A 72,089-nucleotide genomic window follows, 5' to 3' on the forward strand; every position below is an offset into this window, starting at 1 on the left:
GCAAAGATGACAACGTCTATGTTCTCCTCGGTTCCATCCTCAAAGACGGCTGATGTTGAAGTGAACGTTTTAACATTTGTTTTTATCTTTACTTTTCCAGTAATGATGTGACTTGGCAGGTCATCACTGAAAACTGTTCGGTGGTCAAGAATTCTGTGCATAAGGAGATAGGTATACAACTTCTTAGTAAAAATGTAGTAGCATAGGCAAAACTGTGGGAAATGTTGCACAGCATCAACGATTTTCATTCTGCTTTTCGGCATCCTCAGAAGGCCACATAGATCATTAGTAAAGAGCTGGTTGTCTGATTCAGAACTGAACTGTGATACTTGTTCAGTCTCTCATCCATTGGGAGACCTTGGACCAGCCATGAAACATTTTGATTTCACTTTCCTAATTGTAGAACTGTAAGAATGTTGTAACACCAGATCAGATTTGTTAATATATACCAAATATCTTTAGATAATAATATTTTTTCAAGGAATAAAGTGTTTTCATCATTTAATGAGTCAGGAACTCACTATGTAACCCTGGCTGGCCTGGAACTCACTTTGTAGTTCAGGCTTCTCTTTAACTGACAGAGGTCTGTCTGCCTTTCCCTCCCAAGTGATGGCTGACAGAGGTTTGTCTGCCTTTCCCCCACAAGTGATTGGATTAAATGTATGTTAATTTTTGCTGTATTTATTTACTCTTGATACTATGTAAAATAAGTTGACATTAATATTTTATTCATTTATTGATTTATTTTATGTAATTAGCGATCTCACCCCCTCTCTCTTTCTCTCTCTCTCTCTCTCTCTCTCTCTCTCTCTCTCTCTCTGTGTGTGTGTGTGTGTGTGTGTGTGTGTGTGTGTGTGTTTGTGAAGATGTGGAGATCAGAAGGCAACTTATAGAAATGATTCTCTCCTTGTACCACGTGAGCTCCAGTTTCAGGCTGGGTGACAAGTGCCTTTACTTGCTGAACTAGCCTGCTACCCCAGTTGCTATTATTTTTAAAGACCTAAAAGATACATCTGCAACATTTAAAAATGAATCTTGAATGAGAATATTTGTGACTAGTGGCACTGAGACCTTTGGTCAATTTTAATTGAAGGCTTTAGTTATGAATTAGTATTAGTCTCCTGTTCATATATTAATACAAAAGTAATATTATTAAACCTATCTCATATATTCTGAATACTTTCTTCCCTAAAAAGAAATCAAAGTTATACATCTGACCTTGGTTAAGCACAAAACTATGTATGTATACTTCCAGATATCTATTCATATTGATTTTCTGTTTTCATTAATTCAAACCTTTATTATATTTTCCTGGAATTAAACTTTTATTTATTTATTTATTTATTTATTTATTTATTTATTTATTTATGCCCATTAAGTGTGCTGCAGTGCATGTGTGGAGGTCAAAGAGTAACTTGTGGGAGTCAGTTCCCTCTTCCCATCATGTGGATTCTAGGGGTCAAATTCTGATCATCAGGGTTGGGAGTGAGTACCCCTATCCACTGAGCCATCTCTCCACTCATAGGATTTGAAATTTTAATACATGTCTTAGTGGGGAGAAGAAGAAGGAGAGGGAGAGAAGGAGAGGGGAGAAGAAGGGAAAAGAAGAAGGGAGAAAAGAGAGGGGAAGAGGATAGGGGAGAAGGGAGAAGGAGCAGGAGGAAGAGGAGGAAGAGGAGGAGAAAGAGAAAACACAGATGCAGATGCAGAAGCAGAAGCAGAAGCAGCAGAGGAAAAGGTGCCCACAAAGTCATAAGAGTCAGGGAAGGCAGTCGTGGGATCAGAGAAATAGACAGAACTGGCTGGTGTTGTGTGAGGTAAAAGAAAGAAAGCTAAGGATTCTCAAGTACAGAATGAGTTTTGGAAAGATGTCTATAAACATTGCAATTTTCAGTGTTAAGGGCTATCTTGACTGGGGCTGGTAATCATGCAAATGGGATAGGACAAAAAGTCAGTGCAAGTGAAGAGGTCGAAGGGCATGAGGTTGTTGTATATGGGTAATGGTCTTGGTTGATGGTGGGTTTAAAGGTAAGCATGCAATCAGAGTTCTTAATTTAGAGAGTGAACACACGGTAGTTCACAGAAGATGGTAGGAAAGCAAGAGAGTGTGGCATATTGACCTTGTGTGAATTTCAAATAAGTCAAGGCTTTAAAGTCTTCACTTCCCCAGCTGTACAACTCTCACACCTCAGTGGAGTGGTTCTCAATCTGTGGGTTACAACCTCCCCTCCAAGGGGAGACATATCAGATATCCTGCATACCAGGTATTTACATTAAAATTCAGAACAATAGCAAAATTTACAGTTAGGAAGTAGCAACAAAAATAATTTCATGGTTGGGAATCACCCACCAAAACACAAGGAATTGTTACAGCATCAGAGAGGTTGAAGGTCACTACGTTAGTGGGGTCACAAAGAGCTTTCAATAAGAAGGAAATAATTTGGATATTCCTCATAAAAACAAATACTGTGTGGAATTAATGGAATTGCTCCTCTCAAATATGAGGACATATTTAATTGACTTAACTATTCCAGTTACTCAAAAGTATTGTCTGCTTCAAATTCACAACTTTACCTGTGCTGGGGCAGCAGCCCGAAATTGGCGTGGTTAAACCTTGCATTTAACTTTTTCTCCATCTGTCTGTTGATCAGGTATCTGGGGCAGAACTTTTGGACAGCTCTATTATAACGTGTGAAGAGTGAGGCGTCCATGGGGTTCCCATGATCCCAAACTCGACTCCATACCCATGCCCCTCGTCTTGTGCTGAGGAAAACCTTCAAGAGAGGAGTAGTTGCTTAGTGAGAATTTAGCTGCTAATCAGATCCTCAGAGATTTTTGTTGTTGTTTGGTTGTTTTTGTTTTTAAGTTCTTGTCCCCCTCGCCTTCTTTTCCCTACCCCTAATTGAGCCTCGATGGGAAAGGATGCACCCAATTCTGTAGAGACTTGATGCCCCAGGGACCGGAGATCCGTGTGGGGGGCGCGGGGTAGTTGGAGAGTAGGTGTGTGGGTGGGGGAAGATAAAAGTGGGGGTGAGGATGGGGGAGTACTCGCTCAGAGGCAACAGGGAGGGGATATGGGGTGAAGAACTCTTGGAGGGAGGACTGGGAAGAGGGGCAACATTTGAAATGTAAATAAATAAAACAATTTTTAAAAAGAATAAAATATATAAAGACTACCACCACCAACCACAAGGTAAAAGATCCACTTACTGAAAGTCATTTCAATTAACTTAATGTTTGTCATGGATCTACCCACCTTGTGACATTTGCCCCTGCTATACTAGATGTCTGAAGTGTCTGAGGTCCCAAAATATAGAGAAAACCCACAACACCGCAATAGGTTATTACATTGAGTGTTAGAAAATAGTATTCAGATTCCATGAGCTCTCTCCCTTGAAATTTCCAAGAGATGAAGAAGCACATGTTTAAAATGTTTGGGATCAAAACAAAAATCGGGTACAGAAATCCACAGTGGAATTTACTCACTTTTTACAACTGGAAAAACCCTAACAAAATGTTTGCAGTGCAAAAAAAAGGGGGGGGGAATATATCTTTTGATAAATTGATAAATATTTTGGTCTATTTTGTGTTATTTAACAGAGACCTTGAAAAGAAAGCTTTTTCTTTTTCTTTTTTTGATGTTACAATCACCAGTGTGATGTCACAGATCAGTGACTCAGGTGTCTCAGAATCATGGCATGGTTAACTTAATTTCCAGTGCTCAGTACTGGAAATCTTGTGTCTTTTCCTACTATGAAGTAGGAATCGAGAGTTAATTTTGACTTGTACGACTGTCCTTCCATGCTCTTTACGAGTAAGCAACAGTTCCTGCAGAGGAAGGATTGCTCCTCCTTTCCTGCATTTATTTCTTCACAGTCTTTGGGAAACTATTAAATCTCTCCTTCACACAGACCAACTATATTTGTGGACATCGATTGCTCTTTAAACTTCATCTCTAATCTGAAACAGCGCCTTGCAGTAAAATTAACTTCATTTAGAGACTTCTCATTTAGCTACCTGTATTTAATTATAAGTTTTCTGACTCTGGTTGGATTGCTGCTTCCCCTACTCCAGTGCATTATGGGCTTGGAGTTTTGCTACTTTGGAATTCTGTGCTTTCTTATCCATATTTAGTCAGCAGAAAAACATGTCCTCACACTCCAAAGGGGAACATGACTGTTAAAGGACGTCTGAGGACGTCTAGACTCACAGTCTCTGCAGGTATCAAGGTTACACCCAAGAGCAAAATCAGGATATGATACCAAACCTGGTCAGCGACCCTGCTGATCTCGCCTGCCACGTCTGCTCCAGAATTCCCAATGCCAATCACGACCACTCTCTTACCCGAAAAAGAGTTTGGGTGTTTGTACTCCCAGCTGTGGAGGCAGCTGCCTTGGAACTTGCTGATTCCTGTGAAGGAAGAATCAAGGCCCTCAAGTCGCAGCAGAAGTAGAAAACACAGCTTGATAAATTTCATTCCTAAGCTTGAAGTTCATGTTATTTTATTCTGTTCTTTGCGCTTGGACTCCATGCCACTGTTAAGGAATATTGTCTTCCAGGGAATAAAGCATTCAAAGGCAGTGACTGGATGGCCAAGACCAAAATTGGAGCAGAGTTTTTTTTTTAAGTAGTTGATGAAAATATACCCTTCTAAGATTTACTCAGTGTGCTAACTCTTTGTCACTTTAGAGTGCTATTGTATTTTTGTAATTTTCTACTCAGAGATATAAGACTGTCTCTTTACTTTTTATAACTCTTCCAAAATCCACGTTTGCAAAGATCCTAAGTAGTGTATTGGTGTTATTCAGAAGCAGCTGAATGCCAGCCACACATTTTTTTTCAGTTGCTTGTTCAATTAATACTGTTTACATGCAGTAGGGGAGTAGAGAGATAGGAGTAGATATAGAAATTAAGGAGAGGAACTAGGGGTTAATATGATCAAAATACAATGTATGGAATGCTCAAAGAACTAATGGAAGGAGTTAACAAAACTCAAAAGAGAAGAAGAATTTAGTTTTGTCATTGGCACCTACCTATAGGGTAGTGAACTACCCCTGGACTCTCCCGTATCAGAGTATTGTACGCAAAACACATAAGACATTATCTGCTACATTTTTCTGGCATGAGAAGAATTTTTTTTAAAATTAAAAAAATGTTTATCTTTATTAACTTGAGTATTTCTTATTTACATTTCGATTGTCATTCCCTTTCCCGGTTTCCCGGCCAACATTCCCCTAACCCCTCCCCCTCTATATGGGTGTTCCCTTCCCTATCCTCCCCCCATTACCACCCGCCCCCTAACAATCACGTTCACTGGGGGTTCAGTCTTGGCAGGACCAAGGGCTTCCCCTTCCACCGGTACTCTTACTAGGCTATTCACTGCTACCTAAGAGGTTGGAGCCCAGGGTCAGTCCATGTATAGTCTTTAGGTAGTGGCTTAGTCCCTGGAAGCTCTGGTTGCTTGGCATTGTTGTTCATATGGCATCTCGAGCCCCTTCAAGCTCTTCCAGCCCTTTCTCTGATTCCTTCAACGGGGGTCCCGTTCTCAGTTCAGTGGGTTGCTGCTGGCATTCGCCTATGTATTTGCTGTATTCTGACTGTGTCTCTCAGGAGAGATCTACATCCGGTTCCTGTCGGCCTGCACTTCTTTGCTTCATCCATCTTGTCTAATTGGGTGGCTATATATGTATGGGCCACATGTGGGGCAGGCTCTGAATGGGTGTTCTTTCTGCCTCTGTTTTAAACTTTGCCTCCCTATTCCTTGCCAAGGGTATTCTTGTTCCCCTTTTAAAGAAGGAGTGAAGCATTCATTTTAAAATGCAGTTTTAAAGTCCAGGGAGCCCAAAAGTACAGCGAATGGTAGTAATTTTAGTCCGTATTTTACTTAACCCAGGATACTCTGAGATGCTAATATATGGTTATTGGTGAGATTCTCTACTGTGTTTTCTAAGTGTGGTGAATATTTTACAAAGGAAACATCTTAATTTTGTGTGTTTCACATATTAACTGCTCATCAGTGACATCTGGCTAGTGGCCACTCCCTACTCTCTAAAATATAAGCATGGGATAGTAGAAGTTTCAAGGCATTCTGGAAAAATTATACTTCAAAAATTATAATTGTCATAAATTATAAAATTCCATGATTCATAATCTGTCATTCATTGAGTGTTCCAAAGACTTCTAAATTATCTCCACAAGTCCCTACTTCTGTTCTTTTGTTCAGTTTTCCTCATCGTTATCTCTGAAATGGACTGTTTAAAGTCTTTATTCCTGATGCTTCTGATTCAACCATATTCCCCTACTAATGTTCCGCACTCTTGCAGAGATGATTATATACTTGCCTCTTCTGCATGCATGTGCATACATGTGTGCATGCGCACGTATGCATACACACACACACTGAAATGCTTTCCCACTAACTCTTACATGCTTCTCCTAGTCACTCCAAGTGTGGACCAACTCCTGAGCTCTCTCCAGGATTGCCAATCTACTGGCTTTCCTCCACTGCTTCCTCATCCATGAACGTCTCTCCTGGACCTTGTTTGTCCTAGGAACTCTGGTTTACAGCTCTGCCTTTACCTTCTTGCTAGACCTTCCCTGACTGTTCTATGAACTTATGACGCCCCCTCTTGGATCTCCTCTGTATAAACACCGTTTGGCCAATGCCTATGATAGGAGAGGCATTAAGATATTTAGAATCCTAAGGTTTTTCTCACACACACATTAGAGAGATACCTTCAAAGTCTTGTAAAGGAAAGTGCTTCTCAGTGTAGTGACCACTGCAAACCATTATCCCATCAAAAATGTAGGTTTTCTGCGTCTCCCCAGTCTCTACCACCACGTCCCATTGACCAGAAGATGAAAAATCAGGGCGTTTCTTTATACTGCACACCTTTGTCTAGGAAACAAAGAACAAACAAAGCCTTATCTCAAGGAAATTTTTATCCTTTTTCTTTTCCTCCTGTAGAATCCTATGTTTAAGTAGCTCTACATGGCTCCTAGGTACTTAGGAATTGTGTGCACATAAAATTCCTAAGATGATTACATCCCAAATGTCACAGCTTGTTAGAGCACAAATGCATTGGTTTTATTTTCTAGGACTTATGTATATTTACTTTACAAAAATGAGCAAAAACTTAGAATTTGGGTTCCAGCTGAGACAGTGCTCATATGGTGGGCAGATAAGACAAATATATCTTGGCAAATTGTGAGCATGGGGGCAGGTGGGAAATGCAGGCTGAAACTGTGCCCAGCTGGCTCTGTGTGTGGACTTTGCCTTGACCAATGGGAAGGCAGTGGGCGGGGTTTCGCTCCTTACCTGGAACTGGATGTGTTTCAGGAGCCCGAAGTGCCTGGCATACATCCTGAGATACTCCATCATTTTGGAGTTGTGCATGTAGTTGGGGTAATGGTCAGGGATGGGATAGTCGCTGAAGGCTGTCATCTCCTTGGATGTATTGCAGGTTAAAGATTTGTATATCCCAAGATTTCCACTTTTTGATATTTCCTAAAGGAAACAAATTGACCCATGGCTTTGGGCATGCAATATAGAACCAGAACTGAGGTGTTTGAAAAGCCACAAATGGGGTTGGGGATTTAGCTCAGTGGTAGAGCGCTTGCCTAGGAAGCGCAAGGCCCTGGGTTCGGTCCTCAGCTCCGAAAAAAAAAAAAAAAAGAAAAGCCACAATTTCGTTTTCAGATTTTGTGATAGAATTCACCAGGATGAGGGCATTAGACTCCTCATCTAGGGGGTGGTGGCAACGATTGTTTTATACCAGTATACCAGGAAAGAAAGAGATAGCAGGTTCCAAGTATGCACATAACACAAACTAAGGAAAAAGTAGAAAAATAACACAAAGAAGGATCCAATGAGAAACTACCAATGGGCAAAATCTGTCTCCCAACTGAGGGGATTTCATTTAAGAGAATGTAATAGAGCATGAGACGCTTATTGGATTTGGGTTTAAAATATATTAAAATATAAAGGAATAATGATGACTAAGATAAAAGTGGCGATTAATAAGGACTGCTCTTAATGATCTTATATCGTGCTTCAGTAAGACATACCCAAGTTAAGACTCCCCTTCACCCTTCTCACTCCTGGAGACACTGTGAGATAGGCCCACTCTTTTAAGCTACTACTCTTGACTCTGTAAGCAAGCACACACACCTTTCCTGGTAGTGACATGCCTTCCCAGTAACTAATAAGTGACACAAAGCAACACATGGAATGATTTACAATACAGAAGAAAATGCCACAACTAAGAGTTTGTTCGAGGCAGAAAACTGTTCGCATGCATGTTCTTTGAGTTTCAGAACTCTTAGGCAAAATTTGGATCTCAATATCCTGAATGTTATACGTGGGTTTGTGAGGGACACAAAATTAAATAGGATTGTGCATGTCCCCTAAGACATTTCAAATTTATCGAAAGATTTATCACTAATTTGGAAAGTGTACTTAAGGGACAATTTATGTTTTCAGAGTTTATTTCTGAGTTGAATAGAAACAACTCCCATACACACAGATCATGTCATATTCTGAAAATATTTATAAAATTACCTCATATTTCCACAGTCCTCCAATGTCACTCCTCTTCTCAAAACATGTAGGTTCCAGTCCCTCATCCAGACAGCACTTAATGGCGCCCAATCCACTGACCCCTGCACCAATCACTGCTACTTTTTTTACCCCCATGGTTTCTGGAACTAAGAAGAATTATTTCACTTGGTTTTGAGCAGCGATGCCCAGGCTCATCACCGTGTTTGTGTCCAACCTCGTTCATTTTAGCCTTGACAGATTTCGAGGCCACAACTTTAACTGCTTTTATTATACCTTATATTATCTTGGCATATATATTCTATTTTAATTCTATATTATGTAACTTTTTCTCCATTTCAGAACACTCTGCACCCACATATTCAAACAACAACAGATGGAAATTTTTCTTAAAATGTACATTTCTACATTTCGTTGTTATCTCTTAGAAACCTATTCTTTTGTAACGAGAGACAGAAAAGGAGATCTGGATTGGGAGGGAGGAACCGAGAGGAGTAAAAGGAGGGGAGACGGTACTTAGGATCTATTGTGAGAGAAAAATCATCTATCTTCAACTATTTTTTAAAATGCAACGAGAATTCTAACACATGATACATGTGATCTCAGCGACTCTATCTGGCTCCCAAGGCTCTTGGCAAGTGAGGCTTCACCTTGCCCTTCCGTCTCGCCCGACACTGCTCTTGCTGCTTTCCTGTCAGCATGCAACCACAGAGCACTGTGACCATCTTCCTCTGGTGTCTTCCTGCTTATTTCTCCTTCTGTACAGAGATTATGATCTTTTCCAACTACGGCCATCTGTAATTTTCACTGCTATCTTCTCTTCTCACAGCTGACAAAACACAGCTCAGCACTTCACTCTACATTCTAATTCCCCTTTAACGTGATTAGAGTATACCATGCCTCTTCCTCACTTAGGTGGTGACATGTGAATATAGGGACATCACATTCTCTGAGAGTAAATGTCATGGTGCCAGAGGGCAGTGTAGGGACTCAATGACAAGTAGGTCCGGTTTCTTGAAGGCCAAGAACTGTTTTTCCTAGTCTTGTCTCCATAGAGGGATTCCCAGTGTGCTTCTGTTTTAAGAGCCACTTTCAGGTATTCTTGTTTCTTCCTCTCACTCTACGCTATGACTATTAAAAATGACTTATGTGTATGGTGTGTTTCGCCTACATGTATGTCTGGGCACCACTTGAATGCCTGGTGCCAGCCAAAGTCAGAAGGTGTGGGCGTCCATGGAATTGGAGTTACAGGGAGTTGAGTCACCAATAGGTGTTAGAAATGGATGGGGTCCTTTGCAAGAGCAGCCAGTGCTCTTAACCTTTGAGCGTCCTCTTTAGCCCTCATACATTTGAGGAATGGCCCTACTGAGGTGGGTTAAAACTCTGCTGTTCTATTTTAGGAACTGAAGCAAGAGTGGGGCTCCCCTGTCTCTTTTTCTGAGGTTCTTGCTTCTGGTCTTGAAGGGGACGGAATATACAGCGGTCATCCATACAAATGATAAGCTATCTGAAGTGTTCAGTCTCTCAGCTCTGTAGCTTTCAAAGTATAATGGAAGAAAAGAACAGTAATCCTGTTCAGGTTGAAGCGTTAGTCACATTCTGCAGCTTGGAGTGTATAGGGAGGCATGGGCTTTGTGAAATAAAGCCACTGTGGTGTCTTAATGCCCAGCTTTCTTTCTTTTTCTCTCTTATTAGAACTAGTAAGTGATATTTTATATATATATATATATATATATGTGTGTGTGTGTATTTTTAAAAAGTAAGATGTATATATTTATATAAAGTAATACATATAGATTTAAAAAGTAATATATACATATATAACATACTACATAAAACACATTGCTTTATAAAACAATTTATGAATCATAATCACATAGGATTTTCTATATATAATTTTTAAATGGATAGTTTAGATTTTCTTCCACTATTATTAGTGAACCAAAGCTTTCTTTTTGATGCATCTTTTCTTACTATAAAGGTAATTCTGCTTCATCTGCATCTGTTATATCTATCATTCTTGGGCTCCAAGGACACAGGCATCACTCTTGGAATGGTGCCTGGGGCATTGTACCTGTTTGTCAGCGAATGAGTCTGCTGGGCTCCCTACCTGCTTGTATATGCTCTTTCCATTCCGTTAGCTGTCATTTCTGATTTCCCCCCTCTTTCCCTTAATTTAACGTCCATATAAAATTTCAATAGAACAGACTTGTATTAAGCAAGCATAAGGTAAACTGAAACAGTTTATATATTGTGAGGAACATTTGGTTGGAACCACATGCACCAGGGTAGCAGTCGGGATGGTACAGAGTGAAACCTACATGCCAAGCTGAGAACTGCTACGTCACAAGAGTATATAGTAGGTGCTCATTTAAATTGCATTTTAATCTAGGAAGAAAAACTATTTTAGATCAAGAGATCCTGGCAATTCGGAGCTATAGTTTCGCAGTTGGAGAAGAATGGTCAAAAATGAATGCAATATGAATTTAGGGAAGAGGAGACAGAGGAAGGCAGGGAAATCTATGGAAGTGGCTTACTAAGCACAATCCCTTGGTGTCCCCAAAGTACTGTTGTCCAACTTACAGTCTTCGAGGAGGGGGGTTGTCCTTTTACTGGATTCAGCGGTGTTGGTTTTCCTGCCCTTGATCCCTCAAGTCGGGTGCTTATGTACCCTGGTGTGCTCAGGGATTGTGAGCAGAGCAGAGCTGCAGTCAGATCTCCTTGCCGCTCCCTGTGGTTCCTTTCCTGGGTGGCTTCTCCCTGTAGAAGAGTTGAGCTACTGTTAGTTCCTTCCTGTTCTCAATCCGCTTTTATGTTAATCTCGTCCCTTTTTTTTCCCATGAGAAGGCAGGATCTTTCTACATCTTCGTAGAAGGACCCACCCTTTCTGATTCTTAGGAAAAAAAAAAGTCACGATCATTGCAGATAGAAGTAAATGTTTCCACACAGCTGCCAAAAATCATTTCCAAGAAACTTTGGTCTCCAACTTCCCCTTTTGGCACTTTCAAGCACAAGTCAATTCTCCTTCACAAGTTTGTTCAGGAAAAACACCTTGGAAGGAAGAACGAAGCATCACAAAGTCAGTCCCAACAGGAGGCTCCTTACCTCCTGTGTTAGGGCTCTCCGGCCCGCATCAGCAGACACCAGAGCACAGATGAAGCAGAAGCAGAGGCATGGCAAGGGACTCTCCGTAGCAGTTTGCTTATGTGGCCATGCCACTTGGTGGCAGGAGTACCTCAGGCCAGGCACTTGGTGGTCACAGCTTTCCAACCACAATTGGAAGTCTGGGATCCAGAGAACTGAAGTGTGTTTGTTTGCTTTTAATATTGATTTCATTACTTTATACTAGTTGCACAAAGTATAAAGTTTATAAAGCTGCACAGTTTTCATTGAGACATTTCCATGTACATATGAAATGCCATTTGATCATATTCCAATCACATCTCTTCTTTTAAAACTTTAATTTTCTGAGAATTTCATACATGAGAACTATGTTTAAATCATTTACACCTCTTCTTCTCCCACTTCAGCTTCTTCTTTGCCCCCCTCGTCCCTTCAAATTGATGATCTCTTCTCCTTAACTATCTTTGACATGCACACAATTTTTAATTTTTTTAAATGGAGTTAGGTCACACAGGGTGATAATGATTTCTCCAAGAGTCATAAACTAGCAAAACCCCCAGTGCTAGGTCTGGAAAATACCCATTTGAATGGTTGCCCCAGGGAATTCAAGAGACTCCTCAATCAATATATTACCATCGCCTCTGCTTGCTCCACAGAACTTAAAGGCAAGGACCTAATGCTGAAGGCATTATACTTTGGGCACAGATCTTGGAGGACTTGAGCTAGAACTGACCTGCAAACCTCCTCCTGAGGACTAGCTCCCATGTCCTCTGAAGGAGTGGTGCAAGCAGCCATGGAAGACAAGTGACCAGTAGTTCTACCCGATGTTAGAGCCTGTGAATGACACGAGTGTCCTGCTCAGCAAGACATCACGGTGGTGTGATGGTGGCACTTCTGTCATGAGAGTAACCCCTAGCTCTCTAATGGGGACTGAAGGGGCACTCAACAAGAGGAACTCCATTCCTGTGGCTGCTAACCTGGCCAACGACTCATGGCTGGTGAGGTCATAGACCCTAGAGGAGAACCTACTACTACCATTTTCCTGGACCAGTATAACTCTAGTTAACTGTATTCTAAGTAGTTAACCTTATATCCACAGGTCAATGCACCTCTCTTAAGGATGCTTCTGTTTGCAACAGATGGAGCCCCACTACAGATAAACTCAGCTGCACATAATAGAGAGAATGAGTGACCTTGGGGTGCCCAGTCCCAGTCGATATGTCTGTAGTACAACCTGTATACCAAAGGCTTAGGGAAGATCAAAGAAGAGGGGTGGAGAGATTGTAAGAGCAAGAGGACCAGGATGCCTGCTGCAGGATAGTTCCTTCTAGACATGACATGGGAGATGTGCCCACAAAATTGCTATTGTCAATGCTGGAATCCCAAATCACAAGAGCTTGGAGTTCTGACGTCCAGAGGTGGAAGAGCATTCCAAGTCAAGGAAAACCAAGAACTCTTTTCTTTCGCACCTTTACTCTATTTTATGCCCCTGATCATTTGGATGGTGTCTAACCACACTGAAGTTGGATTATTCCAATTCAGTGGACATTTGAGTCTCACACCAGTCTTTGAAGACAGCTTTGTGGACACACCTGACTTAGTTAAATCATTCTGATGAAATGCCAAAATATCTATTTCCCATCCAGCAAAAGAGGAATTGGCTTACTGCTTAGTGACCTTTAAGAATAATGCTTCGCCACCTTGGTATCCTTTAATCCTGTCAAAAGTGTGTAAAACTAACCACCTTTTGTTATTTGGCACCTTTATGCTTGTCCTTTAACCCTACTTAATCTTCAAGCAGGCTTTTCTAACGATACAGAAGTTCATAACATGTATGGACTTCAGGCCTGCTTAATTTGTGTGTGTGTGTGTGTTTGTGTGTGTGTGTGTGTGTGTGTGTGAGAGAGAGAGAGAGAGTTTATTTCTATGTTTTTATAATAAAGTTTATTTTAAAAAGCAAGTGAATTCAATGAAAATGTAATAGCTTCACCCAACATGTCAATGTGCTATAACTATTCTGCAGGTGAGGGAAAGAACACCAAACTATTCCCTAAAGAGGAGAGAATAATACTTGAGTGAAGTTGTTTATCTTCAAATGTCCCTAGTCTCAAATGCTATGATGGACATGAAATATAAAATTAACACTTAGGTATTGATGTAAGTAGCATGTACATGAAAGGGTGATGAGCAGAACTAAAGCTATGCCAGATACTCACAAACACATTCATACAAAACATATCATAACATAGTAAAGACGGAATGTTCCCAGCAATCATAGTACCATTCTTTCAACCGTAGTCATAATTGGTCGGCACCTAGAATTTCTAAATCGCTGAGTCAGCTTGTGTCCATTCTTGACGAAGTGAATCTGTACAAAATCATGTTTACCCACAGGTGCCAAGCTCGGGCACCACGAAACACTGTCTTATTGCTATACATTGCAACTTGTGCAGCTTCTGTACTTGGCCTTGAAACAAAAGGTTATCCCAGGTGTGGCATGGCGTCTCCAAATCCACGCCAAGTACTCAGTGTTATGAACCTTTTGGGACTAGGCTAACTTAGTATTTCCTTTTCAGGCAGTGGATTCTTGTCAATGTCAACCAGTGTGTGATCTGGGCGCTCACAGAGGTCTACTGCCAGGGAAAGGCCCTTTCTGGGCCCAAAGTACAAAGTTTCCCTCAGGCCTTGGGTAACAGTCTAGAAAAAGAGTCTTCCAAGCTTCTTGAGTTCTATTCGGACTCTGGATTGTTTTGGGAATCTGATTTGATGGTACTCTGAAGTCTTGGTCTTCTCGGCCACGTGGACCTGACAGTCATCTCAAATCTATTATCTCTACTTTCATCCTTGAATAATCTAGAATTTGACTTCTAGAATCAGGACTCAAAGAATTGGTCTTGTTTCCAATTTTTCTCAGGACCGGGATCCTGGTCTTGTTGGGTCTGGAACATGTAGGAGTGGAATATGGGGTCATCATTTACTCATTGTCAATACCCCTGGTGATCTCTGATGCATGTTGATGTCTTCAGCAGTGAGCCTGACTATGGAGCCACTCACGTCAGGATCCTGAACTGCTGCTGCATTGAGAGGCCTATTGGGAACACAGACTTGCTTCCTGAGTGACAATGGTCTAGTCCAGGAGATGCTGGTGAAGGTGTCCTGCGGGCAAGTAAGGTATTTAGTGCTTTAAAAGGTATAGATGATTTCTGTCATTGGAAAGGCACTAGGCAGTGTCAAGAGCGAAGAATCTCTCTGCCAATATGGAAGCTTATTATTGCTCCAAGTTTTACATCATAAGGAGTAAGTGTTTGGACTTCAGTTATAACAGCATCTTCGTGTGGCCTACTACAGTAGCCTGGTTCTTGATGATGAAGGCTCAAGAGAAGTGCAGAGCGAAGTTCAATTCCATTCCTTGGAACTCCAAATGCTCCATGTGTAGCCATTCAAAATAATGTTATCCATAGACTTGTGGCTGTTTAAGTACTCCAAATAGGACAGTATACCTTGTATATGTAACTCAACTTGCCCCATGGAACATTGCAGGTAGCAGAGGGCAGGCCGTGATTTGCTCACCTTCTTTGCTCACCTGGGAGAGGGAACTTGGAGTCACCAGCACACCCCTGAGCTCCACTGCTTTTGTCCAGCTCCATCCTCAAACCAGACTGTATGATTAATCTTCTGGGCTGTATTTAGATTCATCAGGAGGGCAGGACATTTTGCCTGTTGAGGTGAAAGTGCTCAAATCCTTCTACTGGTGTGGAATATCTATCTATCTATCTATCTATCTATCTATCTATCTATCTATCTATCTATATCTATGTATCTATCTATATCTATATCTATCTATCTATATACATATATATGCTATGTTTTTTAGGCAACTGGGGGACCCTGAGACTGAAAATTACTCAACATTACTCTCTTGGCTACTCATAAGCCCATCTGGAAAAATCTCACTACCAGCCCATTTTTAACTTCTTATAACAGGCCTGGATCACCAGCTGGCTAGAAGCAGAGGTCTTGGAGGCAGACCTATCAGCTTTGCTCTTAACTGTAGTGACAATGGCAGCCCTTTATCCCCTGGTTGAATGAACAGAGCCTTTTACTACTCAATGGGTTTTTCCATTCAACTTCCACTTGAAGGGTTTTTTTTGTTTTGTTTTGTTTTGTTTTTTTTTGTACCTGGGAGAGTGATCTACACATTCTGTTTGAGAAATCTGAGTAACTTTCATTCTTATCTAGATCGTGTTGTAATTTCCAAAGTGTTTGGAAATCAGTCTAGACTCCAAGTTTAATGGAAAACACCAAATTGCAAAGAGAAAGAAAGCATTCCTTTCTAAGGAACAAAGACATCTAGGTCAGCAGAGGATAAAAATCAAAGGAACAGGAAGTAAGTATTTGCTAATGGGCCATTATTGGTAACAGTGACTAGGTCCACTTCTCATTTCTCTCCTCTGATTCTTGTCTTTGTGAATCCCAGTGATGGAGGAAATGATTCATCATGTTAGGTGCTGCCTAAAATCCTATGCAATGGGGCTCCAGGGTAAGATGGGAGATTAGAAACTGACTAGGTAACAGAGGAGAAGGAGTGGAGTAACAAAGAATGGGTTATGTTACAGAATCAGATATCATAAAAGAGATGTTAGGGCAGCTGAAAAGTGGAGAGAAGAGAGCTACACAGCGAAATGCAAGAGCTGGTGGCTTCCCACTAAGGCCCAGAAAAATATTTCCCACAAAGTACCCTAAAGTTGCCAGTGAAAAGAAACTAGAAGTCTGTTAGAGCATTAAGTCCACGTCTCTCAAAACCCTTAAATCCAGTAAGGGTGCTTGGCCTGACTATGGGTCCTCTTTCATGACAGTTCACCATTGGGAAAAAAAAAACCTGCTTATATCTTGGAGTGCTATAGCCAGGCACAATCTCGAGAGAGTACACTGTTTGAAAATGAGCTACGCACAATGAGAGCCTGAACCGAGGAGTAATCACAAGTCAGAGAGCCTGGCACAATGTCTATGTGGGAGATGGCTATGCCAGATAGTGGCGGACAGGAGAAGGCTGAATTAGAACACAGGAAAGAGTCCAGGTGGAGGAGACTGAGGGTTTGCAGGCATAGTGAGAGCAGCCATGCAGGATGTAGTAGGGAGCAAACCCATCGCTTGAGGACACCTATGGAAAGGAACAACTGCCCCCTGAGGTCGTCAGAATCATTAGCCCTAGCAGTTGCCTCTCTGCTGCTCAGCTGTGTGGGTACTTGCTGGCGAGAATGCTTGGAGCTTATTGGTTACTTGCTGGCGAGAATGCTTGGAGCCTATTGGTTACTTGCTGGTGAGAATGCTTGGAGCCTATTGGTTACTTGCTGGTGAGAATGCTTGGAGCTTATTGGTTACTTGCTGGCAAGAATGCTTGGAGTTTATTGTTTACTTGCTAGTGAGAATGCTTGGAAGTTATGCCCAGTTTCCACAGCTTCCTCATTCCTACATGATGTTTAATGCTAGGTGAGATTTGTATGCAAGGAGACCAGTGCTGTGGTCCACATCCCACTGCTGTTTGTTTCCCACACTCTCTAGCACACTTGGGTAGTAGCCCTTGGCTTACATATTAGCTACTACAAGAAGACTGATTTTGAGAGACTTTGGAGTGAATGGGAAAATGCCCAGCCCACAGGCTGCAAAACTAAATGAAGCCAGTAATGTCTGCTGGTACTCAGAGAAGTGAGGGTCTAAAGTGAATACAGATCTACTAGCAACCAACTCTAGGGTGATCTAGGACCATCACCTGCCTGGACATAAGAAACACAAGGAGTTTCCACTCTAGACTTAGAAAATGCCAGTACTAGAGGAGACAGAGAGAAGCTGAAGTAATACTTTGAAATAATAATTTGTCCAACTATTTCTTCCTTAGTGTATTCCCTTTGTTGAACTTGTAATAATTTTTATTACCTTTTTACTTAATAAAAGGGGCTTGTTTTATTTATTTGTGTGTGTGTGTGTGTGTGTGTGTGTGTGTGTGTGTGTGTGTGTGTGTGTGTTCGTGTTCACTGAGGCTAGAAGAAGACTTTGTCTCTGTTGGCTTCGAGTTACAGGTTGTGAGCATGTGCACTGGGGAGTAGAACTCCGGTCCTTTGAAAGAGCAGCAAACTTTTACCACTGAGCCATCTCTTCAGTCCTGCTACTAAGGCCCCCACCCTCCCGCAAAAGCTTTTCTGTTTTATCCTCGTTCTTCTTCCTATTTCTATGAAACTTCTTTTGCATGCTTTACTGATCCCTCTCTCCCTAACATTCTTCACTTTACTTGTTCTTTCGCCTCTTTTATTTCAACTTTCTATTTCTTCTTTCATTTTTTCCTTTTGTGGTTTGAATGAAAAATGTTCCCCCTTGGATGCATAACTTCGAACACTTGGTCCCTACCTAGTTAGTGGCAAAACAAACCCTTTCTTCCATAAATAGTTTTTTGTCTGATTTATCTCCACAACAAGAAAGCAACAGATACATCTGTCCCCTCCATTACCTGCCTATTTGTCACTTGCACTTTGACTATAATTAATTTTAACTTTATGCCCTGTGCTACCTGACTTTTGTCGTTTTCTTTTCTGTGGTTATTGGTTTGGTGGTCTTGGTTTCGCATGGCTTTGTTCTAGTGGGACTCAGAGCCTATAGGAGATGGCAGCTCACTCAGGACGCTCAACATTGTATAAACTGGATAAAAATATATGAAACACAAAGGTATCGACCCAAACGCGTACCTCAGTAAGCAAGTCAGAAGACACTGAAGTGCTGAACGGGGAAGATAAAAATGAACAGAAAATTCAAAGCGCTATGAGGTTTGAATCATTCTTGCTTTTCCAGGGACACCGGGTGCATCATTAATTTGTGCAGCCATTTTTAACCTTCCCGGTTTTTAAATGTAAGTACTCACAGGCACACGAATGAGTCTTTAAATAGCCTTACCTGTCTCAAAGGTTCTGCTCATTCGTGCTTTCATTTTCATTTGATTCTGTTAACTTGAAAATTCCTTTTCTGCCATACGGGACATTAAAGAATGTATTGTTCAGTCTCCATCTTTTTGTGTAGTTTTTGTAGTCTTTCTTGTTATCTATTTCTAATTTTATTATTCTATGATCTGATAAGATAAAAGAAATTATATTGATCCCTTTGCCTTTTGAATCAAATTGTTTTGACTCTTTGATATTTATTTATTTATTTAGGATTTTAAAATTTACATTTCAAATGTTATCCCCTTTCCCAGTTTCCCATCCATAAACCCCCATCACATCTCCTTCCCCCTTCTTCTATGAGGGTGTTCCTCCACCCCTCCACCCACCCCTTCCTCCATCCCCACCCTGACATTCCCCTACATTGGGAGGATCCAGCCTTGGCAGGGCCAAGGGCTTCTCCTCCCATTGGTGCCCAACAAGGCCATCCTCTGCTACACATGCAGCTGGAGCCATGAGTCTGTCCATGTGTAGTCTTTGGATGGTGGTTTAGCCCCTGGGAGCACTGGTTGGTTGGTATTGTGATTCTTTTTTAAGACTTCATTTGTGGCCTGTAGTGTAATGTATTTTAGTTTATTTAGTATTTAGTTTCCATGTGTTTCTGAGAAGAATTTGCATTCTGTATGTTAGGTGAGATACTCGGTAGATGTGTTAAGTCCATTTGCTTTATGATATAGTTTAACTATGAATGATCTTTGTTGATTTTTTAGTTTGAACGACCTATCTGGAGATGAGTAGTTTACTGAAGTCACCTACTATCATTGTACAGGGACCTACTTGACTTATTATGCTTAATAAACCTTGTTCTATGACATGGGAAGTCTGGGTGTTTAGTGTATATATAATATATAATATTGATATAGAATAAATATACCTAGTATATGTATAATGTATACATATATATTTACAATGGTTTTATCTTCTTGATGGCTTGTGCTCTGATTAATATACAGTGGCTTTCTTTATCTTTCATAATTTCTATGTTTACTTTATCTGTTATTAGTACCACTATCTTAGCCTACTCAAGGTTTCTGATGGCTTGATAAATTATTTTCCATTCTTTGGCCCTCAGTCTGTGGGTGTCTTATATATGATATACGTTTCTTAGGAACAAAACAGATAGTCGGCTAGATGTTTAACCCACTCATCCAGTTTCCAGTTTACTGAAGTGAGTCCATTTATATTAATAGCTGTCACCGACAGATATATACTGATTTCTGCAACATTGTTGGTTGTTTTCCCTTGGTAGTTGGACTACTCTGTGTTCTCTGCTTTCTCTTCTGCTTGTAGCAGGGTTCTTTTTGTGCACCGCATTAGACATATTTGATTCCTTCTCGTCCTTCTTTATCTATTACTCTCACGAAACATTTCCTTCCCTGTGCTCTTGTGACTAAGACTGTGGCTCTCCAGTGTGTATAGTAGTCTAGTCCATTGAGTAACTTCCGTAGTGCTAGCTGGCTGGTCATAACATGCTTTCATTTGTACTTGTCATGGAATGACTTTATTTCTATGTCTGATTTTATAGGACAGATTACTAGACGTAGTAATTTTTATTGGAGGTTCCTGTTTTCAGAGTTTGAACCATAACTCCATGATTTACTGGCTTTTAGGGTTGATAAGAGGCTGATGGTGTTTGTGTGTTTCTGCCTTTGTGGTTGTGTTGTAGATTTAATCTTGTTTCTTGATTCTGTATTTTTGACAGATTGATGTTAATATCTCGTGGAAAGATTCTTCTCTGATCTTGTGCATATAGGTTATAAATGCTTCTTATGTTTGCATACCTATTTCCCTTATATCCCATTTCCCTCTGGATTTGGGATTTATTTTTACTCTAATTTCATTGAATACATTTTTTAATTCTTTTCATGTTTTTTCTAAGCTCCTTTTATCCCATAGAGTCTTAGGTTAGTTTCTAGGTCATAGGTCATTTTTAGAGCTCTTGGACTTTATGACCATGCTCAGTTTGTTTCTTTTCTGAAATTATTTTCATTCTGTGTGTACAAGTGCTTTACCTACATGTGTGCTTGATGTGCATGCTTGTGCCTGAAAAGGCCACAAGATGTCACCAAATGCCCTGGAACTGAACTCATAGATTGTTCTGAGCCATGTGGCTGATGGGAACTGAACCTGAGTCCTTGGAAGAGTAGCCAGTTCTCTTAACCACTGACTCATTTCTCCAGCCACTCTTTTTTCTTTCTTTTTTTAGTCATTCATTTATTCACTTTACATCTCCATGGCTAACCCCTTTCCAGTCAACCCCTCCCACAATCTCTCTCCTCATCCCCCTTCCCTTTTTCCTCAGAGAGTGTGGAGAACCTCCTGTCCTCTCCCACAGTCACCCTGGTACCTCAAGTCTTTATGGGGCTAGAAGAATCCTCTCCTGCTGAAACCAGATAAGGCAGCTCAGCTAGAAGAACATGTCCCATAGACAGAGAACAACTTCTGTGACAGCCCCTACTCTAGTTGTAAGAACCCACATGACGAGCAAGCTTCACAGCTGCTGTGTATATGCAAAGGCCTAGGCTAATCCCTTGTGTGCTCTTTGGTTGGTGGTTCAGTGTCTAAGACCTGCAAGGGTCCAGGTTGGTTGACTCTGTTGGTTTTCTTGTGGAGTTCCTATTCCCTTTGGGGCCTCAGTCAACCTCCTTAGTCATCAGGGAATGCAAATCAAAATGACTCTGAGACTGCATCTTGCACCAGTCAGAATGACTAAGATCAAAAATTCAAGTGACAGCACGTGCTGGTGAGGATGTGGAGCAAGGGAAACACTCTTCTACTGCTGGTGGGAGGGCAAACCTGTACAACCATTTTGAAATTAATTTGGTGGTTTCCTCAGAAAACTGGGAATAGTTTTACCTCAAAACTCAACTCCTGGGCATATACCCAAAAGAGGCCTCACTATATCACAGAGACACTTGCTCCATTGTGTTCATAGCAGTTTTATTTGTAATAGCTAGAAATTGGAAATAACCTAGATGTCTCCCAACTGAAGACTGGATAAAGAAAATGTGGTACATCTACACAATGGAGTATTACTCGGCTATTAACAACAAAGACATCATGAATTTTTCAGGCAAATGGATGGAACTTAAGAATATCATCTTGAGAGAGGTACTTACTTACATCGATACTCCTCATACTATCCCATAAAATAGAAAAGAATAAACATTGCCAATCTCATTCAATAAAAACATAGTCACCCTGATATCTGAACCATACAAAGACTCATAAAGAAGGAGAGCTTTAGACTAATTTATCTCATGAACATTGACGCAAAATTACTCAATAAAATACTCTCGAACAGAATCCAGGAACATATCAAAAACATCATCCACCATGATCAAGTAGGCTTCATCCCAGGGATACAGGGATGGTTCAATATATGAAAATCCACCAATGTAATCCACCACACAAACCAACTGAAAGAAAAGAATCACATGATCATCTCATTAGATGCTGAAAAGGCCTTTGACAAAACCTAACCCCCCTTTATGTTCAAAGTCTCAGATTAGGGATACAAGGCACAGAACTAAACATAGTAAAGGCAACATGCAGCGAGCCAATAGCCAACATCAAACTAAATGGAGAAACTTAAGGCAATTCCACTAAAATCAGGCACTCATTTTCTTTTATGTTTGCGTGGGTCAACTTTTTCTTCCATCTCTAATATTTGTTCTTTAGCTTCATAGAATCAATTGCCATTTTTTACATTTTTTAAAACAAAATTTGTTTCATTACATTTTCATTTCCAACAGTATGTTAACTGTCCCTCAAATCTCTGTTGTTGAGCTGTCCTTCCACACTGCTGGCATTCTACTCCGGTACCTGATTTTGTTCTCATTGCTCTGTTTTCCCTATGTGTAGCTGACTTTCCCCTCCAGTCCTGTGTCAGCTGCATCTGCTTGATTGTATTCCGTTTAAGGTCAATGGTCTTTTAAAATCAGAAAGCTTTTGAAATTTCATCTGGCATTTTCTCGATTTCAGTGCCTTTAAGGGGTTGCCACCTTTTGGAGGAGTCATCTCACACAATTTTCATGTTTATCGTGTGTCTGTCTGGCACTCGGCACATATGTTGGCGTGTATATCTCTTGGTTTTGTGGTGGGGAGTATATTCTTATCTGTCAGCCTACTCTCGAAGGCTCCAGATCACATTATCTCCCAGTGATGATAAAACAAGTAAAAATCAAATAGAGGTTCTGCTTTCCCTCCTGTCATGGGACAGAGCATGCACGGAGGTGTGCCAGGCAGAGCATGCATGCATGTCTAGCTTACTCATCTGTATAAGCTGTCCTGTTATTTTTCTCCCCAGATATGTTTTGTGGATTTCCAAAGCTTTTCCTCTCTTTTTCTGTCTTGAAAAGAGCCTATTTTTTCTTACTGTCTCTAAGTCTACATCACCTTACCCAGAAGGCCTAATTTTTGTTGTTGTTAATTTCGTCTCGTTTTGCTGTTTCTTAATTTCCTCTAATTACATATATTTAGGGCAGGAGAATTGAGGGTTATATAATGCTTCTTAAAGGAAGTGGGACTACAATCATGCTTTGAGAGATGAAGGACAGTGTTTATGTCAAAAAGAGAAAAGTGACTGTTCCCAAACAGATTAGTCTATACAATGTGAAACAAAATGCACTTGGATTCATATGCCTGGAGTGTAGGAATTAACATCACAAAGAAATGTCTTCACAGAGGAATGAGACAGAAAGAGTGGGTGAAGGGTGGTTCTAGACAGCTATTCTTTTTGTAGCTGAAGAGATTTTAAGGGATAGGGAAGGTGAGTTTTTCTCCCTCAGATCTAAGCCTGACCATGGTGTTGAGGAGGGTGGGCCAGGGAGGAGCTGGACAGATGACAAGATTATCAAAGGGAAGAATACCTAACTTGTTGAAACGTGAAATTGTAAACAGTTCAACTTTTTCAGTGGCAGTTCTCTTGGGAAGGGTAAAACAGGTTTTAGGGATGCCCAGAAGAGAAAACCAGGGAGTATTAGAAACACAATCTGCAGCTGGAGACGGAAGAGCATCATAAACCTCTAGACTTTTCTTTTAGACATTATCAGGATGAGAAGCACAGAAGAAAACATATTCTGTGTCAATGGAACAAGGTCTTTCTTATGTTTTTATCAATTGAGGAATGGTGTTCCTTTGATGTACTTTTGACATTAAATGTGAGGTGTGGGCCAAGAGAGAAGCCAGTGCTCCAGTGTTCATTCCTACATGAATATTTTTTAAAATTTATCTCAATCACATCTGCAACGTTCCCTGTCTTATATTTTTAGCTTCTGAGAATTAGTTTCCAGCAGTTGTCAATGGTTCCTGTGGTCAAGTGCAACTGCGTCAGATGACTACGTTATCATCTTGGGTAGCAGTGGAAGTCCCGAGACACAGAATTCTCTTCACCCCTTTCCATTCCTGGAATGCATGTGGGCATTTTTTTCCCATCTCAGAAAAACAAGTGGGCTTTCAATTGAGTTACTCTGCTGAGCAACTAAGCTGTTTCTCAGTGAGCAAACTTTCCTCGGGATGCTTCAGCTGAGTGAGGCTTCTTCTGGGATGCAAGTTCTCGTGCTCCTTCCTCTCCCCACTTGGTCTTCACAGTTTTGTCCCATGGTTGTTTGGCATTTTATAATCAGGAGAACAAAATGGCAGAGGTGGAGTCTTAGGAGACACTTTCTGGTAGTTGGTGGAATGAGAAGCCATGTATCCCACACAGGGAGAGAGCGGTCAGAAAGCCAGGTGAACTAACAGAGCAGCCGGAGACTCCTGGTTGCTCGTTAAATCTCCATTCCGCCTTAACACAGCACAGCAATGACCTATTTCTAAGTATTGAGAGTCAAAGTAGGTTATTGACAGCTCTGACACATACTCTGTTTTATTCTTTAACTCTTTAAACACCATAATTTAAACGAAAAGTAATTTTATTGGTGCTAATCAGTTGAAACACAAAACATTCTGACATATTTTTAAGCTTCCATGTTTTAAACTTAAGCTTTCATGTCTTGACACAAGTTAACAGAATGAGTTGGATGGAAAAAAAAACTAAGTGGAAAATAAAATCAGTGCGGAGTTAATATTTATAAATTCCCACAAATATAACCAACCTTGGTGGAACCAGTTATGTTCCACTTGGGGGCAAAAGTCTCTCCAGCTTTAAATAAGGTCTCAAGACTGTTTTAAACATAAACTCTTCTTATGCATTCAAAATGTTTTATAAATGTTAATGCACACCCATCTTAAAGGACTATACTACTTATAAAGTATATCTAAACATTTCTGTAGCTATAGCAGGGTTAAATGAGATTTCTGTATGCTACTGACTAAAGGCTTTGCCATAGTCTACAATTAGTAGAAGTACATGTTTTCCCTGCTAAACAATTCACTCATTCATTTACGTTTCTCATAACAAATATAACTAAAGTATATTAAGCTTATAACCAGAAATGCCAGGCCAAATAGTGTCATCTTTATCCAAAAGAGACCTGGGGCAGAGTGACTCTTCTCACTAGTAATTCGAGTCTTCAAGGGCTTGATGATCCGCTCTCTCTGAGTTAGGATGGCCCTCCTGGCCCCATCCCATTTCCCTGGACCTTGCAAACGGTATTGGTATGGGGTACAGGGCCCAAAGAAGACTTCCATGGCCAGCAATGGATCCGACAGAAATAAGAGCAAGAGGTTGGGCTTCACCCCAGCCAGAGCGGCAATCTCATCCATGTACTCAATGTGGTCCACTTGGATTGTGTGCCTGACTGTCTTCACATACCTTAAAACACAGACAGAATATGCAAGATTCAGCCTCCAGTACTGGGCAGGAGCTTTAACTATGTCTACCTTAGAGGTAAAGAAATTGAGAGTGAGCAAACTTCCCCGAGAAGAACCCAGCACCACCCAGATGTTGAGGAGAACAGAGGACACTGAATCCATGTTTTCATTCCCCTTGTACCATCATTGACTTTTGGTATTAGGACGTTGAATTGCAGACCACATTCACAGTGATCTCTATCCTTTAAGATACCTTTCTTAGAAGGGATTCTTTCTTTCTTTCCTTCTTTCTTTCTTTCTTTCTTTCTTTCTTTCTTTCTTTCCTTCTTTCTTTCTTTTCTTCTTTCTTTCTTTCTCTCTTTCTTCTCTGTGTGTATGTATGCTTGTGTGTGTGTGTGTGTGTGTGTGTGTGTGTGTGTGTGCATGCACATAAGTGCTGCAGTGCACATGTGAGGAGGTCAGAGACAACCTCATAGGAATTGGAGCTTTCTACCAAGCCCGATGATGTGAGTTTGATTCCCAGAACACATATAGTGAAATGGTAGATTGTTTTTAAATGAGAGTTTTTGATGTAGCCAAACAGCTGTGTGGTGTATAGATGAGATGGAGAACTTAGCTTCTAATCCCTCTCTGTATTTATTGTTAGCTAGAGATGAGTAATCAGATAATCACTACTGCTCTGGCCTCAGGTCTTCAAATGTACCTTAGCCTTAGGCTACTAGTTGGTCAGTGAGAAATATGGTTGTGGTGAAACCCAGAGACTATCGTCATTTTTGGGGAGTTGGTTAAGCTTCCATGGTGAGATGTGAAGTCTGAAGTGGTGAGTGCAATTGCAGATTTAATAAGAGTTGGAAAGGATAAATACACAGTCCGGGCCACAGGACCAGGCCAGAGGCCTAATGGGTGCTCTTGATTGTAGGGAATGGAGAAACGTGAGACAGGGAGAAGGAACAGAGTTAGAATTCAGCACTAAGAATCCTGCCATCCTTTGATGTTTCCAAATGCTTGCCACTGCATTTTTACTTACCGTTTCGCCATGGCCTTTTTCCTTTGGGCCATGTCTGCATTCATGATCTTCACTGAGGGCAATTTGCTCAGCCCTGGAAGTGAAAATTCCATCAGGATTTGCAAGAATAGGAAGGGCATGTGTAACTTTAAGACCTGTTCAACATCCTTAGGCATTTGAGAAACGTAACTCAAAACTACTTCGAGATTTCATCTTGTACCTGGCAGAATGGCTAAGAAAAATCACACATGTTCTAGCTCAGGAGAGCATCCATCCATTGCTGATGGGAACACGGACTTGTAGAGCCAATATGAAAATCAGTGTGGTGGTGCCTCAGAAAAAGGGAAACCCATCTACATCAAGATCCAAGCTCTAGCACTCTTGGCATAACTCCCAAAGAAGTTTTATCTTACCACAGAGACACTTGCCCAACCATATTCACTGCTGCTTATTCATAAGCCAGAAGCTGGAAACAACTTAGATTTCCCTCAAATGAGTAATGAATTTAAAAAATGTAGTGCATTAACCCAATGAAGTATTACTCAGCCATTAAAAATGAAATCCTGGAATTTGCAGGAAAATGGATGAGGTAACTCAGATGCAGAAAGACAAATATGGTATGTATTCACTTATGTGTGGATGTTAGCTGTTAAGGTAATGATAATCCACAGAACCACAGAAGTTAGCTATAGAGAAAGGGACTAGAAGACAGATAGATCTTACAAGGAAAAAGAAATGAAATGGCTTTGAATGGAAGACAAGGCTGTAATGGGAGGATCAAGTGGGGAGAGGAAGGGAAGCAAAGACAAGGGAGGGGATTTTGAAGAGTTAACTAAAAGTAAGTGTAGTGGGGGGGGTGGTCTTATGGAAGCCTAGTACAGTAGACTCTTCCCAAAATTTATACACATATGAGGGAAATCTAACTGAAATTGCCAAGTAACATGGGAGACAGATCTCTACCTGGCCATCTCTTGTCATCAAGTGAAGCTTCTAGTAATGGGATTGGGTTGTATCTAATTGAGTTGTTGACCAAAGGGTTTCCATGGCAATCCCTAAATAGCCCAGGTTTTTGGTTGTTCCTCATGCACTGACAGCCAGGCCCCACTGCTGAGGACAACTCCATAGAACTCCTTGAACACAGACATTGGACCAGTGCACACATAGAACCATCACCAGTATGTGCTAGCGTTCATACAAAAAAGTACTCTGCATGCACCCAAAGAGAAATCGAAACACCAGTCCAGCTACAAACTGTTTGATCTACAGTGGTGTCCTCGCTCTATGATATGCTTGGACAATGGAGACACAAAGCTTGTGAGAGTAACCAACCAATGTCTGATTTGACCTAAGGCTCACACCATGAAAGTAAGGTTACCACCCATACTCAGCACTGCTTGGGTGACCAAGAACCTGAGACTAGATATCTCCAGTTACCTAGGTTAAAGCAAAATACTACCGTTTTAAAAACAAACAAACAAACAAACAAACAAAAATACAGCAATGAAATGACTCTTAATGCCATTGTGCTATAATCATAGATAAGGCCGTGGTCAGCCACCATCACAGATGGAAACAAACATGGAGGCCCACAGTCAGACATAACGCAGAGAACGCCAGGTTCCTGGAGCCCGGCCCCAAAAGGAATGTTTCCATCAAGTGCATCTCCCTCCATCTCCAGGTCTTAGGGAACGCTGATGTAGAGGAGACAGAAAGAGTGTAATAGCCTTAGGGGACAGAGGCATCAAGCAAACAGGCTCTCTCTAATCAAGAAGACTGACACAGAGGCGGCATGGACAGGGCCTGCACGGGTCTGCACAAGATGGGGTCCTAGAGCTGAAAGGAGAAGTGGACAAACACTCCAGCCCTAACTCAGAAGCAATTTCCAACTAATCAGCACTTGAAACTGAAAATTTATTTGTCTCCAAGAGAGTCTCACTGTGGAAACAAACTGCTCTTAAGAGTAGGCTCCATAGCCAGCAGTAGATGGACAACAGAAAACAAACTTGACAGCCTTGTCGCAGGTTCCTTGCCTCTTAGTGTGACAGTGCTTTTCTATTATTTAAAAATTACATTATTATTATTATTAGTAGTAGTAGCAGTAGTAATAGTAGTAGTAGTAGTAGTAGTAGTAGTAGTAGTAGTGTTGTTGTTGTTGTAATAGTAGGAATAGTAGTAATAATAGTAATAGTAGTAATAGTAGTAGTAAAGTAGTAGTAGTTGTTGTAGTAGTAAAGTAGTAGTAGTTGTTGTAGTAGTAATAGTAGTAGTAATAGTAGTTGAGTAATAGCAGCAGTAGTAGTAGTAGTAGTAGTAGTAGTAGTAGTAGTAGTAGTAGTAGTAGTAGAAGAGAAAGAGATCCTCTTTCTCTGAGTAATAGTCCTGGATGACTTGAAACTCACTTTGTAGACCAGGCTTGCCTCCAACACAGAAATCCACCTGCCTCTGCCTCCCAAGTGCTGAAATTAGAGTCATGCACCACCAGCCTGGCTTTTCTTTTTAATTTATTTATAAACTTTTTTCTCTCTTTTTGCATTATATGTCCTTTGCATATATATTATGGGTTCCAGTGTAGTGTTTTTATGGGATTCCTTAGTGTGTGAACAAATGGGTCTCTGTTTTTTGTACCTTCTTTTGGGCTCTTTTCCTTTTATTTGCTTGTTTTGTCCAATTCTGATATGTTAGTTTCTGTTTTATCATTATATTATATTATATTATATTATATTATATTATATTATATTATATTCCCTTAGAAACCTGTTTGTTTTCTAATAAGAGACCCAAAGAGATGGATCTAGATTGGAAAGGAGGTCAGGAGGAACTGGGAGGAGTAGAGAGAGGGGCAACCATAATCAAGATATATTATATAGGAAAAATCTATTTTCAATAAAAGCAAATGGAGGCCATGAGTAATCAGGAAGAGGAAACTACCATGAAGAGAGAAGAGGGCTCACTGTAGGGGAACTGGCATACAGACCTTTGAACACCCGCACAGCCCAGCGAGACTGAAGTTCTGAGATAGGTAGGACGATACCCAAGGGCTGGATGAGTCCAATGACAGCCAGTGTTGGCTTCTCCAGGTCTGGAGGGAACATCAGCTTATACAGGGACACCTCATTGTCAGTAACTGCAATCAGATCCTCAAGGAATGGGAAAGAAAAGCTGTATCCTGTGGCAAAGATGACAACGTCAATCTTCTCCTCCACTGTGCCATCATCAAAAACAACGTCTGTTCCCCTGAACTCCTTCACATTAGGTTTCACTTGGACTTTCCCGGAAATGATGTGGTTCGGAAGGTCATCACTGACGGTGGGGTGCTGACTCAGCGGCCTGTGTATGAAAATAAAAGTCTAAGCAAATCTAAGGAAGAGAAAGCAAGGTATGGGAGAAGGGATTGAAACTCCTTGTCCGTTGTCTCTGCAAACACACACGCACACACGCATGCACATATATGCACAGGTATGCCTACATACACAAGCAGGCAGCGGTCTGAGAAGGATGTAAGGCATCTCACTCTATCACCAGCTCTTATTCCCTTGAAATAAGGTCATTTACTGAAGCTAACGCTTGAAGTTTTGGCTAGGCTGCCTGACCATTTTGTTACTGGAACTACCTGCTTCTGCCTCCCAAATTTGAGATTCAGGATTTGGCAACACCTAGCTTTAAACTTTATTGTTTACATGGGTTTTGAACAGTCAAACTGTGGTCTTCATGCTTGCACATCAAGCACTCTTATCTACTGAGACATCCCCTTTCTTCTGGAGTATATTCTGTACTCTTGACTACTTAGTGGCCTTCTCAGATCTACTTTTCTTCAAGCATTTTGTGTTGTATTTGATCTTGAAAAACATGCATGCATGTATCATTCATTCAGATATTTCTCATTTGTTTTGTTAAAAAATATTTGCACTTTTTAGATTTTAGGGAGAAAAATGATGCTGGACTTTTGAAAACAAGCCATAGGCTACTTTTAGTTTTCCTCCTTTCTCTCTTCAGACCAGATAATTGTTGCTTGTAGGGAGATTAAAGTCTAAAATAGATGTAGGAAGCTTCTGCAGCATGGGTAGCCACAAGGCTGCCTGGCACCTTAGTAGCTGCTCAGGTATTTGTAAAACAGGTGAAGTGTTGCCTTGAGTAACTGAGCCCCAGGCACTGAACCCTTACTCCAGTGAGGAATTGTGACAGAGAGAGTGGAGACTACACATTCTGACTGTGGCCCTCTTCTGGGTACATACTCATCTCCTCAGAATTATATTCAAAGAAGTCCCATTGGAGGAAGTCACGTCACCTGACCACACTGTCCAGCCAATCTTCTGTTCCAGGACAGAAGAGGTATGTAGTAAATAACTGAACAAAGCTCTTCTACAGAGGTAAGATTTGGACTGAAAATAAAATAGAGAAGTGATTTACTATGATTTTAAGCCACATATATATATATATATACATATATATATATATGTATATAGTCAGGTCAGGAAAAGTAAGAGTAAATAGTTAAATAGTTATGTGCTACATTCAGGGTATTTGTTAAAACCTAACCCACCAAAATATATGAGTGATGTTTTAAAATTGCGTTTGAACAACAAGAATGTCATTTAATGACAACATAGCCATCATAATGTAGCCCACTGCTCATGTGTGTGGTGATGCTGGCATAAAGCAGACTACTGACTGTCTGCCTGGCAGGTGAAAGCCAGCATGTACAATTATGCACAATATGCAATAGCTAGAAATGATGATAACTAGCTCCCATGTATTTCCCTTACTATATAAACACCTAGTGTTATTTCTGCTTATAAATAAAAACATGGCTGGAATCAGTATGTTGTATTACACCATCAACCTTGTATACAAGTATGTGTCTTATGATATGGTGTGAGGATAGCTACAGGATGGAGTGAAGGATTCTCAGAGTGTAGGGCTAACTGGTTTTCACTCAGCCTGAGGGTTTAGGGCTTCTGATTAACGTGTGTTGCTAGATCTCCCCCTTTCAATCATCATGGGCAAAGAAATTCTTAAGTGATTAAATATTTATGCTCAAAAATATTTAAAAATTCTAAATGTAGTGAGTAAATTTTGAAGACTAATTTTATATTCTTGAGGCAGGTGAGCCTATCTTTATCTAGGTTTTAAAAATAAATTATAAGAGGAAAGATGGACATATGTGAATTTTTTAAAATTTAAATCTTTACATAGTAAAGCAGTGTCTCAAGCTAAATCAATGTGAAAATAGGCTTAAAAGGAATATGATACATATTATTTTAAAGTAGATTGGCTTCCATAATATTTCAAGAGTACCATGAAAAAAACATGTGTCTAAATTAAGAGGGATCTTGATCATTCAATTTATAATTCCAGCAGTTTGTACATTTTCTGAAGTTACTTTTTATCTCATATAAATTCCCTCATCATTCCGAGAGTTTATGAAGGTGAACTACATTCAGGTATATTTCCGTTCACTAGCACTTTGGCCACATAGCTCCAGAGGACATGAACTGTAACTTGCTTCTTTAATCCATCCATCCACCCACCCACCCATCCATCCAATACCAAAGGGAATGAGTTATAGCTTGCTTGCTTCAATTCATCTATCCTTCCTTCCATCTATTCTTCTGTCTGTCCACTCACCAACCCACCCACCCATCCACCTACCCCTTACCCATCCATCCATCCATCCATCCACCCACCCATCCATCCAATCACCTGTCCATCCATCCATCCATCCATCCATCCACCCACCCACCCACCCACCCACCCACCCACCCACCCACCCATCCATCCACACAGCACCAGAAGGAATGAGATTTAACTTGCTTGTTTTAATCCACTCATCAAACCACCTACCCATCCATCCATGCATCCCCAGAGGGAATGAGCTGTAGATTACCTGCTTTAATATATCCTTCCACTCATTGCTACTTCCTTCCATCCATTTATCCATCTGTCTGTCCACCCACCCACTCACCTACCTAATCCCATAATCATCTGCCCTTCCTTCTTTCCTTCCTTCTATCTTTTTCTGTCTGTTCACCCAACCACTCACCTACTCCCCATCCATCCATCTACCCATCATCCACCCACCACCCACCCATCCATCCATCCATTCACCATTCCTTCCTTCTTTCCTTCATTCTTTCTTATTTCTTTTTGTGTCTTTACTTCTTTTTTTAATCTACCTCAACAAACATTTAATCACACATACATATCTATATGTCACTCGTCACCTTTCTCCTTTTTCTTCCTCTATTCTACTGAGCTACCAGCTCTGACTCTTCTTTATTGTGGACCCAAACTCACATGACTTTCTTCTTATGGATTTGGGAGTCTGAGATTGATACATTTTCTAGCAGAATCTGTAGATTCCATTGCAGTGTAGTCCACATGTGTAGATCAACAAGAACCAGAGTGTGTTTTCTTTCTGCTACTTTTTTTAATGAGTGGAGTCCTATTGGTACAATTTACCTAAGAGTTTTGTCTGTCTAAGGGTTTGGACTGGAGACACTCGAAGCAACCCTAAGAGGTTATTGGGTAGCATTCTGAAGTAAGGCGTACGGAAACAGGCTCATATGTTTGAGGAATATACTAGAGGACATCCCTGGGTGCTGCAGTGGGTCCTGGTAGAACAAGATAAGGGATGACCCAATGAGCAGACTGGGCCATGGAGTTTGTAGATGCGTTAAAGAATTTAACTTAAGGATGGGGTTTTAGTGTTCTGAGAAAAGACCTAAAGGCCTTCATAAATGCCTGGGGTTCTTCAAGACCAATTTCAGGCTAACCTGCAAAGACAAAACATATGGCTGGTCAATATGGTTCATTTAGGAAGAAAAAACCTGGGGAACTGAGGGCCTTAGATGAAGAGTGTCTATGTGCATGTGTGTGGTCAGTATTGTATCCTGGAATCCAGCAACCCCCTTTTCAACCTGGAAAACCTTTTCTTCTGTTCCTTATTTAAGTATTGAATGTCTTCTATATTCTAATTTTTCATCTTTCTAGCAAGCATTTTCCCTGCTACTTGCTTTGGCTGTTAATTGGGAATGGTATTTTTAATTACCAAAGAATAATTCTATGTAGCCTTGAATCTCTTTATGAATGCTTTGTATTTTCATGCAAGATGACTTCTCTTCTCCACTCAACTTCCTAATACTTGCCCTGATTCTCCAATATATCATCTGTCTGGATTCTGGTCATTGACATAAAGAAGTTATTCTCTTGACACATTCTATGTTCTACAAGCTGCCTTCAGTGATGGCAGGAACCTTGGGTTCTGCATGTGGAACAAGGTAAATGGACCAACTCTGTGAACTAAGATGAAAACTCCTAGCAAACATCCCTGTTCTTGCTGAGCTATCCAGAGAGAGCCTTCGTCTCCTTCCTGGGCTCAATGACCTCAGTCAGGATTCAGTTTATCCTTCATCATCTCCACTTCATCAGTGCTAGGGCACTGCTTCAGGAAGAACTGATGTTGCCTTTTAGCAGAATCATATGCCAAGCTCTTCCCAGGATGCACTGGTGTTTTTACCTTTGGGATCCTTAAAATTGATCTCTGGGTACTTATCTGACCTATGGAGAAGAAAGACCCACGCTGTTCAAAGACATAATGGATCCTATTGCCTCTTAGCCCTAGACATTTAAAAATGTAGTCGTATCATATGAGCCCCGAATCTTTATTCTTAGTATATACTCAAAAGGGATAAAGTCATGGCCATCAGGACATATCTGCATCCTTGTTCATTGACTCACTCATGATAACCAAAAATAAATAAATAAATAAAGAAAGAACCTAAATGCTGGTCCATAAACTAATGATTAAGAAACATGTTTCTCTAATCTATGACTATGATACATGCATACAATGAGATGTTATTCAGCTTTAGAATTACATGGTAGAACACCTGTCTAGTAGGTGTAAGAGCCTAAGTTCAAAGGACCAATGTCAAGCAATACATGGTCAGCATAAAGTGGACCTGATGGTTTAAAAAAAATCACAACTGGGGTGTGCAGATTTGGCAGGAATTTGGGGAGGGGTGGATATCATCAAAGTACATTATAGAAAATTCTTTTAAAAACTAATAAAATCTGATAAAAACGAAAATACTGCCAGTTTTCACAGTCAGTATAATGAGCCTGAAAAATAGTAGGTTCTGTAAAATATGCCAGATACTGAAAATGAGTATCATAGTATATTCTTACAAGTTGTATGTGGAAAAAGTTAGAAGAGTAGAGATTACAGTGGCTGTTGACAGGTTTTAGGGGTGGAGGAGAACATGGAGAGAAGTAGGCTAAAGGATATAAAGTTGCGAGTCAAGGTTCCAGTTCACAGCATGGGGATAATAGCCAACAACACTATAGCCTGAAGAATTTGCATGCTTTTGCCAAAAGGTTTAGGTGAGATCATGAATGTTTTGATTTGCCTTACTATAGTAACAGCTTCACTGTGTGTGAATAACAGAACATTATAGACTCCTTAAAATTATGCAATCATCTCAAGAAGGGACAGAATCCAAATTTCGGCCCACGTCCCATCCACATTTGCCTTGGCTTCTGCCTATTTGTGATCCTCTTGTTAACGTCATCATGGTGCCAGATTCTCTTCTGTTCCAACTTTTGTAACTGGCTTCTTCCTAGCCTGAGAATCACCCTAGAGTCTTTTTGCCTGGATGACTTTTTACGGTGGCTCCTCCTTGCCTGTTAAGTCTTAACTTGAACATCACTCCTTAGAGTTCTTTCCTCCACCATCCAATTAGTCGATCCACCTAGCTCTACCCCTAGACAGTCTACATCACGTCCTAATCCACTTTCTCCATAGTTTTAATGACATTCTATAGATTTAAAATGCATTCATCATAGAATGTAACATTTTCATCCACAGCATAAGAGGTCACTAAATATATTTTAGTGAACAAACCAATACATGTCACATTATTTTCTCCCTTCTAATGAAACGTGTGAGGGGTTAAGGAAGCCAAATAGCTAAGTCCATAAGTTCTAGCGGTGTAAGGATGAAGACCTGAGCTCCATCCCCAGCACCTGCATCAACCTGGGCACTGTAGTGAGTACCTGCCTTCCCAGCTGTGAGAAGGAGAAGACAAGAGGGTCCTGGGACACACTGCCTCTCTAGTGCAACTGAATTAGTGTGCACCATATTCAATGAGCGATCTTGTCTCCAATAACTAGGTGGAGAGCAATTTTGCAGGACATCTGACATCAAGTTCTGGCCTCCCCACGAACTGACACACACACACACACACACACACACACACACACACACACAGAGAGAGAGAGAGAGAGAGAGAGAGAGAGACAACTATTCATATTAGAAAGATAATATTTGTTGTCTTGTCTATTTATTAGTACAATATACAAGACTGGGTAATTTATAAAATTGTATAACACTTATTGATTTAGATGAGTTATAGAGAGTCAGTGTCAAGGAGTCACACCTAGTGATTTAGAAAACCACATGGAAAGACCGAGCAAAACCTCTTAGTTATCTCTTCCCCTTCTTATAAAAACCCTGAGCCCTCATATGGGCCTGATCCTCATGATCTCATCTAATATCATTTACTCTTGATGGCAGCACCTCAACATATCATTGAAATATGAATTTGAAGATAAGCGAATTCTGGGGAACTTAACTTGTTTGAATATTTCTTTGTTATGTTAATTTTTCTCTTAACTCAGCCTAGCCCTGGTCCTACTCTATTTTTTGCTTATTAACTAGAAGCTACTGACAAATTTTGAATCATGAAAGACTCATGGGTTAAGACTGGAGTCAGAGGGGTGGCACTCTTACAGAGGGGGGATCCCTTAGGTAGCCCCCCTTCCATGAGAATTTCACTGAAACTTCTACCCCAGCTTCAATGAATGAAATTCATTCTACCCCAATTTGGACCCAGATGCACCCTGCTCTAATATCCACCATGTCGTCTAGCACTGTTTTAGCACAGACCTAGGTCTATGTCTTCTCTGACCTGTATGGCTAACATCTATCAAAGGGAGGAGTGTTCTGTTGCCTTTTGTCTGAATTTTTAACATATACCAATCAAGTGTTAACTGATTGATGAACGGATGAGAAAAATACAAGTTGTGCCAAGGAGTATGTGCACATTTTCATGCAGTAGTGTCTACTATACAATTTTAAGTGCTTTTCCCTCTTAAAGGCATGAGGTCAACCAGGAACCAAAAGTTGACTTGTCTTCAAAGCAAAAAGCCTGCATATCTCTTCATGATTACCCACACCCAGCTCCTTGTCACCTGTGCTGTGGCTGCAGACCATAATGGGCATGGTTGAATCTCGAGTTCATCATCTTCTCTAGGTACTTATTTACTGCTTCTGTGCTTAGTAGCTTCTGGAGAAAGCTATTGAACCGAGTGAAAAATGAACTATCCATGGGATAGCCATTGTTCCAAACACGGTGCAAAATCCATGATCCTCGCCTGGTGCTGAGAAATACCTAGAAGGCAGAATACACAGAAGACAGAGGAATGTTTGTTTACCTGTCGTACTGTTCAAGTGTTAGCCATTACCACTGCAGAACAAAAGGCAACGTGCTGTGCAGTGGCCACCACACTGTGCTTTGCCAGAACTTTTACTGAGCCCTAGAAAACCAACACCAAATTTTTAAATAAAAACTAAAATGTAATTCACTTATCTACCTGTAACTGAAATATCATTAAAAATACTCCTGGATATTGACATATTAACTTCATATGTAAATAAGGATTTGAAATCATTAGTTAATTGCCTTATTGATTGCTTGAAAAAAATCTATATTGTTTTCTCTTAAATAAACCCATGGGAAATGTCTCACTAGGTAGGTGACAGAAACCCAGACTCAGGAAGACAAATACCACGTGTTTTTCCTCATATGCAAATCCTACCAAGAAAATCAGACTAGTTATGGAACATTGCGCCCTATGATTCAGCCACTTGGTAAGTCGTTTACATGCCTGTTCCCATTGTATAAGGGCTTTATTTTACATTCATTTTCTACTCAGAATGAACTAAACATCTTGAGGGTAGGCCCTTAGATTTCTCCACATTTCTTTTCTGTCCAAACTCGCATTCATGGTGACATCTGTAAGTGCACAGGACCCCACCGGTAGAGTCAAATTAGTGGTCACCAACAAACCTGTTTTGCTACACGACCGAGTTCCACAGCGATATCCACACCGGAGTTCCCAATGCCAACCACTATGATTCTCTTTCCCACATAATCCTCAGGACTTTTGTATTCCCGGCTGTGGAAATAACAGCCTTCGAACTTCTCAATACCTGTGGTGGAAGAGACCAATTTGGTCCTCACGAGGAGAACTTTCACATCTTAACACAGAGAAGAAAGTTATGTTCTAAATGACCCGGAATACCAGGAAATAAAATCTGAGTTAGCCACCTGATGATCACATAGTCTTTAAATGTCCTTTATCTTTAAGGGAGCTCAGGGAACGGAGGGCAAAAGTCAGAATTGGAGCCCATGGGTTCCAAATACAGACTTGTGACCTTATGAAGTATTTACGAAATAATAGAATGTCTGTCTTGACTGTGCATAAGTGAAAGGTGTTACAACAGCACCAGGATCTGACGCTGCTCACTATTGTGCTGCTTTCATGGTTCTAAGAAAAATAACAAAGCAGGGTGCTGGGTGTTGTACTGTTTTACAATTCTCTAGGATTCAGGCTCCTTCACTTCATTGGTTTCTCCTCGGCCCTAGGTGCATGATGCCAGTACCCGATGCTGTACCTGGCTTAGCTGCATGGTTCATAAAACCCCCAATCTTTCTGGAACTGCCAGGCTGCGCCCCATCAACACGTTTATGCTTCTCTATAGAGGGTGTCTCTTTTCTAGGAAACATCGACCAGATGTTGATATAGTACCTCATTGGGTAATCTTTAGATTTTCATACTTAGAAATGTTTTCCTGAATCTGTTGCATTATAACATTCAAAAAATCAGGAACTTTTATAGATATTTGTATTGGTGTGCAAAAGGATTATTTTTATTCGTCCAATTCACTCAGAATTCTGTGCAACCATTTAAAGTAGTCTTATTTACTTTAAGTCCATTTCTCATACTATAGAAAGAACTTGAAATATAAAACACCTTCTAATTGATTCCTGGTGGTAATCTGATGGAAATAGAGGGCAAGCCGGTCAAGAGTAAGGGGAGGGGACTTGTTAGGGAAGGTAGGGAGCTAAGATAGTCCCTCTCGAGATGGGTACCATTTTACTACCCAGAACTACAAGGGAGTGATAAACTGCTTGTTTGGTTTTATTAACCAATGAAAACCAAAGATGTGGAAGGGAGAAATCTATGGACCCCACATCCAGACTGCAGGTGAGCAAGAAATGCTAAGAGTTAGAAAAATATTCTTTTCCAGAAAAAAGCCCCTTTAACTAGTTATCCAACACCAAGTTGCCAGCCCATATATATATATAATATATATATATAATATATATATGTGTGTGTGTGTCTAGAGATAGAGATGTCATATGTATCATATGTGTGTGATTAATATGTATGATTTATGTATTATGTATATTAGTAATAATTGAAGAAAAAGGTCATGACTTTGAAGGGAGCAGAGAAGGGTACATGGAACTAGTTGGAGTGATAAAAGGGGAAAATAAATGATTATATTTGACTTAAAAATTAAAAATAAACTCATGGTAAATAAATGTGCTGAAGTTCATTCCTCATATGTTAAGATTTCTAAATTTATGGATTTGCCAGCTGTTTGCTTGTCATTTGTCTTTGTGCTTCATTTTTATTAATTCCACTTTCTCTGTAATAGGCTGAGATCAAATAAATGGAGAAAACGGAAACCATTTGAATGTGGGCTGACTTCCATTATATATTAGAAGCTGTCTGCAATGGCAGCAAGCAAACAAGTGTTGTGTTTTCCTTTTAAGAGAGGATGAATGCTTTGCTACTGAGGGGCACCAGGGGTAATTCACTGAAGCATAATGAAACTTAATAACATTGATGCCCACTCCTTCCTGCCTGGAACATTTGGATAGTAGAGTCTTCATGACATACCTGGGAAGGACTTGAGTGGCAGGTGGGGGTCTGTGTGATGGCCACTGCAGACCAGAATCCCATCAAAGACTAGGCTCTCCTGTTTCCCATCTGCCTCCACGATGACATCCCATTGTCCTTGGACACTGAAGTCTGGACGCTTTCTCACACTCCTCACTGTGGTCTAAGGGCAGAAACACAGGTAGAAACTCACTTCACAGTTCCTGCTAAATCCTCCTCTTTAGGCCCCACAAATCCTGACAGAACACTTATCTAAGGCATTCACACCAATATAGTTCCTGGTTCTCCCACAGGAGGATCATTATTGAGGGTGTTTTTAACATATTAGGGATATTTTAATAGGAACAGTTGAGGCTTTGTGGAGAATTGGGGTGACTGAACCTATAGCATTAACGTCCTCCTAGGAAGACGGCCGTATGCAGGGAGATATCCTTCATGTTCCCTTCTTTAGCACAGGCTTGTCCACTCGCTTCAGACCTGTGTTTTGAATTTTAAAAAATTAAAACTGCATCTGAAATTAAGATGGGTTTGCATGTTTGAGTGGTAGTGCTGGCCATAGGCAGATAGAAGGTAGGAAATAAATGAGTATTCTTTATATGTGAGCCTTCTTTCTTTGTTCTATAAGAAACATGATTTGGCTCAATCGCCATTGCTATCATTCTCAGTTTACAGACATTTGGATTTATGTCTTAGAAAGAGGGCTGCACCACTGCACTGCACTGTCAGAATAGTTCTGATGAGCAGTCTTCCAGCCTCAAGGAAAACTGTCAAAATATTTCAATCTGTGATGATTTTCTAATGTAGGAAGCTCCCTGATAACCTCTTCTTTATCTGGGAAAATCAGAATGTGCTGGATAAATCTCTTGCATGTCCACATGCATGTTCAAGTGCACATGTGTACACACACACACACACACACACACACACACACACACACACAAATGCACACACGATGCAATGTTTCACCTTAAATCGAATGTGATCCAGAAGGCCAAAGTGCTCTGCGTACATCCTGAAGTAGTCCATGAGCTTGCAGTTGTGCATGTAGTTGGGGAAGTGGTCAGGGATGGGAAAATCACTGAAGCACATCATCTCCTTTGAAGTGTTGATGGTCACAGATTTATAGATACTGGGCATTTTCTCTGAAGGGTTTTTCTGCAAGAGAAAACTCCTCAATACAACAAACTTTGTAATTACAAGGTAACAACATATTTCTAAATGTCTCCAAGTATAAAAAAAAAGCAGAACATTGCTTTTTATGGATTGTCGAACATCCACTAATGTTTACCCCTACTTCCTATATTTTCTAGAGGGCAAAACAAACAAACAAAGATCTCTACACATCACATTGAATCAACAACAAATGTTGTGTCTGACTCCTTGATCAGAAAGATGGATGTCAGGGAAAAGAATAATGTCTCTTAAATGATAAAATCAAAATGATTGCCTAGATTTTGAAGTCCAGTAAAAATTCCCTTAAAAATGCACAGGGAAAGCATTCGAGGTGAGCAAAAGATGGGCAACTACTGGCCATAAAGACTGCACAAAGTGTGAAGGGCTGGCACAGTTCCAGACATGACCCATTCCTGCAATCTCCACACTCCACATTTTGATGGGGCTCGTGGCTTTATGTATAAGCTCTAATGAACAGCTAACTTAATAATCATAGTAACACTAATATTATGTAATGTTAGGTAAACATTCTCTTTTTCTAAAGAAACAAGATTCTTTTATATATTAACAAAAGGAACTACCAATTAAGATACATAATAACAACCACCTTATAAGCATATCAGTGAACATTTGTGTATATGATAAAACTGCTAAGAGGAATGTAGTAGATGTCAACATGGATGATAAATTATATCATATTTTAAATGAAACGAATTGCTACACTCTCATGAATCTTGATACGGTTTGACATAATATCATATTTATCTTATTATTGAGAATCTTTGAAACTAGGCACATTTGTTTATCCTTCTTTTTGGTCTATTCTCTGCATAGCAGGTTGGTCCTTCTCCAGTTTAAGAATGTTGCTCTTTTCTGCAATCTCAGTATCTGTCAAGTCCTTACTACAGTCTAAACCCACTGACAAAGCCCAGCCTCCCACATCCCTCAGATTCACATCTTAGCTTTCTTTCCTTAGGTACTACAAGTCAACCATAGAGATTTCTGAGTCTCCCTACCATGCCAGACATATTCCACCTCATAGATTTGTACCTCAAATTTCCTCTAAACCTCTTTATTTAAATAATCTCGAGGATAGCTTTTTAGATTTGAAATCTTTGTACCCAAATCACTTCATGTTGAAGTTGGCTGCGACTTTTTACTTAGATGATCTTTCGAACCCTCAGCTCCTGCTGTACTTTTGCAATATGCTCACTGATATTAACTATACTATTTATTTCATTTTCTTTCTCTCATACTAGTGTTGAAGCTCTCCAGCACCAAGGATTTTGCATTCATACTTATTAGTATATTCATCAACTATAAAAGTTCCTTGTATAAAGCAAGTATTCAAAAGGATTTATTGAATGAATGAATTCTTGCATTAAGGAAGAAACAGTGTGAATATTGATATTTAAAATGAGAATGTTAAGGCAGTCCTTGGAAAAGTCCCATGGGCTGCAGAGAAGCATTTGAATCCTGTCAGTACCATGTTTGGGAATGAGTGGGAATCCTTCTTGAACACTCATTTGTCCAAGATGAAGGCATGAAGGGGAGATCCCTATACGACATTTATGCACATTACTTTGTTAAAGACATTTATGCACATTACTTTGTCAGAACAACTGCTGTCCACAGGAACGAAGGGATCTCATATTTTAGCTGTTGATATGCATATTGAATGGGGCTAAAACCTAAGACCAATAGAAGAAACTTAACTACACTGTCATAAGACCACCCTTGATTAGTGATCGGAATGATTCTGTAGGACAGCAGAACTGGAAAGTGTTGATCACGAGTCCTGGATTTCATGGGCATGTCTAATAGTTGATAAGTGAAGCACTAAGAAGATGGCCACTTGGAAACTTGAGCCTATAAAGCGTTTAGCACCATGTTTGCATCCATCAAGGCCCTTCATCTCTTGCTACTTAGAAATAACAAACACTAGCAATGGCCTGTAAAACACACATGCATAGAGAAATACTCATGCACATGCACAAACACATGCACATACAGAGATCTAGATCCCTCTACTGTGCCCTGAGACATTTAAGAAAAGATAGCATGCAGACATTACCTCAGGATAGAAGATCAAATTACATAGAAGAGGGTCAGCAATGGGTCACCATCCAATCCTGCAGCCCAGATCTTTGCCATCCCTAACTTTGAACACCAGCACATCTGAACAATTAAGAGGAAACTCTTTGCCACCACCTCCATACTAATGTCTAATCTCTGTGATGGTCACAAGGGCTTTCAGCTGCCTTGAATACAATCTTCCAAGTTCCATTCCTCATCTAAAGTTGGCATGTATCTACACAGTTCCTTGCTCAGTGACTTAAGCACAAAGACTGGGGTCACTAAATGACCCTGATTGTGTGGTGTGCTTAATGTTTCCTTTATCAAAACCATTTAGATTGTTATAGCTACTTTACAAAAGAGTACTTAAGGTCAAAGAAAATGCAAATATACTTGAAATTTCCACAGGCCTCCGATGTCATCACTTCTTTCAAAGCAGGTGGGCTCCAGGTCTTCATCCAAGCAACACTTGATGGCTCCCAGGCCACTGATCCCAGCTCCAATGACAGCTATCCGCTTCTTGGCCATGGCGTTACCACTGATCGATAAACATTGAGAACTCCCACTGTCATCGGATCCATTAAAGCAAGATTGCTTTGTCACAAAGACCTCTTGTTTGCCATCCTAAATTCTTTTTATTGGTCTTACTAGCAGTGCGAACACTAATATATTGACTCCTGCCTCGGATGACAGTAAAGCCACCGCACACAACAAATGCACACACGTCTACTTCTTCTGCCTGCAAAATCTTATTTATGGTCAGCCAGAGAGACACAGATGTGTAGGTCTAGGCTGTTTCATAAATGCAATAACAACGCTACACCGCATGTACAGGCGGGCAGCACAGGGAAGACAGAGGAAATGCAAGAGATGTAAAGTTAGCTAGATGTGTGTGTGTGTGTGTGTGTGTGTGTGTGTGTGTGTGTGTGTGTGTGGTGTTGTGTGGAATGTGCAAAATGAAGACAATCTAAATGATGGTAGAAAGATGAAAAAAAAAAAAACCCAGCATGGGTGGGCAGAGCTAGAAGCTGTCTGGTTCAATATGACAGGGCCTGAAGTAGGTCCATTATGTGCCAAAACCGTGAGCTTATGTGACCTTTAGCAGAGAAATTTCAACAGCACGCTGGGGTAGAAGGCATCAGAGGAGAAAATAAGACTGGTAAAAGCGGATGGTGAGCAATGATTATGCTCCATAAATGCTTATAGAAGCAAAGTTAATTGCATGTGATGCAGTCCTCTCTTTTTAAATGGCATTATGAAAGCCAAAAGATATAATTGGGGAAATTATAGAAACTATCATTCAGAGTGTTGTCATATCAACATTTAGTATTTCAGAGCCATAGACTCATTCATTTACTTACCCTTTTTATAAATTATTCAAACTGTGGGTTGACCCCAACTGTGATTGCTGAAGAGGCCACAAAAGAAGCTATCACACGGTCTTTGAATTCAGAGGATCCAGCCTAAAGGAACAGAGAGGTGCAAAGAAAGGGGAGACACCACATGATGGTGAGTGTTGTGACAGGGGCATATTGTGTTTCAGTCTCACTGAAGCACCGCCAAGTCTGGTACATCCTGCTCTTCTCTGGTGAAGATGCCCTTTGCTGAAAATGCTGGTTCTACTACCCTCTTTTCTTTTTTGTCTAATTAGATATTTTATTTATTTACATTTCAGATGTTATCCCCTTCCCCAGTTTCCCCTATGCGCTTCTGTGTAGGTCTCTGAGCAGGTTGGCTTAAGTAATTAAGCCCCTCTTTCTCTGTAACCATAGTGACTTGTGCAGATCTCTTATTACAGTTATGACACACCTTTATTGCAGTTCTGTCTTCCTGTGGCTGAGCAATAAACTCTTGGCAACAGTTGAGATTTATAAGATGCCATGGCTGAAATCTAATAAATGTCTATGGGCTGAAAAGAGTGAATAAATTAATTCCTTAATTTTTAAGCTCACTTCCATGGTTAGAAAGTATTCTGCCATCTACTATAATCAGATAAAATATATTAACGTCTATCTCAAACTTCACCTACACGAAACTGAATATTGTAAGGAAAAAGAGAAGATACCAACCCTTGGGAAGGAGGAAATTGAAGTTTAGTTTGGGCTTCTTAATGAAGGTAAAGATGTCCTTCCTCCCGTGCTCTTGAAGATGAAGTCAAATTCCACAGCAATGTGAAATCTTTTATAGCTGATTGAATTGACTAATGTATAATCCCTTCCCATGACTCTTCCCATGACTCTTCTAATTTGGATTTAAAAAATGTCATGGACATATTAGGGAAGGGACTATATCTAATGTGGAATTTATAGTTATCAACTGACACTGGTCTAATCTGCATTTTAACGCTGATTGACACTTCGTAAAGATGATCTAAGTGAAATAGTGTTTGTCAGCCAGGGACAGCATAATAAAAATTGAGAAATATAAGCAAGTTGCTTTTTAACTGTACAAGTGTTTCTTTCTCTTTTTTTTAAATTTTATTTTTTATTAAGTATATTTTTTATAAGCCCCCATCCCTTCCCCTCCCTCATACGGGTGTTCCTCCATCCAACCCCCCTTATGGCTCCCCCTCCAACATTCCCCTGCACTGGGGGTCCAACCTTGGCAGGATCAAGGGCTTCCCCTTCCACTGGTGCTCCAACAAGGCTATTCTCTGCTACCTATGCAGTTGGAGCCCAGGGTCAGTTCATGTATAGTCTTTGGGTAGTGGTTTAGTCCCTGGAAGCTCTGGTTGCTTGGCATTGTTGCTCTTATGGGGTTGCAAGCCCCTTCAGCTCTTTCAATCCTTTTTTTGGCACTTTAAATAGTTTTAAGACAATATGGTCCACAAGTTAATGTTCACTTCTTAATCCTTATAATTTAACTTTTATAAAAACCAAACAGCTTGTAAATTACAAGCAACCTGCTAAGGAATAAATTAAAAAACTCACTGTTTTCAGTTTATTAAGTGTAAAAATGCCTATGACAAAAAATGTTTTCTCAGCTAAAAAAAAAATACTCATGATTATATCCCTAAACCGTCTGTGAGCTGGGGTATTCTATAGGATCAGGGACACTGGGGTGGTCTAGAATCCTGCCCACTACCCTTGCCCTGTCTCCCTTCCCCCTGACCTTCACGGGTTCTGCACACCGGCATCGATAACCTTTGCACATAGTAGGCTGCCCTTTTGTCGGTCACCACACGTGTGGTATCTGACCGCAGAGTGGAGCTGATGCAACGGGAAAATTGTCTTTATTTTCCAGCTTTTGACAGTGTCCTGAGATCTGTGTTGAGGAAATGCCTCTGTCCCTATGCATGTTGACCGACTACAGTAAGTGAGGATGAGAAGGGATCCTCGGGTCTTCATATTGAGGGGGAAACATTCTCAACACACGACTGACAGAACATTACGTGCAAATGTAGACAGAGAAAGATCTGAATGCACAGAAGGTTTTCGGACACACTTTAATTTTTTACCAAGTAGAGGTTGGCGTTCTGTTTATGTGAACACCATCTGATCCAGTGACTGCCTTTAGCATTTCCTGTCAGTGTCTCAGAAGTTGCAGCATGCTGAAGAAATTATACATTTATTCAATTCAATGAGAGCCTCAAACGAGCTTCTTGCTCCTCTAAAATACCCTGCTTTCCCCTTTCCCCGGGCTCTATTCATTTAACTTTCTTTAGATTGTTAGTGAGCCCTGTCCAAGCGCGTGATGGCACAGTCTCTCCAGCCCTGTAGGCTTCTTCCTCAGCAGAAGGCAAATATCATCCTCACAGCTACCGGCTCACCGTCACATTTGACCCTACGTCTTTCAGCTGTTGATGTGAAGGGAAGTCCAGACATAAGCACACAATATACAGTGACAAACACATTTCCCTAAAATGTTCGCAAACCACTTGTCTCTACCATATAAAGCACAGTAATTGATCTTAACTCAAAGGCTGTCAAATTATACCATAAATTCCTTGGTGTGACAGATAGATTAATTTCTCCGTGCTTACAAAGTGATGGATGAGTGCATTGTCTCCTGTGGGTTTTTTATTTTTATTTTTTTTAAAAACCTGGATTAGGTTTATCTTTTTGGTGATGGTTCACATACGAAGATACAAAGATAAACTTGTGTTCACCTTTTCCCTCAGCTTGGTGTATGACTTGTCGGGGCAGAAGTTAGCTAGAGGTTTGTACTGAAGAGGAGAATCTGTCGATCAAGAGTTTAATTTTGGTAGAAGGACTGAAAGAAATAATATCGTGGTAGTGCAGATTTCTTTGAACCTGTCACCACACCTACTGTGTTATTGCCACTTCTCTCTGCTCGAAGTTCATGCCCTGCCGCTTGGCTCCTCTCACACTTGGGAAAGTCTGAGAGATCACACTCTGCTCACCCTCTGAGGTATTTCTGGATCCAAACTATATTTTATTTCTTTTTCTTTTTGGAAAACTTCTGTCTTTCTCTCTGAATCTCTCTAGATCTTTTTTTTTTCCCAGAGAATGAGATCTCAAGGTTTGGACTCAGTGTCATTTAGCTGTTCTGTAAGGACACAGGGGGAAAGGTAAGAAGAGAGGGCAATCATTATAAACAAAAATATAACGGAATGACTGCTTCTTACGAAGAAGAATGGCCCAGTGTTTAGTGCCTCAAACATGAGCATTCAGTAGACTTTCAGCACGAATTTCCCCACAGCATGAACTTTATTCAGAGTTTCAAGACTCTTCGACAGAAACAATCTCTATTGAAGGATCTAATTAAAGATTGGTTAGAGCAAAGCAGTATCCAAGTCTTAGCATGTTGGGCCAGGGCATTTCAGGGCAGTCCGCTTGCCTGGATGGACCCACAGGTCTCACTCTAGCTCCCCATCCGTGGCCTTCCCTTCTGTCCCTTGTACGCCATGTATCTGCCAGGCCACCTTGCTTCAGTTTTCCTCCATCCCGCACCTCTGTCCAACTTGTGTTTGAGAACATTGATTGAGGGTGCTAAGAGATACTCCTTTTCAGATTGGCTTTTCAGTATCTCAACTGCAGAGAAAATCCTGGGAAATAGTAAAAGGCAGAGCACCTCACTTGCATATACAGGAGACCGGCCTAGTTATAGGATTCTGGGTTTCATGAATCCCTTCAGCCCGTCCTGATGTTTGAGAGGGTCCCGTGGCTGCTGGCTCACCTAGGCCAGTTGTGTTACTCTTCAAAATCCTCATGTATTCACTCACCTACAGTAAGCATTTAATTATATTAAATAATCTGTCTTGAAGCTATAAAATAAAGAACTTTCTATTTCAGGCCCATCTATCAATAGGTACATTTTATTTTTCTTTCTTTCTTTCTTCCTTCCTTCCTTCCTTTCTTTCTTTCTTTCTTTCTTTCTTTCTTTCCTTCTTTCTTCTTCCTCTTTTTGTACTAATAAGAAATGTGACAATAAAATGGTTGTTTCTTACTGATAAGTAGGTTTTTCTTCCTTAATGCATTTGAGTTTGTTTTTCTTTGTTGCAAATGTTATGAATCTTCTTTATGTTTTTGAAAGCTAGCCATGGGCCAGACCTCACCTGGGGATGGCTATGGCTCTTCTAGGGCCTGTAGTTAGTTCCCATCAGAACAGACTGAGGGCCTTTTACTACTAGTGGTAATGGAAAGGAAGTGCCTCAATCAAATTCTAAGTTCTAATTATTTACTGAAACGAAAACATTTCTCTGGTTTTTCACAGGACATGGGTTTGTGTATGGCCTGTCAGCTACTAATATACCAGACTTACAGTCTACAAAGGAGGTGGTGGGTAAAAGCATGTGTTAAAAAAATTAATAAATCTGGCATAGCTACCATATATTTGTTCTAAATTCACTCCCCTGCATTTAACCTATGGGCTAGCACTGGCACAAATCCTGTGTTGTCGGAAGGTTTGAGGCACAGATAATTTGTGGTGATCCGTGAAGATGTACAGTGCTGGAACATGTCCTGGATCATAGTCCTCGCTGGGTCCTTTGCTCTTAGCATGTTATGGTAGGTAGCTGTTTACCTGAGCTCTAGCGCATAGATTTTTAGAATTTATCATTCAAGTGCAATGAAATGTTTCATCACAAAAAAAGGACATGCAGCTTCAAATAGGTATTGCTAAAAGATCCTGCTTGAAAATAATATAAATAATACAGTCACAGGATTTTGTCATACCCAGTGGAAGTCGTCGTGCCCCATTAAGAGACAGAAAGTTAATGCTGGGCACATTAAATTGTTCCAGTATTCCTGCTTGATCTCTGTAGAGAGGTGCTGAGGTGACATATAGCAGAACACCAGGCTACTAAGAGAGCCCTCCTAAAGCTGCTTGAATATAAGTTCTTCGTTACACTTAAATTGCTGGTGTATAAAAATGTGGCATCTCACCGAAAGTGTTAAACTGTGATCCATGGGTCAAATCCAGTCTTCAAAGCAAAGAATAGACTTTGCTCTCTAAATAGCTGTGGTGAAAAAGACTACTTCATGATACTCAGAATTGCGTTTGGCAGTTATTGGTAATGTTTTACTGCAACTTTTCGACTTTTCGGTTTCTGTTTAATTTATATTCTGTTTCTGTTTATGGACTACAAGAAGAGGGGTGGATATTTGTATGGAGACCTCATGTATTGAAATTCTAAAATATTTAATTTAGGGGGTGTTCCCCTAATCATTTCCCTGATTGTTGATTGGCTAATAAAGACAGCAGAAGGCAATCTCTGGGAAAAGCTATGGAGGTGGGATTTTCCAGGCAGGACAGGAAGAAAAAGAGGGAGAGGATTAGGAGTAAAGAAGTTGCAGACATGTAGGTTTCTCGGGGCACTGATAGTTTGTGGCCTCCGCAGGCTGGAAGATGGGGCAGGATATTCTTTGCCCAGGAGTTGGCTGGTGTTTTCCATTTGCAACGATTTAGGTGGGTGAAAGAGAGGGCGAAACTGGAGTGGTCTTTGGCAGTCAGTTTAGCCAACCACCCGGGTGATCAGTCCGTGGAACTCCGGCGGTAGGTCCAGGCGATCACTGGGTTTGGGCAGATTAGCAAGACAGCTGGCGAACCAGGGCCGTTTACAGCATCCGGCAAAGAAGGAATGGACAGGTACTAAGTGTAGAGCATAGCTGAAGCCAGCATGGATTTTTAAAATTACACGCAACAATTTAACATCTGATCCTTCGGAGAAAAAACTATCTTGGCACTTTGTGGCTAATGAAAGTAGATTATAAAACTTACATGGAAGAAATTTGAATGTGAAATTCTTTATCACCGTGCAATTATTATGTCTCGTGATATCAACTGTGTGAATGAATAATGAAAATACATTGGTTGGAAAAAACAAATGTGCCTCTTCTCAGAGAGCTTAGTCTTTAATGAGAGGACCTGTCAATAAGTAACCAACAAAAGGTATACAGCATGGTAGTTGATGGAAATGGACGTAAAAAAGGAAAAGCACAGCCTGGAAATATAGCTGATGGTGTGGAGTATGTGAAACGCGTTCTATTTTGTTTCCTTCAAAATATATACACAACTAAGTTGCAGTTGGTAGACTCATTACTCCAGGGTACTAAGCCTTTCTGTGAAAAGTATGCATAACACACACACACACACACACACACACACACACACACACACACACACACACATAAAACAAAGCAAATCTATTGGCTTTCTTAACTGTAGGAAACAATTTACATTTTTTCTAAAGTTGCTTTACCTATAGAGGGATGGTTATCTGTTTAAAGTGTTCCTGAATCAAGATACATTATTCAAAGTCAAAATAAGCTAATGATCTACAAGGTTTCTATGTTCTGGGTTATCTGAAACACTGTAAATAAACTCTGCAGATTAAAGGTTCTCCACCCTGGCACACCTTCCTACAGAAGCCAAACTCTGACAGGTGAAGCAGAAAATCCTCTGACATGAACCGTAAGCCCAAGTCAGCAGTTTTCCAGTGAGATTAGCCATAAAGGAGCAATGTTTTCACAGCGGTATTCTGTAGTGACAGCTGTGGATGAAACAGCTAAGCCGCACAGATGAATTCCTCTACCAACAATTCTATCCTGTTTTAGTCTCATGAGCAACACCTCTGTGATCATTTCAAAGGTTTGGTTCACATGAAAACCCCGATGACAGTGTTACTTACCATGGCTGCCTGTGCCCATGTGGCTAGACTAGAGAGTTTGTTCTGCAAGAGCACATCTATTAGTAGCTGCCTTCTTTTCTCTAATCCATGCAAAGTTCCATGAGTGCTTTTATATGACTGTCTAGCTTCTAAGTATTATGAACACAAACGAACAAAATAAATGAAAGAAATGGGAAAAGAGGCCCAAGGTCTAATCCTAACATCTGAAGAATTGTCATGATGAAAAAAATTACTAAAAATTCGGTGTTTCCAGCATTTCTAGTCTAACAATATTGATTTTGACTCCCTTAATTGACAAGCCCAATGTCTTTCTGCTATTTGTCTTGCCAAGAAAATAAACCAGAACTCGTCATGAATAAAATATCAGTTTATAGGTCTATTGTAAATATGGTCCCTGAACAGAGATGGCTCCATGAAATTTCATTTTTAGGAGAATTAATTTTCATAACCTGTTTAAAGCATGTATGTATATTGAATATTAATGTTCGTTATCAGACATCACTATGTAGCCTGACCTGTAACATGATGTGATTCTGTTGGGAGATTACGGAGTAGTTTCTTCAAACCATTTTCTTGACCCCTTTATTACTTAAATAATAAAAATCAATTCACATATCTACAAAGATGCCAAGGACCCTACTAATTATTAAAACAATTGACAATATGATGGGGAAGTAGTTTCAGAATTAAGCACAAATTGTTTTTATGATTCAGTGCAGTGGTTCTTACCCTGTGCATCATGACCATTGGAAAACATGTATTTCTGAAGGTCTTAGGAATCCATAACCATAAATGTATTTGTGTTGCTGCTTCATAACTATAATTTTGCTACTGAGTGGTATTTCAATTCCTAAGACCATCAGAAATGAGTGTTTCTCATGACCCCCAGAGTATGAACTGCTGATGTAGCTTAATGACAAGTGTATCACATGTAACAGAATTTAAATAGATTTGATACAAAATTTGTAAGTTATATCTATTTCTTCCTTTCTATAAACAAGAATCGGCATTGAACTTTGAACAATATTTGATAGGCTCTGGTTCTTTGTGTAAGTTCTTTGACTTGACATACTGTTTTTAAGATACAGTCTCTGTTGAATACACATAAAACTGAAGTAAGGAATGAGATTAGGACTTAGATCGAAGTCACTGGATTGAGGGCAGAGGGTAGGAACCAGAACAGAAGCACAGCAGTTGAAGAAAAGGCGATGAATGGATGAAGACGAAGATGTTTAGCATCAGGACAGGATGAAAAATGTATTGCCCACAGTAGAAATAGCAGAGAATAAATCCTCAACAGTGTTCAGTATTGGAAAGCTCCCATCATGCCTGGAGGAGTCCTCACAGTGCAGAAATCATGAAGTTATAAGAGGACTGGATTATCCTAGCAAAACCTCCCCTCTCTAGAATCTCAGGAGCAAATTAAGTTTGATTCTTCAGTGATTCTTGAACAGTGTCCAACTTGTGGCCAACATTTCTATTTCCTTGTGGATCCTAAAGGTACTATGATACACCAAGGGAAGGCTTCTGGGCACTCCCAGGTCCTACCAGGCCAACTTCAGTAGACCAGTAATGATACCATGTCTTATATCTGGAATGAAGTCGGCAATCTACACCTTAGAAGAAAGGTTCAACAAGGGCAATGTTGGCTAAGTTGTGGTAACAGCGTTGAATGAAACATTCTCAGGAGCATAGACTTTGGATTCTTTCTTGTTTTAGTGAGTCTCAAATAAATGGTGCCAGTAGGAAAAAACCAAAACCAAAACAAAAAGCAGTTAAGACATAGTCAAAAGTAGTAGGAAGAGAGAAACAGCTGTCACATTGAGCAGTTAGTCTCTCTGCATTTCTAAGTCTGTATGTGTGGTAGCAAACAGCCATGGTGAGCAGGGTATTCATAAAGATGGCTCAGAGAGCATGATGTTAAGCAGAGGCTACAAGATCTGGGCCTTGGGTGTCTGTGCCCTTCAGGTACTATTAGGCTAATGCCTTGGTTCACTGGTCCAGTCCTCATGCTCTCTACACTTAAGGCACACACATATATTTTTCTATACTCATTTTGTGATAATTCAGTTTTGTTCTATTAACTTGTACTGTCTGTATCACTTAAGGTCAAAAATCAAACAGCCTTGATGACCTATGTGTCCTCAATGCCTGACATACAGTTGTAAGTAATCTTTTTAGGTATTTGTATGGCTAGACTACCGGTTTTCATGGTCAAACAGAAACCTAGATGTGAATTTTTTTTCAAAATAGCATTTAAATTAGGAAGCCTTGAATAAAGAAAAAACTTATTTTTCCGTGAATGAGATTCATGCAATCAGCTGAAATCCTTACTGAATGGGGAGGAAGTATCAAGGAACTCAAGAAAAGAATTCTGTATTCAACCTCTGAACTACAGAAGCTTGCCCCTGGACCTGATGATGCTGGCCTACTGCATAGATCTCACAACTGTTAGTCCTGACAATCTTATATGTCTTATCTGTGGGCTACTTACCTTAATATTCAGAGATATGGAAGGAACAGGTTCTTCTAGGGTGGGAGTAGATTGGCTCCTGGAAGATAATTTCTCTTCAGACCAATTTTCCCAGCTATGGAGGAACCTTCCAGACCTTTCAAAGAGAAGAACATGTACCACACCACAAATAGGCAGGCTATATATATTCTGACTCCAGTTGTCAAAGATGAATCCAAGATAAGAGAAAGGACACAGCAGGACACAAATGTGGTGGTTTTTCTAAAATGGAAAGCATCTTTATGAACCCATCTTGGCTTAATGAGATTGGTGGCATCCTTGTGAAGGCTACAGACACGTGCTACACATACTGCCTCAAGTGTTTGGTGTCTGCTTTGTCAGATACTGTGTCCTCTGTGGTGTTGTAGGGTTCTCACAAACACCATCCCCTGAAGAGAGGACTGAAGGAGGAGGATGGAGAGGAAGACTGATAGTATTTTCTAGTATTTTTACATTTCATGATTTCAAAGAAGTAATTATGATCTGGGGTATTAAATAAGTCTCCATCTTAAAGATTTCATGGAGGGGTTTAAAATAAAATTAAAAAATGAGTTACTTGTCCTAAGTGTGTGCTCAGTTTCCTGTATCCTTAATAAAGGCTAACATTTCATGTCAGCATATTAGTACTGTTATCACCATTGATTCAGCCTGATTTTATTATAAAGCTTATTTTATCCTTTGCAGTCTGATCTCAGGGTCACTAATCTCCTGTTTTAAAAAGTGAAACAAAACAACTTGTGGTAATTTAAATAAGGAATGTCCCATATAGACTCAAGTATTTGAGTACTAGGGTCCCAATAGGTGGCACCGCTTGGGGAGTAGCAGCCTTGTGGGAAGCGGTAGCCCAAGGCACGGGCTTTAAAAGTTCCTAGCCTCACCCTCACCCTAATTTGCTCTTTGCTTCATGTTTGCATTGGAAGCTAGCCCTGCTGCTGTGTCTGCTGCATGCTGCTCTAACTTTTAGAAGTCTGACATTTGGGGGCTATTTGTAATGCCAGCAAAATCTGGTCTAAAATGACAGCGGAATTGGCGTTTGGAGTAGAAGGCTGCCATGGCGAAAGTCTAGCAAAATGTTAGTTGTCTCAGTTGTGCAGAGCCAAGGCTTTGGGTAAACAACCCCAGTGATGACTTGGAAGACAGGCAATGTGCCATATAGCTCCAGAGCAAGAGTTGGCCAACTACCACCACGGTCCCAATCTGGTCCATTGCTGCTTTAGTAAGTCCTTTAGGCTAAGAATAGTCTTTATATTTTTAGATGGCTGACACATAATACAAAATTCAAATCTGAATGCTTATACATGGAGTTTTATATGAACCAAGCCCATTCCTCCTGTGGCTGCTTTTGTGTGCCCCAGGCAGAGCAGAGTTCTGAGGCAGGACTACTTGGTTTATAGATCTGAAATGGTCTCTCTCTTGGTCTTAACTTACAAAATCCACAGACCCCTGTTCTAGACGCTAGTCAAAAATATGGATCAAAGTACTAGGGGTACACATTGCTGTTAATTGGTTTAATGCTGAAAGGAAAAAAGAAGTGTGGGCTAGAAAGTTATCCAATTAGCAGTCAGGGAAGACAAAGGATGAAGAGAATACAACCATTTCAATTCTTAAAAGAATGCAAGGTAAGTTGCTCTTAACACAGAAAGTGAATTATAAAACTAGGAAGAACTTTGCACAATAAAGCTGACCTTAAGACCAGGCCAAATTCATTGTGCAGCCTGTGAGATTAAAAATGTCAGGTACAGCCAGGGCCCTAGCACCCAGAAAGTCTTTGTAGTAGACTCAAACCACGCCAGCTATTACCGTCTGACTGAGATACAAGAGCTCCAAGTCTGTAATGACTTCATGGAAGGGACAGTGAAGAGAGAAATGCAAGAAAGAAGGTAGAGGCTGTTGGAGTGGAGAAGTGTAGACAGGAAGGCAAAAAAAAAAATAACAGTAGTGGACACCTCCACCCCACTTGGGAGGGAGAAGAAAGCAACCTCAATGGGGGAGGGAGGGAGGGATAGGGGAGGGAAAGAGGATGGGGATTGGAGGGAGAGGAACATGATCTGGTATTGGATGGGGAAAAGGATTGAAATCCTAAGGGCCAGTAGAAAGAATGGAAACAGGCGACCTTGGGAGGAAGGAGGTTGGGAGGACCCTCCAGAATCTACCAGAGACCTTGGAAAATGAGAGACTCCTAGGACTCAAAGGGGATGGACCTTAGATGAAATGCTCTACAGTGGGGAGAGGTAACTTGTTGAGCCCACCACCAGCAGAAAGACAGGGCATCAAGTGAGGGATGGGGTTGTTATCCCACAGCCAAAGCTCAGACACATAATTCTTCCTGTCTGAAAGAAATGCAGGAATGAAAATGGAGAAGAGCCTGAGGAAAAGAAGGTACAGCGACAGGCCTGAAGTGGGATCCAGCTCAAGGGAAGGCCCCCAAGACCTTACACCATTACTGAGGCTATGGGGTGTTTACAAAAAGGGACCTAATATGACTGCCCCCTGAAAGGCCCAACAAGCAGCTGAAAGAGTCAGATGCAGATATGTGCACCCAACCAATGAACAGAAGCTGGTGACCCTTCTGGTTGAATTAGGGAAAAGCTGGAGGAAGCTGAGGAGGAAGGCAACCCTGTAGGAGGAACAGCAGTCTCGATTAACCTGGACCCCCTAGATCTCTCAGACACTAGATCAACAACCAGGCAGCATTCACCTGGCTGATATGAGGCCCCCAACACATATACAGCAGAGGACTCCTGGGTATGGGCTCAGTCAGAGAAGATGCACCTTACCCTCAAGAAACTGGAGGCTCCAGGAAGTTTAGAGGTCTGGTGGGGTGGGTGGGGTAGGGACATCCTCATGAAGATGGGGGTAGGAGGGTGAAGGAAGGAGGAGGTATGGGATATGGAACAGTCAGAGGGTGGACTGGGAGGGGAATAAAATCTGAAGTGTAAAAATAAATAAATAAATAAATAAATAAATAAATAAATAAATAAGTAAGTAGAAGTGACAGAGACTCTGTGATGAATGGCTACTTGTACCTGGAGTATACCAGAAGTAAGTAGACAAGCACTAACTTTAACACTAACTTTTTGAGAATTATTCTTACCAGGCAGTCTTTGTAAAACCAAATAGAATTGTTTGAAACTAAAAATGACCACTGGCCTGGCCAATCTCTCTCAATATTGACAGTAAGTGGGAATATCAGCTTTCCTATTCAGTATTGGGCTCAAAGCTTTAAAAAAAATTGTTGGGTATTTCTAAGTATCTCTAGTTTCTGAAAACAATCTTAACTCTTAACTCCCAAGATCTTTGTTTTTGAACTCTTAGGTTTTTTTTTCCTTCTTTGGGGACTTTCCACGGCTCCACAAAGGCTGAGTAACTGAGCGATGCCGTTGTTTCAAGCATAAGACGTAGAGCTTAGGTGTCAATGGTTTGCGTCTCCACACCCAGTGACTCAGTGGAGCCTTAAGTCATACAGCTTAACAGATCTGTTTCACTTACCAAGATGGAAGGCTACTGAGCCTGACCTCTGAAAGATCTTAACAAAGATTTACCCAATATAAAAAAAGTTTACAGCACAAACACAATTATTACTTCTGTGTAATAGACACCACCAAAGATTCAGGATAAGCCCAATGACAAGTAAAATACATGGAAAGTGCTTTCTCTATCAAATTTGGGTTCAGTGAAAGCCATTCAAGTGAGTCAGCAGTAAGCATGGGACAGGCAAAAGCTGAAACAGCAGAATGACTTGGCCCATTGGCTGATGGAGTCTCTGAGTCAACCCAGCGCTAACCTTTATCATTTCTCTGCAGTCTCTCCAAAGGAGGTATTGACCTACCTCTCCAGGGTTTCAGAGCATCTGGTACCCCACTATCTCTCTGTACCTCCAAACACTGTACAGCAATAGATTGGGGACTTTCACTCCACACTTTGGTCATCTTGGATGAGTTTATCTCCCAAGGACATGGGAAATGAGGTGGAAAGTTGTCTTGTCCACATGACCACATCTGTTGAAGGACAGTAATTCTTAGACTATGGTCCCTGCGGATCAGCATTGTCTGTCAACTTGGAACTTGTTAGAGATGTAACCTCTTGAATCATACCTAGACCTACCTAGTCATAGTGTCTGGGAAGAACATAGAAGCCTGTGCTTTGAAAACCTCTCTGGGGGATTCTGAGGTCCATCGGCATTTATGGAATCATGGTCCTTAGAAGAGTACTTGTCAGTGAGAGTTTCAGACCACAGCCATGAAAGCTAAAATAAAACAGCAGTGAATGTGAGACAAAGGCAAAAATGTTTCAGCTGATTATAATTGACCTGCTGTGATAACATCTAAAAGAACCTTGTGGGGAGATTAGGCAGGTGGAACTGTCTTCTCGGAAGTGCGAAGCCTGCCGACAAACAACTGCTGTGGGGCAATTGAAGTGTGTATCAGCTTAGAATTTGAATTCCAGCATTGCCTTCCCAGATTAATAAAGAAAACCGGAAATAACCCAATTTTTAAAATGGGGTATAGAGATAAACAGAATTCTCAACAGGGGAATATCAAATGGCTGAGAAACATTTAAAGAAATGTTCAACGTCATTAGTCATCAGGGGAAGGCAGATCACAACAACCCTGAGATTCTACCTTAAATCAACCGAAATGGCTAAGATCAAAAACTCAAGTAACAGCACATGCTGGCGAGGTTGTGAAACAAGGGGGACATTCTCCACTGCTGGTGGGAGTGAGAACTTCTATAACCACTCTGGAAAATGGTGGTTCTTCAGAAAATTGGAAATAGTTCTACATGAAGACCCAGCTATACCACTCCTGTGCATATACCCAAAAGATGCTCTACCATCCCACAAGGACACCTGCTCCACTGTGTTCATAGCCACCTTATTTGTAATAGATAGAACCTGGAAACAACACAGATGTCCCACAAACAAGGAATGGAAAAAGCAAATGTGGTTCATTTACACAATGGAATATTATTCAGCTATTAAAAAAGGAGGACATCATGAATTTTGCAGGCAAATGAATGGATCTTGAGAATATCATCCTGAGTGATGTAACTCAGACCCAAAAGGACATGCATGGTGTGTACTCAAGATAATTTAGATGTATGAAAAAGATGGTGTCTGTGGATTTTAGGTCCATGCATCTAATCATGATTAAAAAAAAACAACAACAGGGGAAATGCAAATAATTTAAAAATTTCTGCTTTGTTTAACACTTTAAATAGTTCTCATTTGGCTCATGAGGATATTTCATCGAAAATTGTCTCCTTATCTTGAATTAAGGTAGACCAACACACACACACACACACACACACACACACACCCCACATACACACCACAACACCACATTCCACACATATGCACATATACTGCACACATACACACACACACACATTCACTCCTCACCACACATACAAACATATACCGCATACACACACACATACAGACACACGTACCATGCACACACACACACTACAATATACAACTCACATACAGATACCTCTCTCTCTCTCTCTCTCTCTCTCTCTCTCACACACACACACACACACACACACACACACACACACATCAAAATTTAATGATGTTTATCTAGTGTTCTCATTTTTTTAAGTGTGTCTCACCTGATGAAACCTTACACACTCTTTGGGAAATATCAACAATATGACACTCAGTACAATTTAAAATGCCTATTTTTATCCCATTCTTAATCCCCACTGTATTTCCAAGTTGTCAGTCAGGAAAACAGGTGTGAAGATGCGATGACCAATCAGGACCTAAGCACAGGCTACAAACAGGTAGCAATGCTTCTCCACCAGAGCAGGGGACAAGTACCAAACGGCAGAGTTGTAGGAGCCACACAGAGCTTAGCTTACAAATTAGCTTGAACTTCCAATGCTGGCTACAATTATTTTCATCTCCTGAAATGTCTCGGTGTTCTTGTATCCCCAACTGTGTATGTCTTGATCTTTGAACCTTTGAATCTTTGGTACAGAAAAGAATTACTTGAGTGTTGGTGGTTGTTTTTTCTTACCTTACTGGGTTAGTTTTTTCATCACTGACAAGTTCCATGAGAAAATAAACGTAAAGAGAAAAAAGATTGATCCTGGTCTCCAGAGTCTGCATCTAAGGTTGGCCTAGTAGCTTTGAGACCTGTGGTAAGTAACCCACTGTGATCGCAAGAGAACGTGGCAGAGCTGATTGCTTACCTTACGGTGACCATGAAGCAAGACTGAAAGAGGAGGGGCTAGCGTCTTAGAGTTTCTTCTGTTGCTGTGACGAAACACCATGACCAAAATCAAGTTGGGGAGAAAACGGTTTATTCAGCTTACACTTCCATACTGGTTATTATTGAAGGAAGTCAGGACAGGAACTCAAACAGTGCAGGATCCTGGAGGCAGGAATGAATGAAGAGGCCTTGGAAAGGCGTTGCTTACTGGCTTGCTTCCGATGGCTTGCTCAACCTGCTTTCTTAGAGAATCCAGGACCACTAGCCCATGGATGGCACCACCCACCTTCCCCATCAATCACTAATTAAGAAAATACCCTAAGGCTGGATCTCATGGAGGCCTTTTCTCAACTGAGTCTCCTTCCTTTCTGATGACTCTAACTTGTGTCACAGTGACACACAAAACCAGCCAGTACAGCTAGGTTTCTAATATCCTCTTCAAGGACCTGCCCCTGGTGATATAACCTTCCTCTTCTAGGCCCTACTATTGGAAGGTTCCACCAGTTTCCAATATCAGAATCAGCTGGAGACCAAAACTTCTACTAAAGACCCTTGAGCAATATTTAAAATAATTCTAAACCACAGTATGTTGTTTTATTTTATGTTTATTATTAAAATTATGAAACTTGTGATGTTTATTATTAAACTCACACAACACCCTGCTTCAACTTCTCATTGCTGGTCTACTGAGCCAGTTCTGTGAACTATGGCTGCCCGATCACTTCAGGCAGAATGAATTCTCTGACAGCTCCATTCTAGACTGTAAATCTCATGCTCGAGCAATGCTCTGGAGGTTTCCGTGAAGCTCAAATAGGTATCTTATTCCTGCCTCCTCTTCACCCATATTCATACACCCTGACAACCTTTTGAGGCTTTTATATATTAAGGACTGAGTTCTTCTTTAAGTAATGCATCTTTCTTCTGTCACATATTATTTGCCCAAGTCTGGCTTCCTTAATCCCAGTTCCATCCTTTCTGGTTCATTCTTCTCTGCTAAGACCATTGCTCTGTTCTACTAAAGGTAAACATAAAATCTGAAGCTAAGGTGGTACCTTGTTCCGAGTAGAAGAGAAACTTCACATGCCAATGGCCCAGAAGCTGAGTGATTTTTTTTTCAGGATTTGATTAGTTATGTCTGCACATATGGACTTTCTTCTTTTTTCTCCAGGACACACGATAGCCCTGTTTCATCCAGATTAAATCTTTTCTGTGTTCCTTTTTCCCTGCAAAATCTGCTCCAATATTCCACCCTTTCCTTGGGAACAGTCTTTCAACACTCACTGGTGAACTCATTGTTCTCAAGCTCTGGCTTTGCCTGTAGGTAGAGTAGACTCCCTGTCAATGAACTCACTGAGGTCATTGCAGTTATTTTCCTTGTCTTGGGTCCTACTGTGAGCTTCTCTTTTCCTAAAACTCTTTAGCATTCGTATAAATACATTATTAAGTTTCAGAACTTTAAAACTGGCTGGTTTTAATCTACTTTGGCTGTAGAGAAAAGGTGCTCTCTTCTGTTTAAACATGAACTCACTGCTTGGTAAGCCACTGTGGAAGGGGACACTATGCCTCCCTTTGAGGACATCACCAGCTCTTTCCTTGGGGATTGCATCTACAGGGTATAAAGTGGAAATCACTCTGTCTCTTTCACAGGAATGGCTCAAGGATCCCTTGGAAAGCTCTCATTTTGAGCATTTGCTCTTCCCATTGTCATGTGCCTTTTCTGAATGAGCAGCTCAGGGGCCTAGTGATGCTTCCAGTTCCCCACCACAGCCCCTGTCCTTCTCTCCTCCATCCTCTCTCAGCATCTCTGCTTGGTTAGCATTCTTTATATCAGATAAGCCTCCTCGCTCAAGCCCATGGTAGCTCTGATTGCCTTCAGGATAAACCAAACCATTTGAACCATGAAGTTGTGTCTAAGATCCAAGCTCCATCTCTAGTGCCATCACTCTGGCCCATGCTACTTCTGTCTCTCGTCTCACCCTCAGTTGAGTGCAAGAGGCTCTTCCCTTGTCTCCAGCTTTCTGTTAATATCCATTTTCCAACCATCCTTAACTCAGGAGCTAAAGTGGTGATGTATGCCTTTCCTCTGCGCAGAGCTTCTGACAATTTCATCTCACTCAAAATCAATAGCCAAAGTTGGGTAGCTGGAGAAGAGATTTCTTCTTGATCTGATCTCCCATTACTATGTGACATCATCCCACCCCACTACTCTTTACTCCAATGGAGAAGGGTTTTTCTTGATCTGATCTCCCCATCACTGTGTGTTATCTTTCCTTCCAACTTTTTCCTTCATTCCAGTCAAACATAATCCTAAACAAACCATCTGCACTCACTCTTTCAGAAAAGTACACTTCCCAATATCATGCCATCCCTTCCTCAGCTTTGAATAGTTACTCATTGTCCTTTTCTCAATAAAGCCCTGCCTGGAAACCTTATCTGATCTCACAACAAAGCATTCTGTTCCTGAAACCTCTTCTTTTTCTTTTTAAACGTTACTGCCATTGACAAGTTTGCCTATTGTTTATCTTCATACCCTGGTAAACTTCTGACTCACATTTGAACTCAATAAACATTTTCAGAAATAGTGTTGATTGAATGAATAAAACAAGAGTAATTAAGTCTCTAATTAACAATACATTAAAAATAGTTCTCCCTTGGCCAATTATCACCCTGTCGTCTCGCCTATTAGAAAACAGGCATTTTTAGCAACTGCAGTGGGAGATTCCATCGTGCCACTGAGATCCCCAGGGCTTGACATTCTTCAAGAAGGCTAATTAATTAGACCTCCCACTCAGCCCCAGAGCAAGCAGGGAGTGGTGATGGGGGAAGTCATCCCTTCCTCATTTGTCAAAGACAGGTTGCTTTAACTTCCAAATAGCAAACAATAGCACCAAGTTCTGTTCTAAGATACACTGAAATAGCACATTGCTACTTGTATTTGCCATGATATCTATAGCTATCTATATGTGTGTGTGTGCTGCATTATATGTATGTGAACACATTCAGAAATGCAGCCAAATCTTAAAATGTCTTTAACTCTGTTCTTACTATGTACTCTACCAACACAAGACAGTCTTCTGAATGTGGTAAAATATACCCCAAGGGATGGGATAGTAATATTTTTTGTACTTAAAATAAATTACATTTTTATTTACTTAGTGTGTGTGTGCGTGTGTATGCATACCATGGGCATACATGTAATGGTCAGAAAACAGCCTGCAAGAGTCAATTCTTTCCTTTAATGATGGAGTCAAACCCCAGGGATTGAAATCAGCTAGTTAGGATTGGAAGTGCATTTACCTGCTGAGCCATCTTGCTGGTTTAATGTTCAATTTTATAGTCTTATGAATGATTTGATTAACGTTTCAAAATATATTCATTATTTTGCAATCAGAAAAGGCAATATCCACTGTGAAAATAAAATGAGGATTGGTTTCAGAGTTCTAATCTCTTTTCAAAATATAATGGTGACCCCGATACCCCCTATAAAACCAGTGCCATAGCGTTTGGAATGACTGGAATGGGACATTCTGGAACAGGGAAATTTAGGTGAGTAAAAGCACTGTGTACCATAGTTGAATCAAAGGAACAAGCTTCTGCTTCCTGTCAGTCTCACTCTCACCACAACAGAAGGCTCAGCACCGAGAATGGAGCACTTGTTGTCACAGCTGCCCTTCCTTCCAAGAGTTGCCAGCCTCGGTGAATAATGTTGGGTTTACCCCCCTCTCCTCTGGGCTGCAGTAAAGACTTCCTTCAGGGTTGTTTGCTCTGTTGTGGGTTTTTTCAGAAGAGGTGTAGTCTTACTTCCAACTGAGATTCTTCTTGTGTGTTTATTTTGTCAGGTTGGAGATCACAGCCTTGTTCATGACACATACGCCCCTCCCCCTGTGTTCCCAGCCCTTCCACACACACCCCACCTCCCATGTGCCCAGCACTTATGGCTGTTGTTCTGAATGCAGTGGTAAGTCGGCCTCAACAGGCTTCTATCCTCGGTATCTCATGCCATCAGAATTAAGAGATAATAACTTATCTCTTTTTTTTTTCGGAGCTGGGGACCGAACCCAGGGCCTTGCGCTTGCTAGGCAAGCGCTCTACCACTGAGCTAAATCCCCAACCCCCAATAACTTATCTCTTAATTAGAGTTCTTCATATACAGCACCGGAATCAGTCCTATAAAGCACATTTTTCACCTTCATTTTCAAATCATAATTAGAAATCTGTTGAATATACAACATACCTCACAGGAATTAGAAACCACTCTTGAGCTTTCTGAGTGGAAGCTAGACAGCAAAACAGCACGTACAAATGTGGAATCCCTGTTATTTCCAGTGAAAGAACTTGTATAATAATCGCAAAGATATCATTTTGCTTTATACACACACGAGACAGATTTCTTGAAAACTCATGTGCAATATTGGTAGAAGATTAGTAGTGTATATACTGTGAATATCCTAAACTTTAAGGTGTAAAATGTCAAGTACAGTTGTTGGTAAAGAAAATGAGGCCAACGAATTGCTATGTTTTCTTTTAACAAGTTGCTAGAGTTTTATTAATAAAACTAATATGCCAATACCTTTGAATCAGCACCCCTCCTGATAAAGACAGTCTTTTAAAATGCGATGGATAAGTTTTTATAAGTGGGAGCTTAGCATCTGAACATCTTTAGTGACTCGGACAGCATGGTGTAGTATTGTGTGACTTTCTGCCATGTCCCTGGGCTCCATCGGAGCACAACGCATAAAAGCAAACTCTGTGGGCTTTGTCGTTGTTTCGTTTTGCTTTGCTTTTGTTTGTTTGTTTGTTTTATTTTTGTTTTTGCTTTTTGTTTTTTGTTTTTAAATGACAAGAAGAAGCAGAGTTAGGTTGAATTGCAAAAACCAGGAAAGCATTTGCCTGAAGCAGGGAAGTTAGGTAGCTGTTTATATTGAGAACCAGAAGAAGACTTTAGAAAGATTGAAAATAGAGAAGCCAATGAGACAGACCTAGCCAGAAAGGCCTTGTGTTGGAACAGTGATGGCTAGGGTTGTACTGGTAAGAATGGAGGGAACTTACAAAAGTGAACAGAGGAAACAGAGTCCACCAGCACATAGGGGGCCTTGTGATGTCAGCTTATTCTAGACTGGTAAAGTCTCTTGAGAAGATAATTGGGAGAATCAGGTTTTACAAGGTTTTGCTGAAAGCTGAGAGTTATCTTCTGTTGGGAGAGCCCTGCCCACCATTTCATTTTTTTTCCTCCCCTCCCCCATCTATATTTAGTTGGGTATTTCTTATTTACATTTCAAATGTTATTCCCTTTCCCGGTTTCCAGGCAAACATCTCCCTAACCCTTCCTCTCCCCTTCTATATGGGTGTTCCCCTCCCCATTCACCCCCCATTACTGCTCTCACCCCAACAATCCTGTTCACTGGGAATCCAGTCTTGGCAGGACCAAGGACTTCCCCTTCCACTGGTGCTCTCACTAGGCTATTCATTGCTACCTATGCAGTTGGAGTCCAGGGTCAGTCCATGTATAGTCTTTGGGTAGTGGCTTAGTCCCTGGAAGGTATGGTTGGTTGGCATTGTTGCTCATATGGGGTCTCAAGCCCCTTCAAGCTCTTCCAGTCCTTTCTCTGATTCCTACAACGGGGGTCCCGTTCTCAGTTCAGTGGTTTGCTGCTGGCATTCGCCTATGTATTTGCCATATTCTGGCTGTGTCTCTCAGGACAGATCTACATCCGGTTCCTGTCGGCCTGCACTTCTTAGTTTCATCCATCTTATCTAGTTCGGTGGCTGTATATGTATGGGCCACATGTGGGGCAGGCTCTGAATCCTGCCCACCATTTCAAAGGGGGAGGCGAGCAACTGCAGTTTGAACAAGGGAGCAGAGACATGTTCAGATTCAGTGCACACACACAGAGACAGACAGAGAGAGAGAGAGAGAGAGAGAGAGAGAGAGAGAGAGAGGAGTCAAGTCTTTATAAAGTAGAGGTAGTGTCCAAGAGCTGGGAAAATCCAAGGAGAGGAGAGGTGGTTGGCCCACAGCTGTGATGACCTGTCCTGATTGGCCTTGAACTCTTCCCCTTATTCCACCAACCCATGACCCTACTGACAGGGAGATGAGAAGAGATACTGAGCCGCACATAGCTAGCCTCTCGGCCAGTAAAGTCTGCTCTTGCCTTTTTGAGGTTAAAAGAAAAGCAAACTGATATGAAATCATTTCTCTGAATTGAATTCGTACGTAGTTCTTCTGAGACGATGTCTTCTCTTACACTCCAGGCTAGCTTCAACCTTGCTGTGTAGCCAAGGATGACCTAAAAATCCTGATCCTCTTGCCTCAACCTCTCAAGTTCTGGGATAACAGGAATGTCCTGTCATGCTATGTTTGAACCTTTTTTATTTTTTTAAGCTAAGGTTTCACCATGTAGCCCAGGCTAGGATCTTATTTTAGCTGAGGCTGACCTGGAACCCACTACATAGCCCAGGCTAGCCTCAGATTTATAATGTGAATCAACTTCTTCTTCTTCTATAGATTAGTTGTTAAAGACTCCCTAATTCTCATACGATACTTTAGGCCTACAATACCACCCAGTCTGAAGAAAGTAATACAACTCATGCACCATATACTGTAAGTCTGAAGCTGGAGATCCAATGATAATTGCTTAGGCAACTGAAGATATTTTCTTGTGTCCCTATCAATAGGGATGCAGAGTTTGACTGTGAAAAAGTTTAGCTAGCCAAACACACATAGCTAGGCTATGCTAAAACTCTAAAGATAAGCGTGCACATTTTTGTGGCTCCTGAAGTCATGGGGATGAGGAGGCAGCTAAATAAACCTTCAAGGATCCACAAGCAGCCAGAGGCTGAGGTCAGGTGGCAATGATAAAAAAGCAATGGGAACCAGAATCCCAGGAACTAAGGAAAGTATCTTAGAAAGAAGTTGGTTTAGAAAAGAGTTGTTTTAAAAAAAATCAGAGATGCCTTTGAGGAAGCAAGAAATTCTGAAAATCTATTCATTTAGACAGTTGTAGTAATGAATGTAAGGACACTTTTGAGGAAATGCTGGGATTTCCCACAGTCGAGCAAGCAGTTGGGACATGTAGAGAAGTGTACCCTACTCCTGAAGATGCTAAACTTTGGGAGACAAAGGGATTGTTTGAAAAGCAACTGTGGTTTGTAATAGCAACACTAGAGAATTTGTGTCTCAGCTAATTAAGTAAACTGTAATAGCATAGCCCCATCACACTTGGAGAGATTGGCATCCAGCAATGGCTACAGCGATGAATATGATCTATTGTTCTGGTAAAGCCATTGCAAATAAACATTGTAGTTGTTGCATCCTTATGTCCTAGACTTGGGAAAATGTCATCATAGATAATACTCATAAGACTATCTGAACACACCCCATACTTGTGTGGTCCCCTAAGGCAATTGCTTCTCTCAGAACAGGTGGGTTCAGGAACTTCTCCAGTCAGCTCTCTGTGTCACTTGACCCTGGTCCCCAGCTCCAATGACCGCAATCTTTTCCTAAGTACTATGCCTTAAACCAAAAAACTTTAAAATGTGAAAGCAGATCTTCTTGTTACGTGTAATACATACATATATATATATGCATATTATGTAACAATGAGCACTATTTCCTTTCTAAAGCTGCTGGTTAGTGCACAGAAGACACTATAGAGGCACTTAAACTGCTTTCACAAGCTCCTCGATGAGTAACAAATGCTACCTCACACAGCTTCCTCATTCAGTTATCAAGAAGTTGTGAATGCTTTAGTTGAAGAATTTCACTCCGAAAATGTGTCTAGCCCTGAGATTATTTTCATATTCCCTTTTTGTTATTTTCTTTTACCTGACCCCCCCCTCTCTCTCTCTCACACACACACACACACACACAGAGAGAGAGAGAGAGAGAGAGAGAGAGAGAGAGAGAGAGAGAGAGAGAACACTCAGTACACAGATTTTTACCAAAGCTGGGCTTTAATTTCCTATGTTACTGTTACTGCGACTGTGAACACACTTACGTGGGGTAGCAGTTTTCAGTTTCTTCAGGACAGGAGTCTTTACTTTCGCCTGATGGAAGAGTTTGACGTAAAGGGAGACGGAAGCTACCACGGAGCATTTCAGCGTCGTCCCTCGTCTTCACACAAAGAACGTGCTGTGTGTGCCCCTTCCCCATGGCATCCAACCTCATGACTATCTGCTCATATTGGCTTCAGTAAACTGCTCTTAGGTGCCAGTTATGTTCCCTGCACTCCTTCAGTGGAGGCCGATACAAGAGAGAATACATCAAACCCGATTCCTTTAAAACGCAGAGAAAGATGAAGCAGGGGAGAAACAAGGTGTGAGCCACAGAAAAATCTGTATTATCCAGAAAAGAGAGCCAGACTTGGAGTGGATGGCGAGAGGCAGAGGACTGAACACTGAAATCAGAGAGACCAAGGTGGATATGAGCATCAGAGTCTGATCAGGCTGCGACTGCTTCCGAAGAACGAGTAAAGAAATACAGAAACTAAACAATGATGACAGATACTCACTAAGGCTACCTTCCTGTCTGTGGCTCTGGATGGACACCTCTTGGAGGGTCTATTCTACAAGGGTGCATTTCATCCCAAACCATTGAGCCAAATCACAAGACGATGATAGGTTTACTTACGATTGGTTTCTTTAATCAATTTTACACTGGTGATTTTCTCCATGCTCCCTACCTTGGGTTAACAGTGAAACTGAAGAGACTTCAGGACTGCATTCCAGCAAGTTCACAGCAGGTATAGCTAAGAAGTGAGGGCTTTGTAGACCGAGAGTCCCTTAGTGCATTCTGTCTGCTTAAGGCTTTTACCCTTGCACGGAGTATGGTGTGTTGCTACTACTTAAATTGTGTGCACACACTCATGACCAATGTAGCACCTCATACTACTAACAGACCAGTTCACTGAATACATGTGTTAGCATTGAGGTTTTCCTAGAATCAATGAAGTCAGTCAGCCAAAAAAAAAATCTATATTTTTGAGGGAAATAAAATCACAAATGTCCACAAAAAGAACATTTCATTTATTGATTTATAAAATAGACCCATACATTCTGTACCTACGTTAAAATGCCAAACATCTTGTTTCCATTTGGGGAAAAAATAGCTTTTAAATATTATGTCAAAAAATGTGCAGGTGAAGCGGTTTCTTTAGGTATATGAATTCTTGAGTTGTTGGAGAAAACAAACTTCCAGCACAAAGATACACACTTGATACCATAACGGTATCAAGTGAATTAATTAATTAATTAATTCTACCAGGCCATAGAATGATCAAGGCAACAAAGATCACACAACTAACTTACAGGGTTGAGAGATGGCTCAGTGGTTAAGAACACTGACTGCTGTTTCAGAGGTCCTGAGTTCAGTTCCCAACAACCATGTGGTGGCTCAGCCATCGATGTGATCTGCTGCCTTCTTTTGACATGCAGGTGTACATGCAGATACAACACTCATATATGTAAAATAAATCAGCAAATCTTTTTTAAAATGCTAAAAATAAAGCAACAAAACTAACTCCCACCAGAAAGGAAAGAAAAATCAAACTTCCTCCAAAACCCTCTGGTACTGAGGTAGGCAGGCTCCAGGAGAAAGCTGGCCACCGCAGGGCAGCGGTGCACCTCTCTCCACTCCACCTGGCGCTGAGGAAGTCCACTGAGGCAGCAGCTGGATGTTGTCCTATGATCGATAAATTGCAAAACCTCTATCTTGTGCCTCCTTCTCTTTTAGTGGTATGTTGTCAACATTTTCTAAACACAGTAGTTGTGCTGAAGATACGGAGTCTAATTAAACTCCAGGCATGAAGAAACCCAAAAGGAATCTCCTTTTGTGATGGTCTGTAGTCAGGAAACTGATCCGTAGCGAAACTTGCAAAACACAAGGAAACGTCGCAGGAGTGGATATATATCTGTCTCAATGGGCAGAGCTTAGTCACAGCGCTAGCCCTAGCGAGGTCATCTAAGAGGTTAACCTGAAACCACCTCATGTAACTTTGTGTCAACTTCACAAGTTCTCTTCGTGATTGGTTCCTCCAACAGGTATGACAGCAGCTGAAGTCGTAGGAGGAGCACTTTGTTTTCCTGATGGAATAACCCGTAATGTAGCATCTCCCAGGATTAAATCCGTTTCGATGGTGATAAGTGACGTCTGAAGATACTTCCTTTCTTCATGGTATTTTCAACTGGAAATATTAGTCACATCAGAAGAACATGTCTCATTCTCTCCTTCCTCTGGATGTCTTGGGACCTCAGGACATATGAATTCTGTTAATATATTTGAAGACTACTTGTCTTTCCTCAGGTGACATTGATGAGTGCAATTTCTACATTTCAGTGGGGCTTTTTGTTTGTTTAAGGAAGCTTTTCATATTATAAAGCGAAAAAAATTCCCTTAATATTAATTAAGAATACATTTTGTATATTTTTTCCATTTTGTCATTTGTCATTTAGAAAAATCCATTGATTTCTCTCCCTTGCTAAGGAACTGAGTGTGCACTTTCTCTCAGAGTTGCTTGTTACTGGGCTGTTGAGGTGGCTTTGCAGGAGAGACAGCAGCTGGCAAGTCTGGTGGCCTGAGCTTCATATCTAAAACTGCTGACCTGTACACATGTCCTGTGTGCACACATCCACATGTGTGGATGCACACAAAATAATTAAATATTAAAGTTTATAGTTATTGGTTATCGTGTCATGCTCTGTCATAGACCTCTCTGTCTTCAACATTTTAATTGTTTCTTCATATTACCTCTTAAGTGACACTATTATTGTTCCCGAAATTTATTTATGTCTCTAAGTGTGAGTTGCAATTATTTCTCTTCTTATTCAATGTTTTCTTTCTAAAGGTGCATTTAGTCTTAGTTTGTGTGCCTGAGTGTTTTGCCTGAATATGTATCTGTGCACTACATGTATACAGTGCTGGCAGAGGCTGGTAGAGGCTTTACCGGAGTTATGGTGGCTGTTAGCCACAGTGTGTGTACTGGAAACCAGACCTGGATCCTACAGAAGAGTAGCAAGTGCCTTTAATTGCCACATTGTCTCTCTAGCCCTAGATATTTTCTCAACTTTTCTATTAAGATCATTTCCGTAATTCAGGAAATAGACTGTGTCTTTGTGTCATGGTGCATACCTAGAATCTTGGCGCTTAGGAGGTGCAGGCTGGAGGACCCTTCGTGTGAAGGCCAGCCTGGGCTACACAGCCAGACCCTATCTTAAACAACAAAGAAACAATTTGTTAAATTTACCAGCTCATTATGACACAATTGATGCCTTTAGAACACAGGATTGCTTCGCTCAGTAATATTTTTTGTTTCTGACAGTAACATTTTCTTCAGTGGGCTCACAGATTTACCATCAATTTCTAATTCATATCTTCATATCTTCCTGTTACTGGCAACGGTGATTTTTCTAGTAAAATTCCTAACTTACTTTTGCTGGTGATCTGAAGAGTTAATATTCCTATGCATTTTACTTATTTTTAATAAAACCACACATACACTGTATTTTAATAGCACATGTATACACATGTAACTTAAGTTGCTTTGTAACCCTTGTTCTGAATATTTCATTTTCATTCATCAGTTCAAGACTCAGAGAATCAAAATTATAATATTACATGTTTCCCCCCTTCAAAGTCCCCACATTCCTTCTCATTCACTGGGTTGTCTAGGACAACTTCTGATGGAACATGGTTTCTTTTATGTCATCCTGTGTCATCGGCACAGAGAAACATATGGACCATACAAGATCATAGTTTGCTTCTGTATGATTTCTTTTAAATTATCAGTTGCTTTGTCCTTGTATCTGGACAAAACACGACAATCAACAAACACTAAATGGCAATAGGTTTGGATTTTATTATCGAAGTGGCCCATAGTTTTAGAGAAGAAATAGTCATGATGTTGAAGGTTATATTTTCACAGAAGTAATATACATGCTAATGGCACAGGTGTGCTATTAACATAATGCATTAAACTGTAAAATTACATAAGAAAAAAGACTGAGATAAAACAAAAATTAGAGTGATAAGATTCTGTGTAACATTTTCCCCTGTGACTAAAATTTTACAATATTACGGTGACATTTTTATTATGGAGAATTTTAATAGGGAATACTTTCTTGATGTTTATTTTTATAAGGGAAATTTTAATAAAAGTTCTTCCTCAATAGCTAAATTATTTAAAACAGATAAGACAACTTGATAACTTAAAACTCAGGCATCTTACTACCTAAATACTATACATGGACTGACCCTGGACTCTGACCTCATAGGTAGCAATGAATATCCTAGTAAGAGCACCAGTGGAAGGGGTCCTGCTAAGACTGAACCCCCAGTGAACTAAACTATGGGGGGAGGGCAGCAATGGGGGGAGGGTTGGGAGGGGAACACCCATAAGGAAGGGGAGGGGGGAGGGGGATATTTGCCCGGAAACCGGGAAAGGGAATAACACTTGAAATGTATATAAGAAATACTCAAGTTAATAAAAAAAAAAAAAAAAAAAAAAACTCAGGCATCTTAAATGAAGAGAAATTTACTTCGCAGCATGCGTTAAATGCTTATTT

The 72,089-nt window shown here is 40.6% G+C and overlaps 2 protein-coding genes across 2 annotated transcripts in view; both read right to left on the reverse strand.

Annotated features, from left to right (window-relative positions):
• Fmol (flavin containing dimethylaniline monoxygenase like) overlaps nt 1-8,695 on the reverse strand; it is a 15,180-nt gene extending 6,485 nt beyond the window's left edge. The window contains exons 1-6 of the mRNA XM_008769721.4: nt 8,561-8,695; nt 7,319-7,507; nt 6,736-6,898; nt 4,268-4,410; nt 2,575-2,774; nt 1-153 (exon numbers count right to left, since the gene is read on the reverse strand). The exon at nt 1-153 is cut by the window's left edge and continues 197 nt beyond it. Of these exons, the coding sequence (XP_008767943.1) occupies nt 1-153; nt 2,575-2,774; nt 4,268-4,410; nt 6,736-6,898; nt 7,319-7,507; nt 8,561-8,695 (983 nt within the window). The remainder of the gene's footprint in view (nt 154-2,574; nt 2,775-4,267; nt 4,411-6,735; nt 6,899-7,318; nt 7,508-8,560) is intronic.
• A 15,177-nt stretch (nt 8,696-23,872) lies between these two features.
• On the reverse strand, nt 23,873-44,862 carry Fmo9 (flavin containing monooxygenase 9). Its single transcript, NM_001109466.1, has 10 exons — nt 44,776-44,862; nt 44,068-44,169; nt 43,100-43,244; nt 40,424-40,612; nt 39,458-39,620; nt 37,555-37,697; nt 36,677-36,876; nt 29,400-29,752; nt 26,447-26,519; nt 23,873-25,420 (listed from the first exon to the last, which is right to left on the reverse strand). Exons 3-10 carry the CDS (start codon nt 43,232-43,234, stop codon nt 25,045-25,047), a joined length of 1,632 nt encoding a protein of 543 aa, NP_001102936.1. The 5' UTR covers nt 43,235-43,244; nt 44,068-44,169; nt 44,776-44,862; the 3' UTR covers nt 23,873-25,044.
• Nucleotides 44,863-72,089: the final 27,227 nt, after the last annotated feature.

Source organism: Rattus norvegicus, chromosome 13, assembly GCF_036323735.1.
Source record: "Rattus norvegicus strain BN/NHsdMcwi chromosome 13, GRCr8, whole genome shotgun sequence".
In the NCBI taxonomy this organism is placed as follows: Eukaryota; Metazoa; Chordata; class Mammalia; order Rodentia; family Muridae; genus Rattus; species Rattus norvegicus.

What these genes read in the sequence shown, in the direction of transcription:
- Fmo9 (NM_001109466.1), bottom strand. Translation starts at nt 43,234, where the DNA reads ATGGCCAAGAAGCGGATAGCTGTCATTGGAGCTGGGATCAGTGGCCTG. An exon ending in TCGGTCGTGTAGCAAAACAG is followed by an intron (nt 36,877 to 37,554) that starts GTTTGTTGGTGA and finishes TCTGCCTTCTAG; the next exon opens with GTATTTCTCAGCACCAGGCG. An exon ending in GGTCTGCAGCCACAGCACAG is followed by an intron (nt 29,753 to 36,676) that starts GTGACAAGGAGC and finishes TTTCATACACAG; the next exon opens with GCCGCTGAGTCAGCACCCCA.